At 36.3% G+C, this 60948-nt stretch overlaps 1 long non-coding RNA gene across 1 annotated transcript; it reads left to right on the top strand.

Moving 5' to 3' along the window:
• Positions 1-1294: 1294 nt before the first annotated feature.
• LOC139041746 (uncharacterized) lies at positions 1295-30483 on the top strand. Its single transcript, XR_011497595.1, has 3 exons — positions 1295-2571; positions 3455-3540; positions 29083-30483. It is a non-coding gene; the product is annotated as an uncharacterized lncRNA (long non-coding RNA).
• Positions 30484-60948: the final 30465 nt, after the last annotated feature.

The following is a 60948-nucleotide window of genomic DNA, read 5'->3' as shown; positions in this document are numbered from 1 at the left end:
CATATGAAGCTATATTCTATCTTATAGGCAATAGAAAAGTAGAGGAGGTTTTTAGGAAGGAAGTCATATGATTAGAGTTACATTTGTGAAAGATAACTGAAGGATAATTGATTAAAGGAGGGGTAAGAATTCAGTTAGGATGACAATAAGAGGTTTATGGCAATAGGCCAAGCAAAGCACAATATGGGGCGGATAACCCACAAAAATAAACACAGGGACTCATTTAATCCTAACACTGAGTGCTATCACTCCTAGTACCATCTCCATTTTATGGCAAAGAGGGTTTAAATCTTCCCACAGCAGCAAGATTAGTAACGGCAGAGCTCAGACTCAAACCCAGGTTCTAGAACCTGTTCTTGTATTCACCACACCATATTTTTTAGAATGATAACAAGAGTAGGGATGGGAAGTAAAAATATGAGCCAGATTCGAAAATCTTTAGTGAATTAGAGGACACGATGAGGACATCTGTAGATAAAAGTGGAGAGGGTAGAGAGTCAATGTGAGAGTTTTTATAAGAGCGTGGGGAAATTATGGTCAAAAGAGGTTTTGGGGATGAAGACTAGTGACCACAATTCTGACACTGAAGAATTTGTAAATAACTAAAAATCATCCTCTAATTTTGGGGTCTTCAGAGGGGAGCAGTGTCCTTCAGGACCAGCCCCTTTCTACAAATTCTGATTTAATTGGATTGATGTTGACTACAAGATATCAGCTTTTTTCCAAGCTGTCCCATAAGTATAAAGTGAACCCTCCAGAGAGAACCCCTGAGTAAAGTCAAGGAAGGGAGAAAGTTTTCTGAAGAGTAGAAGATAGAGGAAAATTTGCTGATCACAGAATGGGAACTCTAGTAGTATAAATGGAAGTATTTGAAAAAGAAGAAAACACAGCCATTGGAGTTGCCAATGCAGTTGTACAGATATCTTTGAAACACTGCCTTCTCCATTACTTGTTTTTATATTTATTCCATGATAATGGTTCAGTCTGGTTGCATTATTCTTTTACTGTAAGCATCCAAAAATATTTTTGATAAGAGAGGAGTAGGATGCGAATACTAAAAAATAATGATGATAAAATGTAGGGATGTATGACAGACTACAGGCTTGTTAATACATAGAAGATACAATTTATTAACTGATGCTAGGAGGGTGAGTTTTTACTATTCATACAGTGGGTGATGGCTTGGGTTGAATCATCTACAATGTCATGCTCCAGCACCCTCCTCTGCATTTTCCTTTCTCAGATGCTTATTGCCTCATATAACAAAAGAGGCTCCTGGCCTCATTTTTAAACCAAGACTTAGAGAAAAAAAGAAAGAAGGAATACAGGTAGGAAGGAAGGAGGGAAAGAAGAAAATCAGAAGGAGAAATGGAGCAACTCCTCACGTAGCAAGAACAAGTGGAATGAATTAATGGCAAGTATAAGGCACTGGAGGAATGGTTGGACGAGGAAGGACAGTTTATGATTATCTATTGAGCTAATAGGAAGAAATAAGAAATGTAATCAAGCTGTTTCCTGGAACACAGCATATGTAGACGTAATCAAAGGATGCTGCAGCTTCCTATTGTAGTATGTGAACAGTTGATGATCCTAAAGAATTAAATGGAATTAATTAAAACTCTTTAAAAAAGCTATTAAAGAATAGTTCCATAGTTTTCATTATTAAATGCCAATTTAAACATTTGACTTTGATTATATTTGAGAAATTGATTATACCGTAAGAACAAAGATACCACAATATCTTGGAAATAGCCACTTACTCCAGGTACTTGAGTTTGTCAGTCAAATATAAATTCTACATTTGGGTCCAAAACCTCAGTTGCACAAGGACAGCGTGATTTGACTTATAAGTAGCGTATTTGTCAGTTGTATACGATGGCTGCATAAATAAGCAAAGTGGACATGGCTGCATAATGAATGAGCTAGAGCAGGGAGGGGTATAATCCCGCTTACCTGTGGGCTGTCCTACTCACACCTGTAGAAGAGGGTTCTGTTCAGACATTAAAAGGGGCATTGATGAGCTTGAGCACAGAGAAGATGACCATCATGATCTTTTTCTTGGCTGGAAAACAGCCTACAGAGACATACTAATGATCTTCCAAAGGTTGGTTGTCTACTGTATGCCATCCTAGAAAGTCTTGTTAAAAATAATTTTGAGAAGGGCAACTTCGGTGTACCATCAGGAAGAACATTCTAATAATTAGAACTTTCCAGAGACAGAATGGACCTCTATTGGAGGTAATGAGTTCACTTTAGCAGGAGATGTTCATCTCAATACTAGGTAATCACTTGTTGGACCCATTGACAAAGAGATTTTGGTATGAGGGGAGCAGAGCAATAATAATAATAGTAACGATAATAATAATAATAAGTGATAGTTATTGAGTACTTACTGCATGCCAGGCACTGCTTTATATATATCAGCATATGTATCCCAACAACTATCCCATGAGACTGATGATATTCTCCCTATCCTACAGATAAGAAAAATAAAGCCCAGAAAATTGTTAATGAATGGCATCGCCAGAATTCAGCTCTACACTTAACAACCATACTATACTGTTCCTTAAGGTAGGTGTGATAACAGGCCTTCAACGTCAGTTTAAATTCTAATGATCACTGATTTGGGAGTTATACTTCAGGAGTTAGAATAGAGGTTTGGAGTCAGACCAGGGTTCAAATCTGGATTCTTTCTTTTTATTAATGTGTGACCTTGGGTGATGTACTTAAACTCTCTGAAGCTCGTTTTCTTCATCTTTGAAATTGAGATCATAATATTTAATTCATAGGACTGTGAGGATTAGATAAGATAATGTATGCAGCTTTTAAGTGCACTGCCTAGCTCTAACTATACTCTTAACAAAGATTTTAGTGTTGCAAGACATAAGACATTATTACAGTGGTTTTCTGAATTACATGTTGCACTAAGTTTTAGTATCATAATGTTTTAAAAAGATTATTGATTCTATACCAGATTTGAATCTTCTCAGAGATTAACCATTTGATTTCGTCCTTCAACCTCTTCTATAGTAAGAGGCCAATTTAAAAATAATTGACTATTTGAGGGAAATATTTGCAATATGTATAGGAAAAAAAGACTTAATCAAGAATGTATGAAGACAACTGAGCCAAAAAATTAGGCAAAGAACAAATCATTCACAGAAGAAGGGATACAAATGGTGAATAAACATAAGAAAACATGCTCAAACAAGTTATTTTCGGCCCAACTCTCTGGAATACTCATTATTGTCATCATCGTAATTATAATATCCACCTCACTCCCTTATTCCCCCTTGACTCCACATCTCCTTCCAATTATCACTTCATGTCTCCGCTTCCTTCATAGCAAAAAAATGCAAAAGATTTGTCCATACTCACTGTGCCTACTTCTTAACCTCTCTCTTGGTCTTGAATCAACTCAAATCCAGGTTTCTCTCTCTCTTTCCCATTGTAGAAGAGGAAGTATGTTTCTCCTAGCACTGTTGAATGCCATCTTGAAATCACAGATGAAACTGATTCTACATAAATCAGAGCAGAAAGGTAAGAGGAAACCGTCCTTAGTGACATGACTGAGAGTTCTAACTAACCAACCTTAAAGCCTACTTTACGTTTAGACATTTCTGTTATCCTTTAATCCATTTGGTGAGGCTTCTGTTTCCTAGAATAAACCTGGATGAGTAGCACCACTCCTCCAGGAAGGTCTATGGATAAAGATGGATTTCCTAACAGGAGGGAACATGTGGCGAAGCAATGACTGGCAGCATTTAAGGAGAAAATCCCTGGAGACAATGATATACAAAAATGACAGTCAATATTCAACCTAAAGATTTGTACCTAAAGAGTACAGGATAATTCACATGTGAGCCAAGTTAAATCAGTGAGAGATTCAACCAAGATCTGAAAGTGTTGGTGAGAGGACAAGTGATAGGCTTAAAAAAAATCATGAAATGGTTTGAATTAAAATATGTATTTTTTTTGCTCTAGGATTCAGACTAAAGCAAATTTAATGTCCAAGTTTGTTAATTTATCAGTGAATTAAAGAATCCTTGACTCCCTCCTGCCCTTTTTTTAGTTAATTGAGGCAGTATTTACCCATGACCTTAGTGAGATGCTGGAGACGTAATTATGAGTAAGATATTCCTCGTATCTTTATGTAATATTACACAATATAATAGGGAAGACAAATATGAAAACTATTACTTTTGTATACTTCCAGTGCAGTGAGTGAATTTCTTGGGTTTGATTTTCAAAACCTGAATTAAAGTTCTTTAACTTATTTTAGAAGAAAAGTTTTTAAGCCCAAGATTTAACCACCAAATTTGGCTTCTTTAAGTTCTTTATTAGTCTCACTTTTTTCTGCTCTTTTTTTTTTTAAAGATTTTTTTTTTTTAAGATTTTTTTATTTTTTCCTTTTTCTCCCCAAAGCCCCCCGGGTACATAGTTGTATATTCTTCGTTGTGGGTCCTTCTAGTTGTGGCATGTGGGACGCTGCCTCAGCGTGGTTTGATGAGCAGTGCCATGTCCGCGCCCAGGATTCGAACCAACGACACACTGGGCCGCCTGCAGCAGAGCGCGCGAACTTAACCACTCGGCCACGGGGCCAGCCCCTTTTCTGCTCTTTTTGGCCCTAGAGAACCAAAGAGAGAAAGGTGGGAGAGGGAGAATGATGAAGTAGGATATTCTTAGAGGGAACCAAAGAGATCCAGAAAAACTCTAGAGTACAGGGAAAATGAGCAAAAAGTAGAACCTGGCGAATCTTTGAAGTAAAAGTGAGTTATGAAGCTTCTCCACCTTAAGGTGATTTATTCAAAATTTTATTCATGGCATAAAAAGTGACCACTAGAAACCTGGATTATAAACGCTGACTGTCAAAAACTTAGCCAGGGTTCGAATCCTATGCCATGACCCTTGCCCACTGGTCCACTTGAGCTGTTTTCTCTATATTCTGCCCCTTCTGTTGTGCTAAATAATTTTTACATAGTATTTGTAGATAATTTTTCTCTATAAAATATGATCTCTCTACCCAAATTATACTTTACATTTCTCAATTAATGTCTACGTAATTATATATTTTAGAAATGTAAATTGTGTTCCAGTTTATGGCCATCATTCATGAATATCCATTCTCATAAACAATATTTTCATAATACTTCCGAAGTGGAAGAAGAATGATTCCAATTGTGCTGGATTCCAGGAGGGGCATCTGAGAAGTAGAAATTTGCTCTCAGGGCTAGACACATTGAATCATGTTTTGAAATTAAAAAAAAAAATGTTTCCATGGCTGAAAATTTCTTTAGTGTATCTTATAGTGACGATTAAGTCTTCTGAATTGAATTCAGTTCTTTCACTATAATTCTATGTTTTTGTTTATCATAATCTATAAATTCTTAAAGCCTATATTAAACACTTGTACCCAACACAGAATAAAATAAATGGTCACAGCACATAAGGTTATCAATACGTTTGAGTATATTTATGTTTGGCAGAGTCAGACATCCTGACTTTATGTTTATAGGTACTCATGTTTATGTTATAATAATGTATACACAGTAAGTATATGTGTATTTGGAGAGTGCTTCATTACATCTTTTATTGTACCAAAGAAGATTTATTATGTGGGAAAAAAATACCTCACATCTCTTATTTCCTACCATTTTAAACAAGAGAATTGTTGTCATCGCTATGTTCACTGTTATCTTCAAACAAACTCATGGTCACTGTGCTTGCTCTTGAGCTGCAATGAATTTAAAAATATAAAACAACAACAACAAACAAATTTAAAAAACATGGTTCCCACATTCAAAGAAGTGGAACGCTTCTTGGACAGAAACTCTTAATGTACATGCACTGTGTACGTTAAAGAAAATAACCACGGAAGGCAGTCTATGTAAATACCAAAGGAGTAACGGAGCTGGCAAATAGGATCATGTCAGAAGAGGGAGAAGGTTCTCTGAGTTGGACATGTGTGTGTATATTTGGGAAAGAGTTGCACAGAGGGGAGAAACTTAAACTGAGCTTTTGAGGACTGGTAGACCTTGGATTGTGGAAAGATGGGTGAGAGAGAAATCTATTTCATATATTACGAAGGAAAGAAAGAAAGAGAGAGAGAAGGAGAGAGAGAGAAAAATAAAGAGAGAGAGGAAAGAAGGAAGGAAGGAAGAAGGGAAAGAACAGAAGAAAGAAGGAAGGGAAGGAAGGAAACAAGAAAGAAAGAAAGAAAGAAAGAAAGAAAGGAAGGAAGGAAGGAAGAAAGGAAGAAAGGAAGGAAGGAAGGAAGGAAGGAAGGAAGGAAGAAAGAAAGAAAGAAAAAAAAAGAAAGAAAGAAAGAAAAAGAAAGAAAGAAAAAGTTCTAGAGGCTTCCACTTTTGCCTGGGATATAGAAAGAAATGAAAGACTTTAGCTCCCTAGGAAATAACAAGAAATCATCAGCTCAGCAGTAAAAAAATAAAAAACACATACTTTCTTTAATACCATCAAAGAACTGTGGATGCAAAGAAATCCAAAAGAGCTAAACTCTGGAAAGGCAAACCTTTCTAAGTAAATGAAAAATATAGGATGCATTCACACTTTGGTCAGTTGCTGAAGTTGGGGGCAGGTGGGCTGAGGAGCAAACTTATCAGCAAGGACAGTCTTTGCTTAGATAAGAAGAAACAAACCAGACTTTTTGATGAATCTGTGGGCTGCCGTGGCAGACTGAATCTGGAGGAGCCCAAAATGAAAAGAGAATCCTCTCTGCCAGGTTGCTTACAGGGGAATTTAGATGACTAAGCAGAGGCTTGGAGTAGAGGCAGAAAGATTCCACAGACTTGCAGTTTCACAGTTGTCAGGATCTCAGTTTCCTAATAATCACAGGGGTCCCACCATCATGCAGCCTCATTGTCTGTGGTCTCACAGTCCTCTGGGCCTTGGAGAAATGGCAAATATAAAGGCTACTTTCTTTATTTTCTTAAATTTTTTAAAAGTCAAAAATTCTTTAAAAGATAAGCTAAAGAAAAAATTATAACAATGTATGGGGTTTTAATATGTAAAAGTAAAGAGTGTAATAAAAATAGCACAAAAGGTAGGAGGCAGTGTAACTGAAATTATACCTCTATAAAATGATTTCATTACACACAGACTTATATAAAGCTCTTTCAAGATAGAATGTGATAAATTAAGAATGCATACTGTAATCTTTAGGGCAACCACTAAAATAATACTACAAAGACGTACATCTAAAAAGCCAATAGAAGAGGTAGAATGGAATACTGAAAATTTCTGTATTAACCAGAAAAGAATTCAAGAAAAGAGAAACAAAGAAACAACAACAACAACAAAAAATAGAAGGAACAAACAGGAAACCAGTAGTAAAATGTCAGACTTAAACCCAAACATAAATATAAGTAAATTAAATGGGTGAAACACATCCCGTGTGAAAATTAGACATTTCACAATGGATAAAAATAAGACCCAAGGATATATTACAAGAGATACACTTTAAATATAAAATCATGGATAGATTTAAAGTAAAAAATGGGAAAAATATATACCAGGTAAACAGTAAGCTTGAGAAAGCTCGTGTAGCTATATTAACATCAAGTAGAAGGGACTTAGTCACAAGGAATATTACTACTAGAAATAAATTGGATCACTTCATGATGGAAAAAAGATCAAGTCATTACACAGACAAAACAATCCCGAATGTATACTCATTTAATCACAGAGTTTTAAAATAAATTAAGCAAAAATTGATAGACATAAAGGAAAAATTAGATAAATACAGAATCATGTTTGAGGATTTTAACACCTCTCTATCATAAGTAATTTATAGAATAAGTGAATAAAAATCATTGCAAATATAGAAGATTTGAACAACATGATCAATAACTTGACCCAATTAGGGTCAATGCTTATGGAACAATTACACCAACAACTATGAATACATATTCTTTTCAATTATACAGAAAGTATTCAATAAGATACACCATATGCTGAACTATAAAGTAAATTCCAATAAATTTAAAATGTTGAAATCTTAGAAAATATTTTCTGACATCGATGAAATTACGTTAGAACTTAGAAACAATAAAACAGATACGAAAGCCTAAAATATGTGAAAGTTAAACAATAGACTTCTAAATAACCCAGGGGTGACAGAAAATATCACAAAAGAAATTAGAAATGATTCTAAATATATGATAATGAAAATACAACACATCAAAATTTGTGGGATGTAGCTAAAATGGCTTTTAGAGAAAATTTATATCTTTAAATACTTAAAAGAGAAAAGGGTGAAGGTTAAAAATTTATAATCTAAATTTTCACTTTAAGAAAATAATGAAAGAAACAAAATATACCTTAAGAAAGTAGAAACTAAAGAAATAAAATGAAAAAATCAGAATCAATGAAGTAGAAAACAGATAATAAAGAAAATCATCAAAATGATAAGTAGCTTTATGAAAAAAATGAATAAAATTGATAAATTGCTGCTAGATCAAAGAAACAAGAAATGCAAATTATCAATATCATGAAACAGGAGGAATTGCTACAGATCCTATAGAAATTAAAAAGAAAATAATGAGATATTTTGAATAAGTTTTGCCAATAAATTCAACAGCCTAGGTAAAATTTACAATTTACTTGAAAAGTACAACCTTTCAAATAGTCAACAGAAAGAAATAGAAAATTTGCATAGTGTTATGTATTAGCCAGCTCAGGCTATCATAACAAAATCCCACAGACTGGGTGGATTAAACAATAGAATTTATTTTCTCACAGTTCTAGAGGGTAGAAGTCCATGACCAAGGTGTGGGCTCATTTCATTTTCTGGTGAGAGCTCTCTTCTTGGCTTGCAGATGTCTGTCTTCCTGCTGTGGATCACATGGCCCTTCCTCAGCACTCTGGCACCTCTTATAAGGACACTAATACTGTCAGATCTGGGCCCCACCATTATGACTTCATTTAACCTTAATTACTTCTTAGAAGCCCTGTCTCCAAATCCCTCAGCCACAATGGGGGTTAGGGTTTCAACATATGAATTTCAGAGGATACAAACATTCAGTCCATAGCACTCTATATCTATTAAAGTAGTAAATGCTAAATGTAAAATTTAAAAGCTTCTCATTCCCCCTGCCCCCGAAAACAAAGAAACAAACAAACAGAGTGATATCAGGGGGAGTGAGTTTCCCGGAAACATTTCCCCTCCAATATACAAGGAGAAAAACCTTCATAACCCAACAGAGGACATCCAAATACAACACAAAAAAACGTCAAAGAGACCCACGTAGCCATATGATGGATGGCAGAGAGGCTGGAGGCCCCTCAGAGGAGGTGGAACAGGGTAAGAGATAACTTGGCTCCCTTCCGTAAAGACTGTGATCAGGACGGCAGGAGGCCTCTGAGAGGGAAGGAACAAGGGAGGGGATGTTTGTTCTCGGGAACATCAAGAAATCCCAAGTGCCCTTGCAGCCTAGAGGGAAGCCCTCTACCAGGGCAAAAGCTTTCACTGGGGGTGGGGGAGGGGTGACCTTATCAAGCCAACAACCAAGGAGAGCAGATAAAGAGAGCAGAGGGAGAAAACTCCAAGGAGAAAGCACCCCTCCCCCACCTACTGAGGCCCTGCTCCAACCCCTGGGATTTTGGCTGAAGGCAGAGGGCTCAGAATACATGGCTCTTGACCCCCACCCAGTGATGATAGGTAGTAACTGTGACCTAATAACATCAGGATGCGAAAAAACAGAGCCACTCCATCTAGCAATATCAAACATTATATTAGATCTCCAGATGAGAGAGAAAATGACAAGTACCCAGAAATTAGTGCTGAGAACACAGAAATATGTAACCTAAATGACAAGGAATTCAAAACAGCTATGATCAAAAAACCCAACAAGGTAAAAGAGAATGTAGAGAAACAATTCAATGAGTTCAAACTACTTCACAAAAGGGACTGAAACTATAAAGAAGAATCAATCAGAAATATTAGCGATGAAAGACACAATGGAAGAAATAAAACAAAATATGGATTCCCTGAACACTCGAGTGGACATCATAGAGGAGCATGTCAGCATAATCGAAGGTAGACATGTTGAAATGCTCCAGACAGAGGAGGAGAGAGAACTAAGACTAAAAAGAAATGAAGAAATCTCTGAGAAATACCTGAATCAATTAGGAAATACAACATAATAATTATAGGTATTCAAAAAGGAGATTGGAGTAGAAAGCTTGTTCAAAGAAATAATAGCAGAGAACTTCCCACACCTAGGGAAGGAAATCCACGTGGAAGAGGCTGCCACATCTCCTAAACATGTCAATGTAAAAAGACCTACTGCAAGGCATATAGTAATTAAACTGGCAAAACTGAATGACAAAGAAAGAACATTAAGGTCAGCAAGGCAGAAGAAAATAACCTACAAAGGAGCTCCATCAGGCTTTCAGCAGATTTCTCTGCAGAAACCTCACAAGCTAGGAGAGACTGAAATGATGTTCAAATCATTGAAAGACAAAAACCTTAAAAACTTTCCCAGACAAGCATAAGCTAAGGGAGTTTGTAGCCACAAGGCACCCCCTACAAGAAACCCTCAAGAAGGTCCTCATACCTGAAAAAAAAAAAAATAAAAAGGAAGAAAGGGGTTACAAAGCATGGAGTAAGGTGTTAAATAGGTAGACAGAATCAGAGCAGGATAACTAATACTCAAGTATAGCATTAAAGACAAAGGGAAGGAAAACACCAAAAACAGATAATCTTGTCATTTTAACCACACACTCATAACACAAGATGGAATAAGATGTGAGAAAAACAACTTACGAGGGGAAGAGGAGAGGGACTGAATCGATTTAGTCTAAGGAAATTAGAGGCCATAAGAAAAGGGACTATCTTACCCATAAGATCTTGAACACAAACCTCAGGGTAACCAGTAAACAAAAAAGCAGAACAGATACACAAATTTTAAATAAGGAGAAAACAAAGAAACACAACATAAAAAACTACATAACTCTATTGGTAGGCCAAACTACACAGGACAAGAAGCAAGAGAAATGCAGGAAAACTGGAAAATGAGTGATAAAATGGAAGTTTTAAGTCCTCATATCTCGATATTCACCCTAAATGTAAATGGATTGAATTCTCAATAAAAACACACAGTGGCAAGATGGATCAAAGAACAAGACCCAACAACATGCGGCCTCCAGGAAGCACATCTCAACTCCAATGACAAACACAGGCTCAGAGTGAAGGGATGGAAGATGATATCTCAAGCTAATGGCAAACAAAAGAAAGCAGGTGTTTTAATACTTATGTCAGACAAAGTAGACTTCAAGATAAGACAGGTAAAGAGAGACAAAGAGGGGCAGTATATAATGATCAAAGGGACACTCCATCAAGAAGAAATAACACTTATAAATATCTATGCACCCAACACAGGAGCACCAAAGTACATAAAGCAACTATTAACAAACCTAAAATAAGACACAATAATAGTAGGGGACCTCAACACTCCACTCACATCAAGGGATAGATCATCCAGACAGAAAATCAACAAGGAAACAGTGGAATTAAATGAAAAGCTAGACCAGATGGACTTAATAGGTATATATAGAACACTCCATCCAAAAACAGCAAAATACACATTCTTCTCAAGTTTACATGGAACATTCTCAAGAATAGACCATATGTTGGGAAACAAGGCAAGCCTCAGTAAAGTTAAGATTAAAATAATAACAAAAAACAAACAAACAAACAAAAATCTCTCCAGGCCCAGATGAGAAGAGAACTTCAAACACTTCAAAAGTGAGTACTTGCAAACATTTAAGGAAGAATTATACCAATGTCACACAGTATATTTCATAAAATAAGAAGGAGGAAAACATCCTAATTTGGTTTATGAGTTCAGCATAATCCTAACTCCGAAATATTAAGAAATAGAATACAACAATATATAAAAATGATAATATATAATGTTTAAATATGACCTATCCAATATGGCAAGGTTGGTTCAACATTCAAAAGCTAATTTAAATTTATCACATTAATAGAATAAAGAAGGAAATTACATGATTATCTCAATAGATGAAGAAGAAATCATTTGACAGAATTCGACAGTCATTCATGATAAAATCTCTTAGAAAACTAGGAATATTCTGAATCTAATAAAGAGATGTCCACATAAAAATTTTCACTTAATGGTGATACAGTTAATGCTTCCATCTAATTAGAATGTCATAAGGAAGTCCATTCCATCACTTCTATTTCATTTTTCCTAAAGGTGCAAGCAATGCAACAAAAGGAAGAAATGGCATAAAGATTTGAAACAAAAATGGAAAGCTGTCATTATTCACAGGGAACAAAATTATTACACAGAAAATCCTAAGGGAACTACCAATAAAATACAAAACCTAGAATTAATGAGCGACAGAATATAGCAGCATTGCAGGATTCCAGGTGACTATATAAAATTTAGCAGCATTCCTATATAATAGCAATACTTTCCAAATAATAGGAAAATAAAATTTTAAGATGCTGCTATGTACAGCAATGTCAAGATAAGCCAAAATATTTAGGAATAAAATTGACAAAAGATGTGCAAGACTTGTATTCTGAAAACTAATAAATAAATTTAAAGATAAATCAATTGAAATGACTAAAGCAATAGATTCATTATTCTTAATATGAATAATTTTCCCCAACTTAAAGTATAAATTCAATGCAGTCTGAATCGAACTCTCAGCAGGCTGTTTTTAATAGAAATTATCAAGCTGATTCTAAAATTTGTATTTAAATGCAAAGCTAAAATGATTCTGAAAATTAGGAAAAAATTGACAAATTTTGTTACTTGATTTCAAGAATTACTATAAAACTATAATAAAAATCAAGATGACATAGGCAATAGAAAAAAATAGAGAGTCCAGAAATAGATCCACACATACACGATCAACAAATTTTCCGCCAAGTTTTTAGGATAACTCAAAGAAGAAAAAGATAGTCTATTTGACAAACTGTGCTGGAACAACTGCATATTCATATGAAAAATAATCTTGTCCACTACCTCACATCTAATGCAAAAATTAATTTCATATGGAGCATAGACCTAAATATAAATGTTACAACTTTAAAACATCTAAATAAAAAATAGAAGAGTATGTTTGTGATTTTGAAGTAGGCAATAATTTCTTAGATAGGATACAAAGTCATTAACAACAGAAGAAAAAATTACAAATTAGACTTCATTAAAACTGAAAAAATGTCTGCTCTTCAGAAAATACTATTAAGAAAATAAAAAGGCAAGTCAGAGGGCCAGCCCTGTGGCTTAGTGGTTAGTTTGGTGCACTCTGCTTCGGTGGCCTGGGTTCAGTTCCCAGGTGCTGACCTACACCACTCCTTGGTGGTCATGCTGTGGTGGTGGCCCACATACAAAATAGAGGAAGATTGGCACAGCTCAGGGCCAATCTTCCTCAGCAAAAAAAAAAAAAACAAAAGGCAAATCAGAGGCAGGGAGAATACATTCACTTCACACTTTACAAAAGAAAGTATATATGAAGCTGAAAGGTATGTAAAAAAATGTGCTCACCTCACTAATCATGAGGGAAATGTAAATTAAAACCACAATGAGATATCATGTCACCAGAATGGCTAAAACTAAAAAGATTGACAATGCTAAGAAGTGGTGAAGATGAGGAACACCTCGAGCCCTCCTACAGTGTGGTGGCCGTGTAAAACGGCACATTTGGAAATTTTTGAAAACTGTTTAGAAGTTTCCAGGAAAGGTAAATATATACCTACTTCATGGACAAACGATTCCAACTCTTAGATATTTACTTAAGAAAGATAAAAACCAATGGGGCCAGCCTAGTGGTCTATTGGGACCACTTCGGCGGTCCCAGGTTCACTGGTTTGGATCCCAGGTGTGGACCCATGCACCACTTATCAAGCCATGCTGGGCAGGTGTCCTGCACATAAAGTAGAAGAAGATGGGCACAGATGTTACCTCAGGGCCAATCTTCCTCAGCAAAAGGAGGAGGATTGTTGGTGGGTATTAGCTCAGGGCTAGTCTTCCTGAAAATAATAAACAAATAAAAAAATAAAAATAATAAATTAAAAACCAATGTCCTCAAAAAAGGCATATATATGGATATTCACAGTAGCTTTATTTACAACAGCAAAAACTGGAGAGGGTGAGGTGAATCTATTTAATGTTCATCCACAGAAGAATCGATAAGCAAACTAGCTATTCATAAAATGCCATACTACTCCACAATAATATATATAAAAACATATATAAAAATTATAAGCATTATGCTAAGTGAAGGAGACCAATCACCAAAGAATACACAGAGTATGCTTAAGTTTATTTGAAGTTCAACAGGTAAAAGTAAGCTATAACGATGGAGGTCAAGTGGTCGCCTCTTGGTGGTGGGGGAGGTTGAGAACGGAGGACCCAAGGGAACTTACAGGGGGATGAATATGTTCTGCGTCTTGAATGGAGCAGTGGATACACAGCTACAAACATTTTTTGAAACTTATGTAACTTTACATTTCAAGGATATACATTTTTGCATATAAATCATCCCTCAACAAAGCTGATTTTTTAAAAAGTTAGAGGCAAAAAAACTTTTACCTTTTTTTTCCAGATTTTTTATTCTAAAGATAATGTGTTTGTTTTGTGGGAGAATCCAATGAATCACTCATATTCCTACTCTCCAGATTATTATAATTGATAATATTTTGGAGTGTTTATTTCACTCATATCTTTTCTTATTTTAGTCTTGCAATTTTAAGTGACATATACTCAGTTTAGAAAAGTTTAAAATATACATAACAAACATGAATAAAGCCAATAATGCCATCAGCTAGACTTAACAGCTATTAGTATTTTTCATTGCCTTTTTCTCTAATAATATTTTTAAGCTATAAAATTATCACATGATTATTACAGAAAATTTAGAAAAATATGGAAAGTATTGATAAGACAATACAAAATTACCTGGAAATCTATTTTTCAGAAAGAACCACTATCTATGCTCCGAGAAGGTTATCAGCCACTATCATCAGCAGCCAGTAAATAGAACTTCTAGCCCAACCTCATCTTACACTTCCAACTAATGACTCTATGACTAGATGTTTGTTTTTTGCTTTTAATTAAGCAACGTTAGTTTTTAGAGCAGTTTTAGGTTCACAGCAAAATTGAATGGAAAGCATAGAGAATTTCCATGTACCCTGTGTCTCCCCCCAACACACACATAACCTCTCCTATTATCAACATCCCCCCATCACGGTGGTGCATTTGCTACAATCAATGAACTACATTGACACATCGTTATCATCCAAAGTCTGTAGTTTACCCGGACTCACTCTTGGGGTTCACTCCTGGCGATGTTTATTCTTCAGGTTTTACAAGTATATAATGACATGTATCCACCATTGTAGTATCATACAGAGTATTTTCACTGCCCTAAAAATCTCCGTTATCTCCCTATTCACCCCTAACCCCTGATCCCTCTACTGTCCCCATAGTTTTACTTTTTACAGAATGTCATATACTTGGAATCATATGGTATGTAGCCTTTTCAGATTGGCTTTTTTCACTTAATCATATGCATTTAAGCTTCCTCCATGTCTTTTCATGGCTTGCTAGCTCATTTGTTTTTAGTGCTGAATAATATTCCATTGTCTGAATGCACCACATTTTATTTATTCATTCACTATAAGGACATCTTGTTTGCTTCCAAGTTTTGGCAATTATGAATAAAGTTGCTCTAAGCATCTCTGCGCAGGTTTCTGTATGGACATAAGTTTTTGATTCATTTGAGTAAATATCAAGGAGCATAATTGTGGGATCATATGGTAAGAGTATATTTAGTTTTGCAAGAAATTGCCAAACTGTCTTCCAAAATGGCTGGACCATTTTGCATTCCTACCAGCAATGAATAAGCGTTTGTGTTCCTCCACATCCTCCCCAGCATTGTCAGTGTTTTGGATTGTGGCCATTCTAGTAGATGTGTTGACTACATGTTTCTAACTTTCATTTTCTTTCCTTTTCACAGCATCACAATGTAGTTCAAAAAAGAAAACATTTTCTAATTTTTGTAACAACTGGTAAAATCACTAAATAATGCCATACATGTTCTTTTCCAAATACATATGTCTTTTTCATTTACCTTTACATTTTGAAATTAACTGAAACCTGGGCAAAGAGGTAAGATTGACAGGCTTGAATGCTAAAGGTTAATTTTTCCTAAAAAAGGAAGCAGCCTATAGAAATAAACATGATCTTGAATCCCCTTTTATAACCTCCTTTGGCTTGTTTGAGTGCTTATTTCTGTAAATAAAAACCTTTAGGTCAGAGAGAAATGTCTCCCCTACAAAATTTACCCTACATTTCTCAAATTTCCCTCCTTTGTTTCTATAACATGGATCTTTTTCTTTTTAAGGAAGATTAGCTCTGAGCTAACATCCACTGACAATCCTCCTCTTTTTTTTTTTTTTTTTTGTGCTGAGGAAGATTGGCCCTGAGCTAATGCCCATGCCCGTCTTCCTCTATTTTATATGTAGGACGCCTGCCACAGCAGGGTTTGATAAGCAGCATGTGGGTCTACAGCCAGGATCCCAACCGGCAAACCCTGGGCTACCGAAGTGGAATGCACCAACTTAACTGCTGAGCCACCAGGCCAGCCCCTCTATAACATGGTTTTTGTTTCTGCTTTATCTAGCACCACCCTCTTCTCAGTTTTATGAAGAGACCAAACTTGAATACTGCTGTGTTTTCCCCTTGAATTCACCAAAAAGAGTCCATTTGGAAGAAAGCATTGGTGAACTGCAATTTTTTCTTTCTTTTTTTTTTTTTTACCGAAGAATCACGGGAAAGATGGAGAACACATTTACACTGAGCAAGGCACAGAAATGTAATCCTAGGATCTCTTCCCAAACCTTTTTTTCCCCCTCAGCTTGTCAGATGCCACGTCTTGCCCCCTCTCACTTCTCTAACTCAGTCTTGCAGGCTTCAGTTTTCTCTTCTCTGGATACTCCCTTCAACATGCTTTCCCCGCGGAGAGTAATTCATCACTGCCCCAGCTCCTCCAAACTCGCAAATCCTCATCCCACTGAGTAGCTACCAAGGGCCCTGAAAGTCACATTCTGACTTGTATTGTAGTTAATTACACCTACGAGTGGACCAATTTTATTAACCTTGAAGCTTTGACAATTTTGAGATTCCTCTACAGGAAAAAAAAAGTTAATACAGCATCAGGTGTAAAGTGTAATATTTATTTAAAATGAAAGAGGTCACAATAAATTGCAAATTTAAAAAGGTAACAAATGCCACAAATAACACAAAATCCAGAATGTCACCATAATAAATTTTCAAGTTAACAGCCTGGTGCCTCTATTATATTTTTCCTCGACATTTTTGTCTAGATACTGTTTGAGTGCCTCTTCATGTAACAACAGCTTTGTAACATCTACCTCTATAGAGAAATCTGAAAAATAATTTGCTTTTTCTTTTTAACCTTGTTGGTGAAAATTAGTGTTTTGAAATTACCGAATTTTGGAAAAATGTTTTAAACTTCAGAACTGTTATTATTGGTAATTTCTTGTCAAAGTTTAGAATTATTGTCAAATGTGGGAAAATGTTTCTTTTTTCATACATGAATTATAAAATTTCAGGGCGTTTCAGTTTTTCTTAAGGAGTGAACTGCTCTTTGACATCACTCGTTAACCAGTTTGCTTCCTTCTAGTAATGGATCTTTTGTAGCTCCCTCAATATGAATGTTTTATGTCAAATCACCAATACTGATTTTTTTCCCAATGTAGTGATGCGATTCACTACTTTTGATTATTTGTAAGTGTACCTGAAGGCATTCCTATACCAGGACTGCTAATAGTAGATTAACTATGCATAGAAGTAAGAGTCTACCATGTAAATATATCCTGACAAATGCAGACTACATAGATTTCCAGCTCATCCCCTAAGGTAAGTCTTGAAAATAACGGAGGCCACTCCAAGGTTCTACTTGACTTAAAGGGAAACTTGAAAAAGGCAAAGTCAAAGAAGAAAGAGACAGAAGTCTTAACCCATTCATTATGTCTAAAATGTCTTTTGCAAATTTTATAAAATCAGATGATCATGTAACATAATGCTGGACCGCTTTCCTGAGCCTTTGAAGGCTTAAGCAAGTGAGAAGTCCTGAGGTCTAAGCTTCCTCAACTTCCGCATGAATCAGCCTCTGATTTCGCCTATATCTATATTTTGATCACCACTTCATTTCATTGCCATCAATAGACACACTAAAAGGATATAATGTATCTATATTTTCATCCATATTTATGTTCCTTAAATCATCTCATAGCCGGCACAGCACCCTATGCCTAAAATAGTTTCTTACTTATGGCAAGCACAAGATATAAGCTTTTAGAATTAGTTGGATTGGACTGAATTTAATTGACAGTGTAAAAAATTTAATTGGGTTGGTTCTTATTCTTTTTATGCCTTATAGCAAATTGAGAAAAATGCAGGCTTTGGAATTGCTTACTAGCTGTTTTTAATTTAAGGAAAGTTATTTTACTTCCCTTAGACTCTGTTTTCTAACCTGCAAAATGAGGAAAATAATATTATGCCAGAGACTGCTAATTGTCTCCCAGTATGCATTGCCTTCCTCTATAGTGAGAGAAGCCCTGGTTGAGCTGGGCACATGACTACCCAGAATAAAAGCTGTAATCCCAGACTCTCTTGCAGTTCATTTCAGATGAATGAGATGTAAATGTCACATAACTGCTTCCCAGAATCTTTCTGAAAAAAGAGCTGACACACGTCCTTGCCTCCTTCTTCATCATCTTGATGTGCAGAATAAACAAGATGCTAGAGCTCTACCCGCCATCTTGGATCATGAAGGACAGGACCACACCCCCAGGGGAGAAAAAGAATGGGCTGAGAGGTTACTTATCTGGTGGGAGTTTGAGGAGCAGAGGGTGTCAATCTTGAGCTGCTCACCTATACGTATTTTTGTTTCAAACAAATACCATCTTGTCTTATTGAAATCACTGTTATTTAGAGCTTCTGTTGCTTGCACTGAGTTTGATACCAATGACTGCCTTGCAGAGTTTGTGAAGATTAAATATGTAAGTTATCTAGTACAGTGTCTCACACACAACTGATATCTGCTCAGCATTTTCTTATCTGGATTTTTTGCTTGCCCAATGAAGTGGTCCTCAAAAATATCATTATACTCCTGATGCTAGCTAGTAAACATCTTCATTCCTCAGTTTTCTAAAACTAAGTCTTCTTAATTTCATCTACGCAATAAACTCACTAGCTTGATCTCTTTTATGAACTGTTAGGATGGGAAACTTCTAGGATGGAATTTACTATTTTGTTACTGTATAGACTTTACAGCATGTACTGGTATGTAATTTTTCCCAGCATATAATTTTCATCCTATTTTCTATTTTTTCATCTTGCTGCTGTCAGCTATAACTTAGAAAACGTCTTTAAATAGATATCTGGAAAAGGAAAAAAAGCACTGCAAATGTTTTTTAAAAGAAATTACAGCACAAGCATCTGTGTACACAGTTTACAGAATGACCAAATTTTGTCCTTTTAAGAGAGGTCAAAGAAGCTGAGTTGAAGAGGATCTATGCCAGAATCTCCATGAAACTGAAATTAGAAGGAAAAAATGGTACTTTTCTTTTCCCCCAAGATGTGAGTTTAGTTCATATTATTATTTTATAATGGAGGAGATTATACACATATTCAGTCCTACCTTCCCAAATCCCCATTTTTTGTAAAAGTTTTCTTCGCTACCATGCAGTGGATTAGTTCTTTCCTTTTGGACACCTCGTTTGGCTTCATTATCTTGCAAAGTTCTTTGGATGATGACTTATAGCTCTTTTCCACTAAAGATGCAAAATGCAAATAGAGTCTAAGGCAGAAGAGTGATTTTCTAGGAGCAGGAGAATGCTACAGGAACAGAGCTCCCCGCCTTTCGGAGTCAGCCCCTTCTTCAATTACAGCCCTGCCACTCCCCTCCTGTGGAGCCCCGCGAGGTGCACTTGTTAGAGAACATACAACGTAACATCAGCTCAGGAAGGGCCCCCAAATTAATCTCTCCTGGTACATTAGGAAACACTTCGCTGACATTTGCTGTCCCTGTCAGCCCTAATAAAGAGATTTTTACCTGTATTTGCCTATTCAACACTTCCGCCCCTCAGCCAATTTTGGAAATTATTTCTGATTTATGGCTCTCTCTCAGGCGGGTGTCATCCTGCCTGTCAATTACGCCTCAAAGCAAATGCTAAGTGAATGCCGGCTGGTAAAATTAATAAGGGAAACCTTTACTCAAAAACCTAGACAGAGGCTTGTAAAGGGGATCATTCAACCAGGCAGTAACTCGGTGGCTGCCTGTGATATTTATAAGCGAGACAGAGGTACATGGAGAGCTCAGTCACACACAGAAGGGAGAAGCCTTTTTCTCCCCTCTGTATTAGAAGCTCAGCCACCCTGGAGAACACGATGACCATCACGATGAGAGAGTTCAGTGGTCCCACTCTCCTCGGATGCGAGCCGGGGTCATGCCCAAGCTTTGCAAGGGGAAAACAGTTCAATTTCAGTACAAACCCCCAAAATGGAAAGATACCTCTTTGTTCTGTTCTTCTTCTTATTAGCAGTAGTATTTTAAAGATTACTGATATAAATAATATATCTCTCAGTTTATATGTTTTTCAGATACTTGACACTAGAAAAATTACTGCTATCAAATACATTCATGATTGAATGAATGAATGAAGCAAGTCCACTTAATCTCTGAAGTTCCTTATGTCCACCCATATTTACAGCAACCTTGACCACTCACCTCATTTCTCTGTAGACTCCAGCCTCCTGACCTTCTCTCTGAGCCTTACGTTTGCTTAGCTTTTTTCCACCCAGGGCCTTTGCGCATTCTGCTGCTTCTACCAGGAATGATTTCTTTCCATGTTTCTTCCCCCGGAGAGGTTGAACTCACGCTTCAGGCTCTGGTCCTAATAGCACTCCCTCAGAAAAACTTTCTCCTCAACCGATGTGAGTTTTCATCTTTTTCTCCTATTCCATCCTTTCCTTTCTTTTATGGCACTGATTAGAGTTAGTAATCATGAGTTAATTTGTGATATTATTGTTTCAATACTTGTTGCTCTCACTAAACTTTATACAAGAAGAAGCAGGCCCCATGGTTCTTGTTGATTTACATCTAAACCCTCAGGATATAGCACACCCCTGGCTCATAATGGACTCTCAACGAATACCAGTGAGTTCATAGATGATGAATGAAGGCTTAATCTCAGGCTAGATCTGTACAATGCTCTGTCACTTGGAATCTGAAAGTGTGTACTATCTTATTCTTGTTTTGCTTTTCTGCATATATGATATGTTCACAAAATATAGTCTATATTATTGCCTAAAATAATTCTTGCCATCTAAATATGCTATTGGCAGTAGGTTGAGTATCATATATACATCTAGCACCTTTTCTTCAGCTTCGTAGTAAGGTTAGTCGTTAAATGTCTGACCTCTCAATGAAAGCACAACGTTCTCAAAGTGAGAGAACCACATCACACTCACACATGGTTCCTCCTGAATGTGGCCACACAGAGGTGCTCAATATTTCCCAAAGCCCTGCCTCCTTTTCTTTCTGTAGAGCTGAGTTGCAATGTTCATTGTCATTCATTTGACAACCATCAGTTGAGCATGTGCTAGGTGCTAAGTAAGCATTTAGCATGACCGTGTGTTACCAGAGATGAAAGGTATTGTACGTGCCCTTGGAGAGCTCACAATGAACATGACCACCATTAGAACACATCCCAGGACTTTATGAATTGCATTTATTTTTATGTCTAACATATAGGAAAAGATCCCAGTGTATTGTAGGAATCTAGAGTAGGCTCAGATCCTCCATCCAGTATGAATATATTCAATAATATCATGATCTTACTAATTTTTCACTTAGTCCAAAGGCCCACTGTCTCCTAAACTGGGAGATGACCTTATAGTGACAGACTTCCATGGCCTGGAATGCTTATCATCTAGTAAGCATTGAATAAATATCTATTGAATTGTTGAATGAGTAATTAAAATATGTCACTGAATAAACAGGATTGAAACAAAAAAACAACCCACTAACTGGGAAAAAATATTTGCAAGTCATACATCTGACAAAGGCTTAATATCCATATTGCATAAAGAACTCACACAACTCAACAACAAAAAATCAAACAACCCGATCAAAAAATGGGCTGGAGACATGAACAGACATTTCTCCAAAGAAGATATACTGATGGCCAATAGGCAAATGAAAAGATGTTCATCATCGCTGATCAGCAGGGAAATGCAAATCAAAACTATACTAAGATATCACCTTACACACATTAGAATGACAAAAATATCTAAAACTAATAGTAATGAATGTTGGAGAGGTTGTGGAGAAAAGGAACCCTCATACACTGCTGGTGGGAATGCAAACTGGTGCAGCCACTATGGAAAACAGTATGGAGATTCCTAAAAAAATTAAAAATAGAACTACCATACAACCCAGCTATCCCACTACTGGGTATCTATCCAAAGAGCTTGAAATCAGCAATTCCAAAAGTCCCATGTACCCCAATGTTCATTGCAGCATTATTTACAATAGCCAAGACATGGAAGCAACCTAAGTGCCCATCCACAGATGAATGGATAAAGAAGACGTGGTATATATATACAATGGAATACTACTCAGCCATAAAACAGAACAAAATCGTCCCATTTGCAACAACATGGATGGACCTTGAGGGAATTATGTTGAGTGAAATAAGCCAGATAGAGAAGGACAATCTCTGTATGACTCCACTCATATGAGGAATTTAAAAATGTAGACAAGAGAACAGATTAGTGGCTATCAGGGGAAAGATGGGGTGGGGGGTGGGCACAAAGGGTGAAGGGTGCACCTACAACACGACTGACAAACAATAACGTACAACTGAAATTTCACAATATTGTAACCTATCATTAACTCAATAAAAATTAAAAAAAATACGTCACTGAATTACCAAAGCCATTCTCCAGACTGAACCTGAAAAATCTTAGTGGACATGGTAGAGGTCATGTCTGTAAAGCTTCCTCAAGGAGATAGAGACAGATGTTGGTGTTTGTTTCCAGAATCTTGCTTAATTCACTTTTGTTGACTTCTGTAGAACATTTTCAACACTGTATAGTTCAGTGTCAACTTCAGAACACATCTCTTTAGTATTAAGGGGAAGGCTCTGTTAACTTTCCTCACTTCAGAGAGGCAGAGGAATGCAGCGGAAAATGGTATTGGACTTGAAGCTGTGACATTCGTCACTTCCTAACTAGATAAGGCGCTTTGCCTGCTACATCTTCATCTCCTCATCTTTAAAATCATGGGCAACTACAAGAATCAAGTGAGTTTTTAGAAAGTGTTTTTAAAGTACTATATCAATATAAAGCATTATTACTATTAGTAAAGTCTGGTGATCTAGGTTATTATGTTCCTCACTCTAAGCTGAGTTCAAAGTGTTCTTCATGACTTCAATCCTGTCTCTGTGTGTCATCCATAGAATGCTTTCAATAAATTCTTTCAATATTCCCTGAGGGTAAAGGAAAGAGAGCTAAAGGAGAGAGATTTTAATACTTGGATTAAACTGGACAAAAAGGGGGGCAATAATACCTTTTTAATTCATCCATCAGATACTTATTTAATCGTTGATCATCTACTATGTAAAAGAGATTGTTACAGATACTGAGGATACCAAAGAGAGCGAAATGGAGTCTTTTTTCAACATGGAGGTTATTAGTGGGTGCTGCGGAATGCAGATTGCCATTAAATTTGTCTCCTCAGGCCCCTTGACTATTTCCTGGTCCACCTACACACAGTTAGGTTCAAGATGCATCCCTTAGAATTGAGAAACTTGCAGCTATTAGCAAGGCCAGGTTGAAACTGAGACCATGGTATTCCTGTAGATCAATGAAACATTAGCGCTGAAAGAGAACCTGGAGGTCACTTTATTCCATCTCCTCATAGCAGAATTGAGATCCTTATTCCTTTTTTTTTTTTTGAAGATTGTCCCTGAGCTAACATCTGTTGTTAATCTTCCTCTTGTTTTTTTTTTATTCCCCAAAGCCCCAGTACACAGTTGTATAGCCTAGTTATAGGTCTTTCCAGTTCTTCTGTGTGGGATGCTGCTGTAGCATGGCTTGATGATTGGTGCCATGCCCGCACCCAGGATCTGAACCTGTGGAACCCTGGGCCACCAAAGCAGAGCATGTGAACTTAACCACTCAGCCCCAGGGCCAGTCCCGAGACCCTTATTCCTTAATGCTGTCTCATCCATATGAATGGTTAGGGAACTTCTAGTTATCAATGACTACTGCTATTCAAGCCAGCCCTGGTGGTCTAGTGGTTAAGATTCAGCATTCTCACCACCACGGCCTCAGCCCCTATCCCATTCAGGGAACCATACCACCCATCTTTCAGTTGTCATACTGTTGTGGCTGCCTATTGCTGTGATGCTGAAAGCTATGCCACTGGTATTTCAAATACCAGTAGGGTCATGCATGATGGACAGGTTTCCGTAAAGCTTCCAGACTAAGACAGACCAGGAAGAAGGACCTAGCCACTTTCTTCTGAAAAATTGGCCATGAAAACGCTAAGCGGAGCATTATCTGATATAGCACCAGAAGATGGGAGGATGGCTCAAAAAGACCGAGCAGGCTGTACACATTGTTACTGGGAGTCAGAATCGACTTCATGCTAACAAGTACTATTCAGCTTCTAGTATTCAGCATCTTGGCATTTCTTACAATATTTTAGAGAATATAGAATGCTATGCTTGTTTTTCCCACCAAGTGAATCATTGTGAGCATGATCTCTTTGAGTTAATAAGTAGATTTGTAATGTATACAGTTATCTACAGAATAATTCCCAAACATGTAATTTTTTACAGGTTTTAATCAAAAGGATTTGTGATTCAACTTGTGAACGCTATTCTATGACCCCATGAGACCACAAACACCTTAGCTGACTTTTGTTATAGAAAAAGTCATAAAAACTGGTGTTGGACAATTCTAGTATCAAATGCAGGTTCCACTCCTTTGTATTATATACTTCTGAGAGATAATCACATCTGACACTGCCATGGGAGGGACACAGTACTGACTAAATGCGCAGATGTTGGAATCGTATATCTGAGTTCGAAGCTTCCTCCACCACTTTCTATCTCTGTGACCTTTCAAGTTACTCAACATTTTGGATATCTAAGTTCCTCATCTGACAAAGGAAGTAATAATGATGCCTTCTCATAAGGTCGTCACAAAGGTTAACTGAGGTGACACTTGTAAAGCACTTGGAACAAAGCCTGGAAAATGGTAAGCATCCAATATTTATGTAGCTATGTAACTGCTAGTCAGGGCTCTTGATTTCAAATAACAGAAATTTACCTTGGTTAATTCAAGCAGAAAGAAATCTATTGAAAAGGTATTGGTCTCTCACCAATTTGAGAAGGCTGGTGAAATTGAACTCAGAAAGGAACAGAGGAACCAATGCATGGTCAAGACATTGCCAAGGGAGGGTACCATCACCAGTGCCATCTTCAGCAGAACCTATGAGTTACAAACATTTTACTCAACTGAAGCTTCCCCTGATAATCTCTAAGGGAGTTGGCCTGCTTGTATTGTAAGTTTTCTGACAATTACAGACAGGAGTGTCTTTTTGGAGGAGCACCAGTCACATGGCCCATGCCAGGTGACAGGAACTATAGCCATTATTTTCCCAGCCATTCTTCAATAGTGTTGGTATTATCATCCTTCCATTTTGAAAATAAGAAAACTGAGGCACAGACAGATGTAGCAACTTAGTCAGCTATCAAATGGCAGAGCAACCCATCAAGAATTTAAACACACGACTAAGAACTCCAATACCCTATTCTTTTCACTGCATTGTGCCCCCAAAGTTGGGATTTGTTTCTTACATTTCATGCTCTACCTGCCTTAGTACTTACCACAGGGCTGAGTATACTCATTCAATGTAAGGAGAATTAAATTGGAGCAAAATTCATCTTTGTTGCTAGAGCCATCTTCCCTCCCAAGTTGATCCAGATTTTTTGCGTAGTTTTGACCGTGGCAGATGCATTTTTGAAAGTAAAGGGTTTTGGGTATAGATGTAGAGAAATATATATAAATATTTAGATAGCTATCTAGTTTGTATGGATAATAACAGCAAGGCTGTGTGAACAAGAAGAGAAATGACTGATTTCAAGTAAGAGAGGCCCCTTTGTACCTGACATCCCCTTCCGAATTACTGTGTCACAATCTTCTCCCACTGAGTCAGTGAGGTTCTAAACATAGGTTTTGAACATTTGGAAGAGATTTCTTTGCCTGAACATGAATGCTCATCTCTTCTCTTCCTAGGGAAGAATTCTAGCACTGGGGCCCTGTGGGTCAGCAGATTTACCTCTGGGATTCATCTCTGTCATGATTGCACCTTCAATTCCAGAACAATTATGATCGGATATGAAACTGTATAGTTGGGAAGCAAAAGTTTTAGAATGACACAGAGTGATAGAATGTCCTATTTTTGTATATTCCTGGAATCCCAGATTTCATTTTACTTTAGGAAGCCTTATTTGTCTACAAAAACCAAAGCTCTTGGAACACATATCTTAGGAGAACATCTCCCCACCTTCGTGGCACTATGAGGCTTCAAAATCTCAACGATTATGTAGACATTAGATCCTGAAGAAAATAAAAATGTAAGGGAGGATAAAACCCCAAATTTATGTAAAGTTTCAGATTAGACATCTCCTTTCATTGTCATATTAAACAATATAGCCAACGCTTTAGCATATCTTGACTCATTGAGTTTTGATCCATGTTAGTCCTTTTAAATAGATAATTTTTACACTCCCCAAAAAGCTCTGCAAAGAGTATTTTTTTCATGATTTATTTGAGAGGAAATTGAAAGTCAGAAAACCTCAGTAGTTATCTCAATTTTAGGACTTATTATGTGTCTGAGCCTCTAACACCAAAGTCCACGTGTGCATGCACGCTAACACACATGAAGCAAGAACAGGGCCATTTAGAACTTATAGATGTTATCTTTCCCTAGCGGTAGGGAAGAATCAAATTAAATGTAGAACAGAAAAGAAAAAACATCAGATATTAATGGGAAATTAGTAAAAGGTTAGAAGGAAGAAGAGGAATTTGCTGAAAAGCAACATTCCATTGAATGGCGTATATGAAGTGTATCGCGCAGGGTCGATGTTTTCTCAACATGAACATTTTAAACTATTTCTACATGCCCCATGTTGCTTGTCAGCAGAGATATGAAAGGGATAAATATAACCCTTAGGTTTTCACAGCTTTGCACTTTGAAAAAAATCAGCAATCCTTCTCCAGTTATCAAAACCCAGCATTTCTTGTAATGATGGATGCAGCATCCTTTGGAATTACTCAAGTGGTGGTAGCAAATGCTGGAATAAATTGGGGACTTTTAAAAATCAAAAGCCTGATTTCCTGTGGTTCAAAAGCTGCTAACACGGAATTCCCTCTATGCATCCCCCTTATTCATCAGAGCACTTTCATCAGCACATTCATCTTCAAGCCACTTAGCTCATTCTGCCCTTAAGTTGGCAGGATGCTCTCATTGGATTTGTTCTCTGTGGAAAGGGAGGATTTCTAAACACTTTTGCTGCTTCTACCCGATCAAACTAGATGTGCCGTCCAGGTTAGACATGATGCTGTTCCAGACATAACTCTTTCAAATTGTCAGAACAACTTTCAGCTTGGGATGTTTTGCTTGGCTCTCTAACTCTCTGAAAGTAAAACCAGTTGGTCTCCCACTTACAGGTTTGGTTTTGTCCCCACTCATAGACCAGTTATACCCTATTTCCTGGGAATTGATGGAGCCCCAGGCTGGTGGTTGGTGTTCTGTCAGTATTGACGTCAGTACCTCTGACCTTTTGCCCTTCCTCCAAACATAGGAAAGAAAGACTAAAGGTGAGGGGAACAAAGGATACAGAGAAGGGCTATAGATCATTTAGATACCTATTCTTCAAGCCAAGATTATTCTTACCTTTGGGATGTCGTAGTCTCTTGCTCTTGCTCTGTGTAGAAACTTCTTGCTCTAATGCTTTGGCACCTGAATCCTTCTTAAGTCTTAGGTCTCAGGTCAAATGTGACTTCCTCAGAGAGGCCTTCCCTGATCACCCAATTCAATGTAGCCTTTGACTCTCCAGGTTGACTCATCCCCATCACTCTGTCAGTCAGGCACTTATCCACATTGAGAAGCATATTGTTTCTTTGCTTCTTGTTTTTAATTTTCTCTCCATAGCCCCAGTACATAGTTGCATATCCTAGCTATAAGTCCTTCTAGTTCTTCTATATGAGATACCACCACAGCATGGCCTGACGAGCAGTGTGTAGATCCGTGCCTAGGATCCAAACTGGTGAAGCCTGGGCCACCGAAGTGGAGCATATGAACTTAACCACTCAGGCACCGGGCCAGCCCCTTTTTGCTTCTTGTTTATCTCTCTGCAATGTAAGCTTTCTGAGAAGAGGAAATGTATCTCTTTTTTAATGCTGAAATATATGCAATTTGTTGGGTAAATAATCAATGTTAGTTTCCTATAAATAGTTTTTGTGGCCTTTCTTATTTTTATTTCTATTTTCTTACAAATATACACAAAAAATGATTATTATGTAATCACAGAAGATATGGTACCATGATTTAGGGTCACAATTTTCTACAACGACTGTTACATTAGTCTAAAAGTTCCATCATATTAAAACAGTGGTATATGGTGACACCTCAGCACCCATTTCCCCACACAAAGTTATGGGCCAGTTTTCTTTATTATATGTCCTCATGGAATTAGGTGACTTCTTTCTTAGTTTATTAGCATGAAGATTTCACTAATTCCTGACTTCCCTCTAAGAGGTAAACTCTGAGATAGGAGGGGTTATGTTCCCTTTTCCTCTCCACTGTACCCATATCTAGCTTGTTTCCTGGAACAAGGAAGCTCTCAACATACTTCAACAGGTAGGAATGAAGGATAAAGGTAAGAACCCTAACCTTTTGCCTGTGTCCCACTTCCAGCTGGGTTTCCATTTTTGACCAGAGCCCCTGCCTCAGTATTCTGGATCCTCACTCCTTCTGAAACAGGCATTGGCCTTCTACCCTGACCTTCATGGAAGTCCTGTGCATGGATGGATCTCCATGACCTTCAGCCTGAGCTCCATGCTTATCTGCTTACCTTCAAGAGATCTGCTTCCAAAAGACTCTGGAGATGACAAGGTCCACTTCCTTCCTTGGGCAAACATGTGTTGGTTGTTGTTGGATCTCCCTAAAGCAGACAGCTAGCATGCCTGTCAGGAGCAATGCTCTGTTCCCCCAGCAGCTCTCGTGCCTGAAGAAACGGACCCTGACCACAGCAGATATGAACAGTGCTTCTTCTAAGAAAAGACAATCTGAGGCTCATGGGTGGTGCCAGCCATAACGCTGTTTCTTAGCTTGACATAGGGAAAAGGAATTCTCATTTGAAGACATTCAATTCCAAATTAAGAAAATAACTTCCTGACATTGATAAATATTCAATAAATATGGATTGAGATAGGAAAATAAAACAATATAAAATTCACAGGCAATGTTATCTAAATTTTTCTTACTGAGACCCCATCAGTAAACATTATTTTAAACATTGCCCACAATATGTATTTATTTGTAAATTATATGCATGTATATTAAGAAACATGCCTAAATATATACATTTTAAAAGGATAAGATAAAAATAAATAGAAAAAAAGAATTTTGTCCAGCAAAGAGTCATCTTATGTACTCCTTGTACGCTCTCGGAGATGCACTGGCCATCCTTCATAGACTAGTCTTAGAGGGAAGCTCACTCAGGAAAGTTCAAGGGGCATTTCCTCTGCTGCTCCTTGAGGTCACTATTCACACCTGCATCACACTGCAGTTCCCGATCTGATTTTGCTCCCACCTGACTATGCTGTGAGATTACAGAGGCATTCACAGAAACTAACAAGTTCTGTGAATACATATTTTCAACACAGTAAAACGAGGTAAGTTTTCTGGTTGTCTCCATTTGACACATAGGGGAACTCCAAGAAAATCTGGCTAAAAGAGAGACAGTTTTCATCATTTGTAAAATAGTTATCAGAAAGATTGCAAGAAATCAAGAGAAGCGTCTGGACTGTGTGTATATAGGTATATGTGTGTATGCATATATGTATATATCTCTCTCTCTCAAACACGGCTGCCTGGTCATGAGTAAGCAAGGCACGTTTTATTGGCAGCCTGTGTTCACTAAAACCTTTGTACACATGCCAAAATCCAGCCTGCCAGTGATGTTCATGGACTGTGTCATCCAATATTATTAGCAAATTGTGCAGTTAACCTAGTGCAAGAATTTTATTACAACCATATATTTGGTACTTATAGATCAGAAAGTTTTTGATAGTCAACCCCTACAAACCTTTTGAAGAGAGAAATTGGATTTTTAAAAGTATGTTTACAGTTAACTGGAATTATCACTACCCTGTAAATTCAATGTGGGGCAGCAGCCCATCGGCTTCATTTTTGTTAGTTGTGGCAAATGGTTGGTATTTCTTTCTTTTTTTTCTTCCTAGAAAGTTACAATGAACAAAGATCAGTGAATCTCCCAATCAATCATTCCAGTTCAGAAGTGTGTTGTTTTCCTCCTTAGCCAGAATGCCTCCCAGCTGTCCACTCCTGTCCTCAGCCCAAACAAATCTCTAATACTTTTGTTCAGTGATAGGAAGACATCCTTAGTCTGACATTCTGGTATTGGTATTAGGCTGAATTCTCAAGATGGCAGGAAATAGCCAATGAGAAATGAAAAAATGCCCCAGTGACAACACAAGGGAATATCCTATTATATGAGGTACCAACTGCAAAGGAATAAAATACTGGATCCACAGAATGAACGCTCCTTTAGGCTGCATGTCTTTGCAATTGCCCTCTATGGCACATTCACAGAGGCGGAATTTCATTTCCCCCTAAACACTGTGCATATAATAAGGGCTTTCAAAATTTCACAGCATGAGTCTACAGCATTCAAAGACCAGTAAGTTACTATTGATAATTCAATAAAGCTGGAATTTGCTAAGAATGACTTTAAAGAATTTTGAGTTTGAACATGGCTCAGATGAGGCCACAAGTTGGACGTGGCCTTCTTTTAACTACCATACCACCACTGTCCCACAAGCCTGAGAAATTGGACCAACAATATTAATGGATATTGGTAAGTCATAACATTTTGCCTTTCTAGACATCTCAGGATGAGGTTAAGAAAATGTGTTTGTTTTTCCATCCTCAAAATTGCGTGGAATCCATAGACTTAAAATTTCACGGAATAATCACGGTCTACATGAGCAAAGTAAGTAGTGTCAGAACTTTATTTTGCAAAGGATCAAAAGAAAAAAAAGAAAAGAAAAGAGTAGTAACATTAAGTAAGCTTCGAACTTAGCCAGGGCAACCAATTATAAACTAACTTGAAAATGTATCCTTCATTTCATAATCACTTAAACGTATAGAAACAGTGAACATGAGAGTTACTAAAATGAGTATTTTTATCTACACATTTCTGTATTTATGTACAGATTGACATAATAATATACATAATATTACATTATCATTGTATAATTTTGGAATATATTAGCTTTGCAAAAGTGCAAGAAAAAACTAATAAATATATTTCTAGTAATATATTATCATTGTAAAAATGTGTAAAAATAGAAAAATATAAGGAAGACAATAAAGTATCCTTTTTTCCAGTTCTGGACAATAACCACTATTATTAGATTTTCTTGTACAGACTATAAAATTTTGTATCCTAATTATTTCACTATCACAATATAAACCCTTGAACATGCTTCATTTTAATTGCTGCATAATATGGCATTATTTGGATACACTATAATGTATTTAAATCAATATCAAATTCTGATATGCTTTTATATTTGATTTCATAAGTTATATTACAAAGAAATGTTTTAAAATAACATTTCTTCTATCTATATTTTAAATTATTCTTTAGGATAGACACCTAGAAATGTAATTATTTGGCCAAAGAGTATGGAGATTTTTAAGGCTTTTGATGAATGATGCTAAATTGCTTTCAACAACAACAATGTAATTTCAAATAAGAATAATTATTTCGAGGGAGAGGTTGTATACAAAATATCCAAAATATTTGAGTCAATGGCACTACTCTCTAGAGCTTTGACCAACGAAGAAAAGGAAAATGGGAAGATTAAAAAGAAAGAAAGAAGGAGACTGGAAGTATTCTTAAGCATTTATATTAATCAACTCACTTTACCATCAATGGCTCTGTCGTGAGGTACAGAAGATCTGCCTACAGTTAAAATAGCCAATCAAGTCGCATAGTCCAAATAATTTGTCTTGATGTTACCTCATTATCTATTTTTAGTGAAAATATTTCAAGCAAATTCCAACCCCTAAATCAGTGGTTCTTGACCTTTTTGTCATTGAAAATGAGAGAATATGATGAAGACTGTCCATTCTCCTAGAAAATGCACATACACACAGAACTTTGCATCTATTATCAGGGATCCACAGATCCCCAAGTTGCTCTTTCCATAGTTCCTTTTGGTCTGTAGAGATTTTTCATTAAGAAACCCTAAAAAGATCATTAGCTCCTCTTCAAAATATTTGAAAGGGAAACTCATGGTGGCAACCTTTAAATACCATATCTGAATATCTTTGCATTCACAGAATCATTAATGCTATTCCTGGGGGAAGAAAATTGTAAAGGCACTTAGTTAGGTGGATCTACACATTTTGAGGGAAACAGGTGCCTTTGAGAACCCAGTGAAATCAGTGGACCATTTTCCCCAGGAAGAAATGCTCACAGACACAGTCAGCCGCAACCTTGACACAGCGTTGCTGAGTTCAAGTGTTAGGTTCAAGGATCTTCTGAATTCTCTCCTCAGAGTCCAAAGAGTCCAGGCTGAGAGTCCCTGAGTTCCAATTCCATCACCTCCTCAGCTGTACAGACAACGAAAGTAAAGTAGAGAATAGTTAAAAGATTTGCCCCTATTCATAAAAGGAGTTGCTAGCGATGCTGCAACTATAATCTATATTTTATGACCTGTTTAGCACCACTTTTGACTCACGTACAGATCAGAAAATTGAAATTCAAAGAGGGAAAATTCCTCACCATAATCATGCATTATATGATAGAGAACAAGGAAGTGACTACACTTCCAGGCTCTTTAGCTTATAGGTGTCTCCCTTTTCCTCATCAAGAAGATAATATATTTGTATTTGGGAATATACATTTTGGGACTAGATCAGTTAACTGTAGGTGGTCAAGCTGTTTAACATGATCAAATAATGCATTTTCACTGAAATACTCTGTGATTAACTATAGAAACTCCATGTTTAAGAGGTAAACGTGTATTTGCATACCTGGGTAACTCTGGGTGCAGATGTTTGCTTCTCGGCATGCTTATCCAATTTGCATTTGCAAATATGAACAGACTTCTCATTGAGAGCTTTCCCTTCTGCACTTTAAAATTTGACCCTTTGAGTTCTGAAGTTGACAGTAATCATCTGGTTTAATTCTTGAGTGTGCAATGTCTACAACCAGTAAAGTTCTTTATGTAAATGGAATGCTTCTCTTCGTAATTCTCTCAGGCCCACTAATTTGAAAACTATGCAAGAGAGATATGAAAATGCCCTGGTTTTGATAAGGTCTTTTACATACCCTAGTTTCCAATTTGGTGACACATCAGTGAGATGCCACAACTCGTCAGGAAGTCCACCTTCTTGAAGCCAAAATAACAAATATGTAGACAAACAGACCATCACTGCCCATCAAACACTAGCTGTTGAATCACACCCCTGCTCTCAGAATCATCACAGGCAATTTAAGCAAATGTTAGCTGGCCACTGGCTTCTTGTTTTCTAGGCCTGTTAGGAAAATAAAAGTTAGCACTATCTAAAAGAGTATCTTGCAACTTTATTTCTCTGCTAATTTCTTGTTTATATTCGCTTGTCTTATCTTTCCAATGAAGGCTGAATTCCAGCTTGGTGAATCAGTACACAGAGGGATAAATTAAAACTCAGAACTATGTCAGGAGCTTCCAGGGTTGAGACTCCAGAAAAGTCAGGGCATGGAGCACAGGGGTCACTCAAACTCAGCCTGAGTTCCTTTTTCTTTTCTGCTAGATATATTTAAGGTGCTAAATGGCCTCTTTCTGGCACTTATGCTATGAAGACTGCGACAGCTCATACACTAAAGAGAGTTTTTGTGTCCATTTCAGAACTAATGTGAAATAGAGTAGAGAAATACTTCTCAGGACTATATCTGTAGTCAGCTATTGGAGAAGAAAAATGAAGAAAACGGTTAAAAACAAGGAATGACTCCTTAATTCAGTTTAAAATCAGCTCGTCTTGCTATGAGTTAACTAAACTAGTCACTAATATTTTTCAGCAACTACATGCCTCTTGCAACAGAGATCATAGGCACACACCATCCAACCCTATCTCAATTAGTCCTAAGTAAGTGGGAAGATCATCAGACTACTGAGAACCACCATTTTGGTTATTATTTCTTGTTTGACCAGATTGTGAGATCTTTGGTGAAGTTTTTGTTATACAGAGAAAGGAGACACAGAAGATAATCTTTCTTTTTCCAAATGGATGCACTTGCCACAGAATGTCAGACATCTAGTTATCTGGACTTAGACAGACCATGGAATGGGCAGAATTAGATGGTCAGATCATCCAAGGTTTGAATCTTAGCTAAGTGATGGTCCTGAATGAGTTGTGTTTCCTCATTGAGCTTAAGCTAACTCATTTGTAAAATGGAGACAGTGAGATTTCCCTCATGCCCTGTTGTGAGGCTTCACTGAAGAAACACATGAAACCCTTAGTATGGGACCTGGCACATAGTAGATACTCAATAAACAATAGCAATTCCCAATAATAGAATGTGAATAAGATCATGAGTTTCCTCCATTTTCATGTAAACTTCTGATATATTGCAACGTGGCAGAACTGAGATAACAGACTTAAGTCTCAAGTGAAAGAGAGATGTAAGTGCTTCCAAAAGATCTGATCATCGCTATTACTATGTATCCACATCAGCCTCCACCTAATACTGCAAGTGGGAAGGTCAGTATGGAACTCTAGGGAAATCTCTATGATGATGTTTAGAACAAGCAGTCTAGGAGGTACTTATTCATTCTATTTTAAGTAACTTCTGAAAGGGACACAAAATCACCTTTGGTGTAGGGACAGTCACAGTTGTCATAGCATGGGCGACAGAATTAGTTTTGAGTAATGAGAAGAAGACGTCATTTAATTTCTCTGTGACAAAAGAGAAATCAAATATTTCATTTCTTGAATTTCTGGAAAAAAACACACTCATTTCTTTTTCAACTAAAAAAACCTAAAATATAAACTTTAGAGTGCGTTATCCACCAGGTAGCAGAATACAGCATAGGCTAGTTCAAGCCAGCATTTAAGCACAATGATTCATTTGAGCTGAGCAACTTTCCATATAATCATGCTTAATATACATTTTTTGGTTGTTGAGATACTACTGTATGAACATGTGTATATTTCCAAATTCAAATAAAAGAACAATAAAATATGATTCAAGCCATATGCGCTTTCCCTTTTCTTTAAAAAAATACATACTTAAAATAAATTGGGGCATAGATTTGCAGAGGCCTATGAAGATTTTATTCAAAAAAAATTTCTTAAATAGCCAGGTGACACCTGAAACAAGGGCGTTGTAATACTCTCAAGAGATCCATGTCGTCTTAGCATCCAGCCTCACTAGCCCTGAGGCTGGAAGCCTTGGGCGATCCAGCTGGTTCCAGTATGGTTTCAGAGCTAGTAGACCCAATTAGCTGAATCTCTCCATCTGCTAGTGAGGTGCCTGGTCTAAGTATTATGGACTGTAATGTACATGCTGCATGTGAAGTGAAGAATAGAAACCATGATCTGAGTAATTCAACAAAAATCTAGTGGAAACCTTGCCTGCCCCACCATCCAGTCTTAATTTATCAATTCATTGTGTAGAACCTGTCAAAAAGTTGAGTCTGATCCTGATTCAGAATTATCGAAGTCACTTCCATGCAAAAAAGTGTTTGTGCCATCATCACTCTCATCGTTGTCATCAACATCATCATTCTTATTACCTGTCCACTGCATGTCAGGAGCTGTGCCAGAGCTTCCCACACGTTACACCAGTGAGGTCTCCAAGCCACAGTGTAAGTTAAGTATTCCCATACAACTAAGAAGAAACTGACATTCCGAAAGAGCTTATTTGTATTTGACAGTTTGGAATAAGATGGAGAGACTGTTAGTCTTTTCGTGCTAATTTACTTTGTTTCGTCTTGCCACTTGTTTCATAAACATTTATGGAATGTCTTTCACATACCAGTCACAGCATGGCCAGGTGGAAAAACTCTACAATCCACTGACCTGGGCTTAAATCTCAGCTCTTACACCTACCTACTGAGTGATCGACTTTGTGCATGTAGCTGCTAACCTGTCTGAGATTTATATCTCTTGTTTGAAGATAAGAAAGCTCATACCTACCTGATAATAAACATGTAATGTGTGAAACAGAGTAGGTATTCAGTAAAATAGTTTTGTTCTTATTTGACTTGCTTGTGACTGAGGATCCACAGCTCTCTCTAAAAAATAAGAGAAATAGTTGTTGGCTATCTTAAGAACTTTTACAAAGTACAGCTAATTTTTGTTTACTTGCTTAAAAACAGTAGACAGGCCCCCTATGGTAACTTTGAAGGAGATTGTGGAAAAATCAATCAACCCAGGGTCATTAGGATGTCCCAGTTCAAAGGAAGCCAAAAGTCATTGCTCTAACATGTCCTCTGGGTTAGAGCTACAATTCTGCCTCTCAGCGACCACTCCTTCCCCAGAGCCTGTTTACAACACCCGAGGCCTTCTCAAGGAATCTTCCCTTTTCTGACAAATGGAGATGGATATCATCAAAATTTGTCTCCCCAGAGAGAAGTCCAGTCGTAGGCCTTTCTCCTTTAAAAGTGCAAAAAATGCATGTTTTGTTTTTTGAGAACATGTTTTTGCCAATTTGCACTTGGAAAGGCATAAATATATAAAAAGGGAATTTCCTTTTCTCTGAATAATTAGGAGAGAAAAATGTAGCTTTCGGTCAGGGCACATCTGCTTCAGTTTTTCAGTTGTGTATTTAAAGGGAAAGGCTGTCAAAAGGAACCAATCCTTTTTGTGCACCCACTGTATGTTGGAATCCTTATTCAGTGTGATATATATAAATTTTACACACGATCCTATATAAAAAGTATTATTATCATTTCTGAGTGATAATAGTTTTATTTGTCTTCATTGGCATTGCATTTGAAGTAATTTTATTTGGAAATAATATATTTCTGTGTGTTTTTAATTCAGACTTGTACTAAGAAAATATTTGATATGGCTCCTGCTTTATTTTAAGGATGAGAAGCCTCAAAGAGGTTAAATGCCTTGCCTTGTCAGGCAGTGAATGCCCAAGGTCGCGCTGTGGTAAATATTACAGCCAGCATTTTTTGGGTCCAAGCCTGTCTTCCTTTACTGTGTAAAACTTCCTTGTCATTGAGTATCCAGCTTGTTCAAATTTCTATCTCCTTAATTTGGAAAGCATGTTATGTGCTAAATAAATTTTAGTTGATTTACCATATATGTTACTTGCACATTAATAGTATATCTTGCAAGAAGCATTTGTGTTGATCGCTGAACTCACTAGGATGTTTGAAGAATGAAATGTTGGATTCAGTGTAGTTAAAGAGATCTCCTTAGAACTTGCTACTTCAGCACTGGATGGGGCTTTTTATTTTTTCCGAGGAGGATTAGCCCTGAGCTAACTGCTGCCAATCCTCCTCTTTTTGTTGAGGAAGACTGGTCCTGAGCTAACATCCATGCCCATCTTCCTCTGATTTATATGTGGAACATCTACCACAGCATGGCTTTTGCCAAGCGGTGCCATGTCCGCACCTGGGATCCGAACCGGCGAACCCCTGGCCGCCAAAGAGAACGTGCACACTTAACTGCTGCACCACCGGCCCGGCCCCTGGATGGGGCTTTGAGGATAGAGAAGTCCAATGCAGGTTAATTCTGACTTAAAAGTTCTTTATGACTTTAAACATTGTTAAATATTATCTGAAAATATATTGTCTTATTCTCTTGTATTAGAGCAAATGTTATCTAATATTTCTTTGCCGATCTACCATCTCAGTAATTCATGACCAGGTTCCTAGGACAGATTGAAGGATTAGCCCCAATTCTTCTCCCTTCTCTGTGTCCACATCCTTTGCCAAGTAAGTGTGCAGTCCTTCCCACAGTAGTAGAGTGTGCTACCCCACTCCTTGACTTCAGGCTTGGCCAGATGACTTCTTTACAAGTTAGCCAGTTTGACACAAATGGGGGATTGAAAGGTGGTTGTGTCATTGGACTTGCCTGCTTGCATTTCTGCCATGCACCATACAAAGAGATCCTTCCACATAGTTTCTGTTCCTTTCACCTGGGCCCCAGAAGGCTTAATGAAGCTGCCCAGAGCCCATAGCATAATGAGGTGGGAATCCAAGCCCACCTGGATATACCAGTTGAGGCAGAGTGACCCAGCTGACCCCCAGCCAAGCCTCAGCAGAAGTGCAGACACAAAAGAAGTAAATGCTTACTATAGGTCCCATGATTTTGTGGTGTTTGTTCCACAGCGATAGGTGACTGACACAGGCTCTGAATGTATTTTTTCATGGTAAAGCAGTAAAGTCATAAAATGTATAGCTGTAGCTGACTCTAATGTTTACAAATCTAAGGATTTTAAAAAATGAACAGTTCCTAGGATATCTTTGTTACTATTCTCCTGTAGAAGTTAAACTCCATTTAAAATAAGAAAAATAAGACTCTTGGTTGAAGAGGTGGACAGAGATAGCTAAGAATCACTTTCCCTCATCATCATTATGTTGTTCATCCAAGCGCTGAAAAAAAATCTCTCATTTGTTCATTAATGTATTCAACAAACTGCTATGAAGCTCTATTGTGCAACAGGTAGTGGGTTTTTGAAGTGAGCAATCCAGGTTTCAAAGTGCACACACAGTTTAAAAGAGAGACAGAGGTTCAAAGACACAATTGGTGTATAATGTGATAAGAGGCTGAAATGGACGTGTGCATGGTGGAGAATGTGAGGAAGGCTTTTAAATAATAAGAGCTAAAATGCATTGTGTGCTTATTGCAAACCCAGTCCTGATTTATGTGCTTGATATGAGTTGTTTCATTTAATCTTTAAAACCCTCTGAAATGAAATAGAAACAACTAATACTATTTCCGTTTTACAGACAAGGAAATGAAGGTCCACGGGGGTTAAATTACTTGTCCCAGGTCAGGTATCCTGTAATGACAGTGGCTGTATTTGAACTTGTACAGACTGATTCCAGTATACCACAGCTGGAGATCAGGTCACATGTGAGCCAAATCTTAAATGCAGAGGGCTGCAGTAAACAGCCAGGCTTTTGGGGTGGTCCCATGTAGATACAGCTAGCTGGCCAAACTCAACACCAAAGGGCTTTGGCTACTATGGCTTGATTCACACTGGTGTTGATAATTATAGGGGCTCAAAGCCCTGTCTTTTTGAGACTCACACTAAATGGTGTCAACGAATCTTGACTCTCCTTCCTATTCACAAGGAATTCTGACTCACTTTCCACTCTTCATTTCACTTTTATCCTAGAAAGCTTTAATGTCCATATGAATGACACAGCCAATATCCTGACTCATAGCTCCTGACATCAACTCTGATAGCCTTTACTTCTATTTCACCAACACAGTGTGATGACCTGAACTCTGACTTTCTTACTCTCAGGAACTGTGTACCCACTAAAACTTAACTATTCCATTCTCTAGCCATTACACAAATTCTACCAACTCTAGCCATCACAGGTTTCTAGATCTCCTATTCCCATTAAAACTATACACAATACCAGATTCCTCAGCAGCTTAATTTCTTGAGCTTATTCTAGTCTATCTCATCTTTCTTAGTTGCTTTCACTTTTAGCCTGATTATAAGGTGAATTTCTTTAATTCCTTAGCCCTTTCAACGCCTAGTCTGCCCACGACACCTGCTCTACATACCAAGTCAGTGGATCACTTGTGGACTGCCATGTCCCACTACAAGTTTGTGACTCTTAAACCCAACTAGATTCTGTATCTCTCAATCATCTGTAGATACCTACTGAGTCATCGCTCCCTTCTTGACAGTAGTTATTCCAAAGTTTTATCTGTCATGGGCTGAACTCCATCCCCTCAAAATTCACGTCTTGAAGTCTTTACCGTCTAAGTACCTCAGAATGCAACTGTATTTTAAGATAGGTTCTTTAAAGAGGTAACTAAGTTAAAATGAGTTCATGAGGATAGGCCCTAATTAAATGTAAGTGGTGTCTTTATAAGACGAGGAAATTTGGAAATGGACTCCACAGAGGGAAGACTACATGGAGACACAGGGAGAATGAGAATGTATCCATCTACAAGGCCATGAGAAAGGCCTCAGAAGAAAGCAACCCTACTGCCACTTTGACGTTGACTTCTAGCATCTAGAACTGTAAGAAGATAAATTTCTGGTGTTTAAGCCACCCAGTTTGTGTTACTTTGTTAGGCCAGCCCTAGAAAAGATACACAATCAGCCTCTTCAAATCTTCCTTTTCTTCTTGGATTTCTTGTAGCAAGTAATCTCATCTCCTGCTTTTTTGGGGAAAAGAGGAGATTTCAGGCTGGAACTCTTTATCTGCCTGCTGTTATACCCCAAATCCATTCCCCTCACTTTTCATCTCAAAGAAAGACGGGCTCCTACCTTGGCCCTGAGCTGATCTTCCATTTCACTTTGGAGCCTGTGTCATCTGATCTTTTTGAAAACTCATTCCACAAATGATCTTTTCTCTCCTTTATCCTAAACATTCTCCTCTTTGCTGGGTCTTTTCTTTCCAACATAGAGATATACTAACATTATGACTAGACTTTAAAAAATGATGTAAATAAAATCTTATTCCATCCCATGATACGCTAAAGAAATAATTATGCATTCTCTTTCCCTTCATAATCAAACTTCTTGAAAATAGGTCAACATTTCCTCTGTCCTTCAGTCCACAGCCCACTACATCTAGCCAAGCATCACATTGCTACACTAAAACTGCTCTGACCACGTCACCCTACACTTCCAAATACAAATACACACAATACTTTTCAATTCTTGTCTTCTTTGACTGCTCTCTGGTTCTCAAACTATCATCCACTTATTATCCTCTTTGGTTTCTATAATATGGCATCTCTGTTTTCCCTCCCAACTTCCTGACTGTTCTTTCTCCCTCACTTCTTAGATTCCTCACGTCTCATCTTTCCTTATTCTCATTTTTTTCTTAATTGTTGATGTTCCTGGGAATTCTTTCTTCCTCTTCTTTTTTTTTCTTTTCTTCTACTAATGTCTATTTTACACTCTACTAGAATTTCATCTCCTTGGAGCCCTCATGCTGATGGCTCTAATGTTTTCTTTTTCTTCAGCAACTTTAGGGTTAAGAATGCAGACTCAGGAGCCAAATTATTGGATTTACCTTATGGCGCAACTACTTCCTAGCCATGCAACTATGGGAAAGTCACTTAACTTTTCTATTTAACTTTCTAATCTTCTTAAAATGGGTTTAATTTGGTTGTTTTGAGGATTAAATGAGTTAAAATATGTAAAGCACTTAGAAATTTTTGGAACATAATAAACATCAAGTAAGTTTTAGCTATTATTAAATAACTGTCCAGAAATCCAATTCTATATTTAAAACCACTTACTGTCCCCAGATGTCCCATGGGTATCTCAAAATCTTATCCAAAACTGAACTCATTATCTTTTTACCACAAAGTCTTTCCCTTTGGCTGCTTTCTTTGAAAGATTTATATCTTTGTTTCCAGATATGAAGCCAGAGCCTGGCCATTTGCTCAGACTTTTCCCTCTCTTTCCTCTCCATCTTCCAACAGTTACCAAGTCCTGTGATTTCTACTAGGAAATTTCCCTACAGCCTGTATCCTACCTTGCATGCCCCACTGTTGTAATGCAGGTCAACATCTTTGGTGTGTGTGCTGTGTATACTGGAGTAGTGGGGATCTGGACTATTACAATTAATCTGCCTTGACTAGGTCCATTCTTCTAGTGCATTATTTACTCAACACTCAGGGCATGATTTTAAATAACACATTCATGTCACTCCTCTGCTTGAATCCCTTCAGCAGCTCTTCATCAGCTTCAATGTAATGTCCACACTTTCAGCATAGTTTACAAGGTCCCCCTTGGTTTAAACACTGTTCGCTACCTTTCCAACTTAAACTCCTACCAATTCACCCAATGTGCCCCACAGCTCAGTCAAATTTAACTACTCGCATTTGGCTATTCGTGTTATCTTTCAAATCCCTTTTTTTCACTTGCTGTGTAGGCTCTAATTGGAGGCTTTTAAGTACAGAGTTCAAATCAAAGTTCTAAACATGTTAAAACAAACATAAATTCAGATAACCTAGATTTGTTACAACTCTCATGAGTTAAATAATATAATTATATAAAGCCAAAAATCTTTCAAACTTCTTATAATCTTTTTCACTAATTTTCCCCATTTAACAGACAACTTCTTTTGAAAATTCATCTTTCTTTCCCCTCTCTTTTTAGAGCTTGGTTCACATTCATTACTCCATTTGGCAATCCCTCTCCTAAAGCTATGTTAAAACAATTTGAGTTTGGATATTGCAATAAAGAATCCAGTTAGTTTTTTTAAAAAAAATCCCAAATAGATTGATTAAAAAGAAAACAATGAATAATACTATTGGGGTAACCTTCATATCTTCCTGTGTGGGTGCATTTGCATTTTCTAAATTTTCAAATCTATACATTGATCACATTGGTAATAAGAAAAATATGTCTAAAAATGAAACAATTACCAAGCAGCCAGCAAGTTATAATATGTAATGGAATCTGTCTACATGTTCTCTTAGCATAAAACCCTTAAAGTTAAGTGTTACTGAATGCAAATATGGAGACACCTGCTAGTTAAGTGGGTACCTTAATACAGACCTCCCGGGGATTTGCTACATTCTTGCCAGATGTAACTTTCAGATTTTCTCTCCAGCCTAGATAATACAACCATTGATGAAACACGTAGTTGAATCAGCCATTTGACTTTGGAACTCTCTCAGTATCGGCGTTGATAGAATTATGTTTAAACTTAACTCTCTTTAACAAGATCTGAGGAATCTTCCCACATCTCAGTGTGCATAATTATAAGTTTTTCATTCTTGGCTTCAAGCACAAATGCTGTCTTTTCTTTTCCCAACCAGTTCCCTGGCTTTGTCCCCACACATCTCTCTACTTATCTCTATGAACGCTACTGCTTTGTTTATAATATAGGTGACAAGACACAAACCAGGATTTGGAAAGAGTGAGTGGGACGAGACTGACTTTAAGTTGCCTTTTAGGCAATGTGCTCTAACTGCAACATTTGCATCTGGCATTTTGTAGCTTGTAGCCCTCTCATCTTATGTTATGTGTGAATTCCAGTCGGGTGATTCATCCTGACATGGGAGTTCTTTGCTGCTTCTACTCTGCAAAAATGTGAGAGAATGAGGGGAGAAGTGTCTCATTCCTTCTGATTTTTCTAAGCAATCTTTATTTTTTTCCCATAGCTGAGAAAGAGATTTTCCGATGAGAAACTTTGCAGTTATGACATTACAATTGCATGTTTCACAACCCAACTTGCTCTTCTTGTTGCTCTTTCCCCCCAACTATTTCTCACAATTCAAAGTAAATTGTGAGATACTAGCACAATTAAGGCTCTGGAAAGAGGAAAATTGCATATTATGGCCTTGATAACCCTTCATGGAGAACAAGTCGCAACTCTGCCACAAATTCCAATTTTAGAGTTGGATTCAACAATAATAGTGAATAGAAGAAACACAGGAAAGCAGATATGTGTTTTCAAACCATCCACGACCAGAAATGTTTATCTAGAAACATTAGGCTCTGGCAAGATGTCTATCATCTCCTCCTTGCATATATTCCAGTTTGGACAGAATAGCCCTTATCTATTATCTAAGTACTTTTACAACCTTATTTTGGAAAGGTCTCCCTGGTCACACGTACCTTAAGCTGGAGAGGAAGGCAGCTGATTGCATATATTTTTAAACTGAAACAGTTTCTGTGGAACAATGCAAATTATATTTATACCATTGCTTGCAAAGATGAAGATAAATGGAATTGTCACATCCACTGAGATTGGGATTGAAAGTTTCTTTGTTTAGTGGGCAATGCACATATTTCATCACCTAGATAAAGTAACGTGCAAAAAGTAAAACTAAAATTGCTAAAGCAAGGAACCTATCCAGAGGTTAAATATTTTGAATTAAGATACTAGTATTTGTACACAGTCTGATTTCAAGCAAGCACATAAAAGTCATAAGAATGTGCTATCTTTCACTTACAGAGTTGCTATTATAATAGACAAAATGTCAGTAGGAAGTTTTCACATCCAACATGCCACCTCTCTATTCTACTACTGTTTAAATATGTACATCTATCTCTCTAATTCATACCTTATTTTGCTTGGCATTGCTTTAGAATTTCACCATTTTTTATATTAGTAGGCTTCTCTCTCCTTTTACCTTCAGTCAGACTCCTCCAGCTCTTTTTAGAAACACCAAACCTCCTCCTGAGCCTGAATTAATTCAACAAGTTAGTGAGAATTTTTTAATTAAAAGTGACAAAAAAACAATTTAAAAGTATCTAAACTAATGAAGGGAATTTATTGAGCCATGCAAACAGGGAATGTGAATGGTGGATACAGATATGGCTCTCAAGCTATCATTTAACAGGATAACATCAGGACTATATTAGTCTCTTCACTTCTTGACCTTGATTAATTATTCTTGCCTTATTCCTCAGATAGAATCTCTGGATGTGGTGACAAGACAGCTTCAAGAACCCTGGCACAAAATTCCACTCTAATAAACTACTCTGTTGGAAAAATAAGATCTTCCTTAATAAACTTAGGAGGAAAAAAAACACAGGAAAGATTATGGTTAGCTCTGCTTGGGTTATGTTTCATCCTTGAATAATTCAGTGCTATGTCTAGGGGCAAGAAAGCCTTCAAAGAGCTAAATCTGGGTTAAGAGCACAGAACTCTATCAAATGTCCAGGATGCAATAAAAAATGAACATGCCCATAATGGAACAATGCAATATAAGAAAAAAATAGCAGAAACAACTGGCAGTAAAAACAATGTTCAAAGTGTTGCAGGTATTGGCATTATGATGCATACAGTTTAAAATAACTATATTTACTATGTTCAAGGAGATAAAAGACATAATGGAAAATTTAGGCAAAGAGATGAAAATTATTTAAAAAACAAATGGAAAAATCAAATTAGATTAATAACACAATTTATTGGTTTAACAGGAGATTTAAAACAGCTGGAGAGAGAATTAGTGCACTGGATGTTAGTTTAGAAGGATATATACAGAATTAAGAACAGAGAAATACAAAGTTGTAAAATAAGAGAGAATAAGATATTGAGAGGATACAGTAAAAAAGTTGTAAGATGTGTGAGTCAAAATCTCCAAAAGAGAAGAGAGAAAAATGGGTCAGAAACACAGTAAAAGAGATAATGGATGAGAATTTTCAATACTCAGGAGAGATAATATAGTATAGGATATTGGTAATATTTACTATATTAGTATAACAGGATAATGTGCATAGGGTAAATTGTGTAGAATATTCTTCATGCAAAGAAACAAAGATGACAGATAGAATCTCAGAATTGCAGAAAGAAACAAAAAGCAACAACAAAATGGTAAGGATATGGATAAATATAAATGATTATAGTATGTTAAACCACAATAATAATAGTATCATGGGTTTTAAAATATAGTTTCGTAAAATACATGAAAACTGTGATATAAAAGTTAAGAGATGAGGAAAATGGTGATAAAATGTTCTAAGTTCCTTGCATTGCCCTGTAAGAGGGTAACTGAACTAATATTTTATTTTTAAAATTCAAGCAGTCATGGCATGATTTCTATGGCAACTACCAAAAAAACATGATAAAAGGTATAGTTTCCAAGCTAATAAAGAGAAAAACTGGATCAATAAATAAATGATCAATAAGAAAATTACTTGACTCAAGAGTAGAGAAAAATGAACATGGATTAAGACAATATGTTTAACCTCAAATTTATCAGAAATTGTATTAAATATGAATTGACTAAATTCAATTAAAATACAAATATTGTTGGACCACAGAAAAGCTCAAAACAAAATTCTGTGCTGTGTATAAGAGACATCTAAAGAATAAGGTACAGAAATATTTAAAACAAAAAGATGGAAAAAAAGATGTACCATGTAAACACTAAAAGAAAATTGTCATGCTATATTAATATCAAAGTAGACTTTACAGGAAAGTATAAATAGAGATAAAGAAGGATTATCTATAATAATAAAAGTGTCAATTAAATGGGATGATATAACAATCTAAAGAAAAACTGTCAGAAACACAATGAGAAATAGAGGAATCCAGAATTATAGCAAATAAGTTTAATAAATCTCTCTCAGTAAATGACAACAGAAGTAGGCAACAACAAAAAAATCAGTAAGAATATAGAAAGTTTGAGTTACATTACTGAAAAATTTGACAAAATATTGACAAAATTTGTCAATGATAGTGCATCATAAAGCAAACCTCAACAAAATTTTAAAAGTTGAAATAATGGAATATAATCTCCAAACACAATGTTATTAAGCTAGAAGTCAATGACAAGAAAAACATTGAAATCTTCCATGTTTGGAAACCAAGAAATATAATTCTAAGTAAGCCAAGGGTAAAGACAAAAACCACAATGTCAATTAGAACATATTATGAACTGAGTAATAATTAAAATTCTATATATAACAAATCTTGTAGTATGCAGCTAGAATGGCATTTACAAAGACAATTAGCTTTCAATGAATGTATCAAATAATGGAAAGACTGAAAAGCAATGAGCAAACTAAACAAAGAAAGTCAACAGAGGGAAATAATAATGACAAGGAGAAATTAATAAAACAGTAAAAGAATCAATAAAACCCAAAATTAGTTCCCTGAAAAGACTAACAAAGCTGATCGATTTCTGGAGAGCATGATCAAAACAACAACACTAAAAGAGTCAGAAGCTACAAATTACTAATGTAAAGAATTTTAAAAAGTGGATAAAGGGGGCCCGCCCAGTGGCACAGCAGTTAAGTGCGCACGTTCCACTTTTGGGTGGCTCTGGGTTCACTGGTTCGGATCCCGGGTGTGGACATAGCACTGCTTGGCATGTCATGCTGTGGTAGGCATGCCACATAGAAAGTAGAGGAAGATGGGCACAGTTGTTAGCTCAGGGCTAATCTTCCTTAAAAAAAAAAAAAGTGGACAAAGTGCTGACCTTATAGATAATTAAATAATAAAAATTTGTGATAAACTATAACAACAAATTTTAAAACTAGATAATATAGAGTAATTTCTAGAAAATACAACTTAACAAAATTGGGCCAAAAAGATACAGAAAATCTGGTTAGTTCTATGGCTATTCATGTAGTTGAATCAATAATTAGAATCTTTAATTAAAAGAGTCCAGATTCAAATAGTTTTACTAGCTAGTTCTAGAAAACATTTAAGGAATAAAGACTCTTTCAGAGAACAGAAATAGCAGAAACACTCTACAACTTATTTCATGAGACTAGCATAAACTTGATACACAAACCTAGGAACAAAGCAAAATCACAAGCCAATAACCCACAGTAATATGGATGCAAAAAAACTAAACAAAATAGCATCAAATTGAATCCACAAGTGAAAATGATAATATATCATGACAAAGTTGGGTTTATTTCAAGAAGATAGAGTTGGTTTGACATTAGGAAATCGATCAATACAATCCACCAATTAATGGGACAAATGAGAAAAATCTTATGATCATCTCAATAACTGGAGAAAAATTATTTTCCACTAATGTTGTTTTCCCCATCCAGGTACTCATATTGCATTTCATTGTTATGCTTCTTTCGTTCCCTCCGGTTGTAACTGTTTTTCAGTCTTTCCTTATTTTTCATGACTTTAACAATTTTGGAGTATGGGTTCAGTATTTTTGGAAAATGTCTCTCAGCTTGGATTTTTCTCATGGTTATACTAAGTTTATGAGTTTTGGGAAAGAATATTATGTACATGAATTTTTCTCATTACATCGTATCAGGGGCATGTGATATCCATGTGACTTCTAACTACCATGTTAACCTTGACCACTTCGGTAAGGTAGTGTCTTCTAGGCTTCTCTACTGTAAAATTACTGCTTTTCCCTTTGAGTACTCTGTTCTTTGGAGAAGAATCACTATGTCCAACCCACACTTAATGGGTACAGGGTTAATTACACTGCACTTTCTAGAGTGGGGGATATCTATATATATTATTTGGAATTTTTCTGTAAGGAGAATTTGTCCTTTCTTCCTCACTTATTTCTTTATTCAATCATTCATTTACATCAGCATAGACTTATGTATATTTATTTTATATTGGTTATAACCCAGTACAACATTACTAGTTTTGTTGTTCCAACTGCTCCAGCTTCAGCAGTTGGGAACTCTCTCAGATTGGCTTCCATGTCCCTTTCCGATCCTTTTGTTTATTACACATTTTCTTATTTTCTGGCACTACAAGATGCTTCAGGCTCACCTGTGTTTTTCCCATCCCTAGAAACATCACTTTCACCAAGGTGCTCTATATTTTTAATTAAGATATGATTTTTATTGAGTAAAGAGAATAAATCTTAATCGTACAGCTCAATAAATTTTTGCCTATGTATACACTTATAACTACTTCCTAGTTCAAGATATAGACCAATTTCATCACTCCGGAAAGTTTTCTCAAACCATTTCTCAAGCACAAACTCGCCCTGTATCTGACTTCTGTCACCCTACTTAGTTTTGCTGGTTCTTGAATTTCAGTTAAATGGAATCATACAATACATACTTTTTCGTTTCTGGCTTTCACTGAACATGCTGTTTTCAACATTCATCTATATTATTGTGCACATCAGCAGTTCTATTCCCATGTAACATTCCATCATGTGACTATAGCAAAATTTGTTAACTTTTCTCTATTGACGGACATTTAAACTCTTTTTGCTTTGCTTTGTTTTGGATTTTGCCATTTTGAATTAATTTGACTAGAGTGTCTTTTGGTAGACAAATTCTTTCCCTGAGTGTAATGCTTTTGAGATTCATTCATACTGTTGAATGTATCAGTAGTTCATTCCTGACTAATATTATTGACTAGTATTCCATTCTGTGAATGTACCAGAATTTATTGATCCATTCCCCAGTAGATGGATTGTTTCCATTTGGCGCAATTATGATTTAAATTGTTATAAACATACATGTACAGCCATTTGTATGGATATATGTTTTAGTTTCTCAGGGGTAAAAAGCTAGGCCAGGGGATTGCTGGGTCTTACAGTAAGAAATTGATGAAGCGTTTTCCAAAGTGGTTGATCCATTACATATAGGCACCAATAGTATATGAGAGCTCGGTTGCCACATATTCTTGCCAGGACTTGGTATTGACATTTTTTTAACCATTATAATAGATGTGTAGCAGTACATCTCTTTGGTTTTAATTTGCACTTTTCCTAATGACTAATGATGTTGAACAGCTTTTCATGTGCTTATTGCCATCTTTATCTCTTCTTTCATAAAATGTTTGCTCAAATCTTTGACCCATTTTTGTATCAGATCATTTTCTTATTAAGTTGTGAGAGTTCTTAATAAATTTTGGATACCAGTTATTTGTCAAATATGTGATTTATAAATACTTTATCTTAGAGTATTGCTTATCTTTTCATTTTATTAACAATGTCTTCAATAAAGCAGAAGTTTTTAATTTTTAAGAAATACAATTTATCAATAATTTCTTGTTTGGTTTGTGAGTTTTGTGTTCTAGCTAAGAATGCTTTGCCTGACCCAAAGTCACAAAGATTATCACCTATGTTTACTTATGGAACTTTCATAATTTTTGGTTTTACAGTTAAGTCTGTAATCCATTTTTCTCCTAGCTTCACTGAGATATAATTGATAAACAACATTGTGTAAGTTTAAAGTGGAAAACGTGATAATGTGAACACGGAGATGGAAATATGACTTCAAAATAGTGATTTTATCTCCTTCAGATATATACTCAGAAGTGGATCTGCTGGATCATAAGGTAGTTCTATTTTTAACTTTGTGAGGAATCTTCATACTTTTTTCCATAGTGGCCTCACCAACTTATATTCCCACCAACAGTGCACCAGGGTTCCCTTTTTTCCACATCCTCACCATCACTTGTTATCTCTTTTCGTTTTGATAATAGCCATTCTAACAGGTGTGAGGGGGATAGCTCATGTGGTTTTGATTTGCATTTCCCTGAAGAGTAGTAATGTTGAGAACCTTTGCATGTACCTGTTCGGCATCTGTATGTCTTCTTTGGAAAAAAAAAATGTCTATTCAGATCATTTGCCCATTTTTAATCATATTTTTTTTGTCTTGCTATGGAGTTGTATGAGTTCCTTATATATTTTGCATATTAACCCTTATCAGATATATGGTTTGACTCTGATCCATTTAGAGTTAATATTTGTTTATGGGGTAAGATAGAGGTTGAGACTCATTGTTTTATATACGAATGTTTAAATTTTCCAGCTCTGTTTGTTAAAATGTCTCTCCTTATTTTCACTGAATTTTCTTGTCACTTTTGTCAAAAATAAATTGAGTATACAACATGACATATGCATGAGTCTATTTTTTGAACTTCTATTCTCTATTCTGTTCCATTGATCTACGTGTTTATCCTTCACCACTAACACTACTAAGAAGAAAACTTATATTATTGATTGGAGACTTTTATTTTTTTGTGTTATAAGTATATAATCTTGTATACTTCCCTCAAAGCATTGCTATAGCTATGTCATACAAATTTTGATATGTTGATGTTTCATGTTTCTTCAATTAAAAAGTGTTTTCTAGGGGCCAGCCTGGTAGTGTAGCAGTTAGGTTTACATGCTCTACTTAGGCAAGCCAGGGTTCACAGGTTCGGATCCTGGGTGTGGACATACAGATTGCTCATTGTGCTGTGCTGTGGCGGCATCCCACATACAAAATAGAGGAAGATTGGCACAGACTTTAGCTCAGCGACAATATTCCTCAAGAGAAAAGAAGAAGATTGGCAAGATACATTAGCTCAGGGCCAATCTTTCTAATAAAAAAAATTCTAATTTCCATTTTGACTTCCTTATTGAGCCATGGGTAAGTAAGGAAGTGTGTTGTTCAAATTCCAAATATTTGGGGATTTTCTGGATGTCTTTGTGTTATTGGTTTCTAGTTTAATTACTGTAGTCAAAGAACAAACTTTGTATGATATTGATTCTTTTAAATTTGTTGAGAGTTGTTTAATGGCCCAGAATATGACCTTTCTGGTTAATGTTCCAAGTGTATTGAAAAGAAGGTATATTCTGCTGTTGTTATGTGGAGTTTTACAATTGTTAAATATTTTTAAAATACTCTATACATTCACTCATTTTGTCTCCTTGTTCTATTGATTTCTGGATAGGATTGTTGAAGTCTCTAAAAATAAGTTCATATTTTCCTATTTCTCCATTCAGAACTATCAGGTTTTGCTTCATGTATTTTGAAGCTCTATTAGTATCTTACACAAGATAAAAGGAAACACTAACCTACCAACAAATGACAATGAAATATAACATGGTATGTAGTAGAGAAGTTGGCCTTGCCCAAAGAGAGGCCTGGCCTTTGCACTTGGACCCTGAGAGGTAATCTCTAAATATTTGTAATATTCCAGTTAATTTTTCATGGTAAACTCCTCAGACCATGTAGTATATCAATCAATCAATCATACCTACTCAATGAAGTCCTAGTAAAACCTCTGGACACTGAATCTCAGGTGAGCTTCCCAGGTTGACAATGCATGCATATATGTCACATTATGTGACAGGAGAGTAACGTGTTCTGAGGACAATAGAAGTTTTACATTTGGGACACTCCTAAACCCTACCCTGTGTCTCTCTTTTCTTGGGCTATTTTAATGTATTTTTTCCTGTAACAAACTCTATCTGCAGCATAATAGCTTTCAGTGAGTTCTTCGGGTCTTTCTAGTGAATTATTAAAACCGAGGGTGGCTTTGGGAAACTCCTGAACTTGTAGTTGTTGGCACAAGTGAAGGCGGTCTTGTGTAGATTCTTCTTCTTACTTTTTAGTTGGACCCTGAATCCTTGAAGTTGGGGTCAGAAGTCTTGTGCAAACTTGGCAATCTGCAAGTCTGTGCCGTCAACCTCTCAGGCCAATTCCAGGTAGAGGGCGTTACATAATTCTCATTATTAACCTAAGGAAGGGTCAGGACTTTTCCCTGCCCTGACTTCTATGAGGAATATACCATAGTTGGCTCTAAGTAAGGGTGATTTAAGTAACTAGGAGGCTCTCAACTTCACAGCACTGTTACAACACTACTGAGATATTCTTTGTAATATTCTTTTGTATTTTGTTTTAAATTCTTGTTATATTATTGTTAGAGGTGTTTCCCTGTGAATTTAGGGCATTTTTAAGAATATTATTAAATTCTTTTCCAAAAAGGCTGTGCCAACTTAAATCACTACTAATAATTTATGAGCCTGCGGATTCCACCACATTCTTTTCATCACTTTGTATTATCTCACATTCATCTTTCGTATCATGATGAGAATAAAGTAGTAAAATAATTTTTGATTTCATTATCATTTTAAGCATTATTTCACGTTTATTGGCTATTTGTATTTCTCCTGTAGGCAATCTGTTTATGTGCTTTACCTATTTTTCTTTTGGATAAACAGTATAGGTTTTTTTCTTTCATATTGACTTTAAAAGCTCTTTAAATATTAAATTTCTTAACTTTTCACCTATCAAAATTACTGTAAATAGTTTCCAAGTTACTAATTTGTCATTTATTTTACTTTTGTAAAACATCGAACTATAAAAAACTACAGAATTAGATACATTTCACGATTTCACTTAGAACTTCTTTGAGACAGAAATTTCGCTTTTAACAATATATCCTAAATAAAACAGTTAAAAAATAAGTCCCATATTTATGTGCAAAAATTATCATCACAATGATGTTTAACTAATTGGAAACAAACTAAGTGCCCCCACGTAGAATAACAGTTAAATAAAGGATTCTTCAAAGTCTCAAATAGAATACTAAGTATCATCTAAAGTTCATTTGAAAAATATTATGTTGTGGGAACTGTCAATAATATAATGTGATGGGGAAAAGAAAAGCGTGATTCAAAACCGTGTAAGTTGAGATCTTTAAAAGAAAAATATGTAAGTATATTTATATAAATGCAATCATAAACAAAATCTGGAAGAAGATACTTGAACACGTTAACTGGTTTCTCTAAGTTATGAGATTATAAATAAGTTTTTTTTTTCATTTCACCCCCTTAAAGAGTGCATAGTACTTTAAATGTGAAAAGTAGGGTAGGAAAAAAAGCACAGGACATAGTACTAAACAAGAAACATGTCAACATCTTAATCCTTAGACTCTGTGAATATGTTAACCGACATGACATAAAGAACTTTGCAGATGGAATTAAATTTCTAACTCTTAAAGTAGGGAGATGACCCTGGGATTATCCAGGTGGGCATAATGTAATCACATGAGTCCATAAAAGTGGAAGAGGAAGTCAGAAGCATCAGTCACAGAGATGGGACTATGGAAAAGAAGAGTCAGTCACAGAGATAGGACTATGGAAAAGAAGGCAAGAGAGATTCACAATTGGGAGGGACTTGACCTCCCTTGCTGGCTTTAAAGATGCCAATGAACCATGATTGTAGGATCTGAGCTGATGGTCAGCAAGGAAAGGGGGACCTCAGTCCTTCAACCACAAGGGACTGAATTCTGCCAATCATCTGAATGAGAAAGGAAATGCTATCTCCCCTGGAGCCTAGAGTAAGGAATGAAGCCCTGCTGACACCTTGAGTTAGCCTGGAGAGACCCATGTCAGGCTTCTGAGCTCCAGAACTAAAAGATAAGAAATTTTGTCGTTTTCAGCCTCTAAAGCTGTAGTAATTTGTTTAGGCAGCACTAATACAAATATCTACTAAATTCCAGGTTAAGGATTCAGATAAAAAATATCCTGGTCCAAGGCCTCAAGAGAAACATACATAAATAAATAACCATATATGCTCTGCTGAATTGTATATGCAAAGTTTTATGAAAAGGCAGGTGAAAAATAATTCTGCCTAAGGGATTCAGGAAAGACATTAGAGGAGATTTGATATCTACATGTCACCGTCACTGCCAAACTGCAAGAATTAGCTCTCCTATGTAACTCATGCTCAACAATGTTTGTTAATCTGCAGACTAATTAATATGTGGTCTAACTTCAAGGCCACAAGAAGCAGACTTCATCGAAGCTACAAACACTACAGACATTTTCTGAGCCACAAGTTCCAAAGCTACTTCCAATTTGATAATCTTTGAGCCCCAATTCATTTTGTGATAACGCCAAGTGGATAAAGCTCCATCTGGACCGATTAAGGAATTTTTCTTTATGCTATCTTTGCAAAGGGCCTTTACAAACAGCAGCAGAAATTTATTTTTATTATTTTTTAAAATTAGTAGAATATTTTTTGTTTACTAAAAACTTAATCGAAAAGTATAGAGAGTTCCCACATAGCTCCTTCCTTCCCATAGTTTCCCCTATATCTTGTATTAGTGTAGTACATTTGTTACCATTGATGACCGAATAGTGATAGAAAATTATTAACTAAAGTCTACGCTTTGCATTGAAATTCACTCTATTGTACATTCTAGGGTTTGACGAATGTATAATGACATAAATCCATCTTCTTAACATCATGCAGAGTATTTTCACTGACCTAAAAGTTCTCTATGCTTCTCCTATTCACCTGCTCCGCCTTCTCCTTGAATTCCTGGCAACTGTTGATCTTTTTACTGCCTCCACAGTTTTGTCCTTTCCATAATGTCATGTAATTAGAATCATAAAGTATGTATTCTTTTCAGATTGGCTTCTTTGACTTAGCAATGTGCTTGCAAGATTCTTCTACGTCTTTTTGTGACTTGACAGCTCATTCGTTTTTATAGTTGAATAATTACGCTCTATGGATGTACCACAGTTTATTTATCCATTCACCTATTGAAGTACATCTCGCTTGCTTCCAAGTGTTGTTAATTATAAATAGAGTTGAGGTAAACATCTGTGTGCAGATTTTTGTGTGGACAGAAATTTTCAAATCATTTGGGTACATACTAAGGGGTGTGATTACGTGGTAAAAGTATGTTTAATTTTGTAAGAAACAGCCAAACTGTCTTCCAAAGTGGTTGCATCATTTCGCGTTGTGACCAGCAAAGAATGAGAGTTCCTGTTGCTCCACATAGTTGATAGTATTTGATGTTGTCAGTGTTTTGGTTTTTATCCATTCTAATCTGTAGGCAATGATATTTTATCATTTTTTAATTGAGAATTCTCTGATAAAGTATGATATGAATTATCTTATGATGTACTTATCTGCCATTTGTATATCTTCTTTAGTGAGGTTTCTGTTTGGCTCTTTTGTCCATTTTCTAAGTGAGTTGTTTATTTTCTTATTGTTGTGTTTTAAAGTTTTTTTTAAAATATATTTTGATACAAGTCCTTTATCAGATATGTGTTTTGTAAAGATTTTCTCCAAGGCTGTGCTTTGTCTTTTCATTCACTTAACAGTACTTTTGCAGAGCAGAAGTTTTTAATTTTAACGAAGTGCAAATTATCAACTTTTTCTTTCATGGACTCTTCTTTCGGTGTTGTGTCTAAAAAGTCATCATCAAGTCCAAAGCCACTCAAGTTTTCTCCCAACTTATCTTGTAGGAGTTTTATAGTTTTGCATTTTACATTTAGGTCTATGATCCATTTTGAGTGATTTTTTGTGAAGAGTGTAAGGTCTATGTCCAGATTCAATTTTTCATATGTGATGTCCAGTTGTTTCAGCACCATTTGTTGAAAGAACCACCCTTTTTACATTGAATTTCCTATGCTTATTTGTCAAAAATCAGTTGAGTATATTTGTGTAGATCTATTCCTGGGCTCTCTATTCTGTTCCATCGAACTATGTGTATATTCTTTCTCCAGTACCACACTGACCCGATTACCATAGCTTTATAGTAAGTCTTGAAGTCAGGGAGTGTCAGTCATCCAACAGTTCTTCTCCTTCAATATTGTGGGATATTCTGGCTCCTTTGCCCCTCCATATGAACATAGAATCAGTTTGTCCACCAAAAAAAAAAAAAAAAAAAAATGCTGAGACTTTGATTTGGATTGCATTGAATCTATAGATTAAGTTGGGAAGAACTGACACCTTAACTATATTGGGTCTTCCTATTCATAAACATGAAATATCTCTCCATTTATATCTTCTTTGATTTCTTTCATTAGAGTTTTCCTCATATAGATCCTTCTTGTACATATTTTGTTATATTTGTACCTAAGCATTTTTGTGTGTGTGTTAATGTAAATGATGTTGAATTTTTAATTTCAGGTTCCAGTTGTTCATTGCTAATATATAGGAAATCAATTAAGTTTTTAAAACATTACTTTGTTGAGGTCATAATGGTTTATAACATTGTCAAGTTTCAGGTGTACATTATTATTTATCAGTTTCTGTATAGACTGCATTGTGCTCACTAATAGTATAATTTTTATTCATCACCTTATATATGTGCCCCTTAACCCCTTTCACCCACCTCCAATCCCTTTCCCCTCTGGTAACTACTAATCTGTTCTCTTTGTCCATGTGTTTGTTTATCTCCCACAGATGAGTGAAATCATGCAGTATTTGTCTTTCTCCATCTGGCTTATTTTGTTTAACATAATACCCTTAAGGTCCATCCATGTTGTTGCAAATGGGATGATTTTGTCTTTTTTATGGCTGAGTAGTATTCTATTGTATATATATATATACCACATCTTCTTTATCCATTATTAGTTGATGGGCACTTGGGTTGCTTCCACTCTTGGCTGTTGTGAATTATGCTGTAATACATAGGGGTGCATAAGTCTCTTTGAATTGTTGATTTCAAGTTCCTTGGATAAACACCCAGGAGTGGGATAGCTGGGTCATATGGTATTTCTATTTTTAATTTTTTAAGAAATCTCCATATTCTTTTCTATAGTGGCTGCACCAGTTTGCATTCCCACCAGCAGTGTATGAGAGTTCAATTAACTTTCTCATGAAATTTATTTTTAACCTACTGATAGTATATCTAGAGGGCTAAATGAGAAGTGGGCATTTCTATGTGTATCTCAAAAGAGTGCCAGTGGAGAATCTGAGACCAGACTCATGATTTCTGGCCTTGTTTGCCAGTGGCTGTCAGTCTAGGCAATGTACATTTCCTAAGTGAATTAATACCCAATATTTTTTCAAGTGTTGACCCTAAATTTTGTTTTTATTGAGGTATAATTGACATATAAGATTATATTAGTTTTAGGTGTGCAACATAATGATTCAATGTTTGTATACGCTGCTAAATGATCACCACAATAAGTCTAGCTACCATCTGTCACCATATGTAGTTACAAAATTTTTTTCTTATGATGAGGACTTTTAAGATTTACTCTCCTAGCAACCTTCAAATAAGCAACACAATATTATTACCTATAAACACTGTGTTGTACATTACATCCCCGTGACTTATTTATTTTATAACTGGAAGTTTGTGCCTTTTGACTTCCTTCACCCTTTTCACCTCCCTTCCCCTCCATTCTGGTAACCACCAGTCTGTTCTCTGTATCTATGAGTTTGGTTTTGTTTATTTCGTTTGTTTGTTTGTTTTCTTTTTTTAGATTCTACATGTAAGTGAGATCATATGGCATTTGTCTTTCTGTTTGACTTATTTAGCATAAAGTCCTCAGGAGCTATCTATGTTGTCACAAATGGCAACATATCATTCCTGTTTATGGCTTGATTATCCATTATATATATGTATATACACACCACATCTTTATCATTCACCCATTGCTGGACGCTTAGGTTGTTACTGTATCTTGGCTATTATAAATAATTCTGCAACGAACATGGGAAAGCATATATCTTTTCAAATTAGTGTTTTTGTGTTCAGATAAATATCCAGAAGTGGAATTGCTAGATCACATAGTATTGTATTTTTAATTTCTTGAGGAACCTCCATACTCTTTTCCGTAGCGGCTGTACCAATTTACATTCCCTCCAACAGTGCACAAGGGTTCCCTTTTCTCCATATCCTCATCAACACTTGTTATTTCTTGTCGTTTTGATAACAGCCATTCTAACAGGTGTGAGGTGATATCTCTGTTTGGTTTTGAGTTGCATTTTGCTGATGATTAGTGTTGTTGATCATCTTTTCATGTACCTGTTGGCCATTTGTGTGCCTTCTTTGGAGAAGATCTATTCAGATGCTAATAGATTGCTAATTGATTTCCTTTGCTGTGAAGAAGCTTTTTAGTATGATGTAGTCCCACTTGTTTACTTTCGCTTTTGAAGTCAGATCCAAAAAGTTATTGCAAAGATCCATGTCAAGGAGCTTAGTGCTTCTGTTTTCTTCTAGGAGTTTTATGGTTTCAGGTCTCATATTCAGGTCTTTAATCCATTTTTGTTTTTTGTTTGAACGATTGGCCCTGAGCTAACATCCGTTGCCAATCTTCCTCTTTTCGCTTGAGGAAGATTGTCCCTGAGCTAAAATCTGTGACAATCTTCCTCTATTTTATGTGGGATGCTGCCACAGCATGGTTTGATGAGCCATGCTAGGTCCATGTCCTGGATACAAACCTGTGAACCCCAGGCTGCCAAAGCAGAGCATGTGAACTTAACGACTACACCATGGGGCTGACCCCCAAATCCATTTTGAGTTCATTTTTGGATATGGTGTGAGATAGTGGTCTAGTTTGATTCTTTTGCATGTGGCTGTCCAGTTTTTCCAACACCATTTATTGAAGAGACTGTCTTTTCCCCATTTATGTTTGTTTCCTTTGTCATAAATTAATTGACCATATATGTATGGGTTTATTTCTGGGCTCTGTATTCTGTTCCATTGATCTATGTGTCTGTTTTTATGCCAATACCATACTATTTTGATTACCTTAGCTTTGTACTATAGTTTGAGATCAGGGAGCATGATGCCTCTAGGTTTGTTCTTCTTTTTCAATATTGCTTTGGCTATTCAAGGTCTTTTGTGGTTCCATATGAATTTTAGGATTGTTTGCTCTGGTTTTGTGAAAGATGCCATTGGAATTTTGCTAGGGAGTGCATTGAATCTATAGATTGCTTTGGGTAGTATGGACATTTTAACAATATTAATTATTCCAATCTATGAGAATGGACTATCTTTACATTTCTTTGTGTCTTACTCAATTTATTTCATCAATGTCCAATAGTTTTCAGTGTACAGCTCTTTCACATCCTTGGATAAATTTATTTCTAGGTAATTTATTCTTTTCAATGCAATTGGAAATGGGATTGTTTTCTTAATTTCTCTCTCTAATAGTGCATTGTTAGTGTATAGAAATGCCATAGACTTTTGTATATTGATTTTGTATTCTGCAACATTGCTGAATTCATTTATTAATTCTAACAGTTTTTTGGTGGAGTCTTGAGGGTTTTCTATATATAAAATGACGTCATATGTAAATAGCGACAGTTTTACTTCTTCCTATCCTACATGGATAGGAAGAATTTCTTTAATTCTCAGTTGTTTTTAAATTTCTCTTATTTCTTTTTTGCCCAGTTGCTTTGGCTAGGACTCCCAATACTATGTTGAAGAGTGGCATCCTTGTTTTGTTCCTGATCTTAGAGGAAAAGCTTTCAGCTTTACGTCATTGAGTATGATATGAGCTGTGGGCTTGTCATATATGGACTTTATTATGTTGAGGTATGTTCCATATACACCAGCTTTGTTAAGAATTTTTATCATAAGTTGATATTGAATGTTGTCAAATGCTTTTTCTGCATCTATTGAGATGATCATATGATTTTTATCCTTCATTTTGTTAATGTGCTGTATTGTATTGGTTGATTTGTGGATATTGAACTCTCCTTGCATTTCTGGAATAAATGCCTCTTGTTCATGGTATATGAGCATTTTAATATATTTTTGAATTCAGTTTTCTGATATTTTGTCAAAAATTTTTGCATCTTGGGCCGGCCTGGTAAAGTAGTGGTTAAATTTGCACCCTCTGCTTTGGTGGCGCAGGGTTCGTGGGTTTGGCTCCTGGGAGCAGACCTACACATCACTCATCAAGCCAAGCTGTGGTGGTGTCCTAGACACAAAATAGAGGCAGATTGGCACAGATATAAGCTCAAGGGCAATCTTCCTCACACAAAAACATTGAATTTGTGTCTATGTTCATCAGGGATATTGGCCTATAATTTTCTCTTCTTGCGGTGTCTTTGTCTACTTTTGGTATCAAGGTAATTCTGGCCTCATAAAATGAGCTTGGAAGCACTCCTTTATCTTTAATTTTTTGGAAGAGTTTCAGAAGGATTGGCATTAATTCTTTACGTTTGGTAGAATTCACCAGTGAAGCTGTCTGGTCCTGGACTTTGATTTCTTGAGAGGTTTTTGATTAGTGTTTCAAGCTCCTCACAAGTAATTGGTCTATTCAGATTCTCTATTTCTTCATTATTCAGTCTTGGAAGGTTGTATGTTTCCATTTTTTCTAGGTTGTCCAATTTCTTGGCCTATAATTGTTCACAGCAGTCTCTTATGATCCTTTGTATTTCTGTAGTATCAATTGTAATGTCTCCTTTTTCTCCATTTCTCATTTTATTTA

This window comes from Equus asinus, chromosome 2 (genome assembly GCF_041296235.1).
Source record: "Equus asinus isolate D_3611 breed Donkey chromosome 2, EquAss-T2T_v2, whole genome shotgun sequence".
Lineage (NCBI taxonomy): Eukaryota > Metazoa > Chordata > Mammalia > Perissodactyla > Equidae > Equus > Equus asinus.
The sequence above is the reverse complement of the archived record's forward strand: the minus strand, read 5'-3'. Positions and strand labels throughout refer to the sequence as shown.